The 72,089-nt window shown below is 40.4% G+C and overlaps 3 protein-coding genes and 1 long non-coding RNA gene across 5 annotated transcripts in view; 2 read left to right on the forward strand and 2 right to left on the reverse strand.

Annotated features, from left to right (window-relative positions):
* Positions 1-12,891: 12,891 nt before the first annotated feature.
* On the reverse strand, positions 12,892-53,278 carry plagl2 (pleiomorphic adenoma gene-like 2). 2 transcript variants are annotated; one of them, XM_063889199.1, is made up of 4 exons: positions 53,075-53,278; positions 21,887-22,044; positions 20,391-20,877; positions 12,892-19,517 (listed from the first exon to the last, which is right to left on the reverse strand). In XM_063889199.1, the coding sequence occupies exons 3-4, from the start codon at positions 20,711-20,713 to the stop codon at positions 18,056-18,058; spliced, it is 1,785 nt and encodes a 594-aa protein (XP_063745269.1). In that variant the 5' UTR covers positions 20,714-20,877; positions 21,887-22,044; positions 53,075-53,278; the 3' UTR covers positions 12,892-18,055. The 2 variants fall into 2 exon arrangements, with proteins under 2 accessions (XP_063745269.1, XP_063745262.1); XM_063889192.1 differs by having other exon boundaries at positions 20,391-20,880.
* A 9,873-nt stretch (positions 53,279-63,151) lies between these two features.
* On the forward strand, positions 63,152-70,464 carry pofut1 (protein O-fucosyltransferase 1). The gene is made up of 7 exons (XM_063883825.1): positions 63,152-63,306; positions 64,550-64,671; positions 65,365-65,547; positions 67,025-67,137; positions 67,432-67,624; positions 68,350-68,592; positions 69,349-70,464. The coding sequence occupies exons 1-7, from the start codon at positions 63,168-63,170 to the stop codon at positions 69,541-69,543; spliced, it is 1,188 nt and encodes a 395-aa protein (XP_063739895.1). The 5' UTR covers positions 63,152-63,167; the 3' UTR covers positions 69,544-70,464.
* The window catches only part of LOC134864666 (uncharacterized), a 7,154-nt gene continuing 3,950 nt past the window's right edge, over positions 68,886-72,089 (reverse strand). The window contains exons 2-3 of the long non-coding RNA XR_010165862.1: positions 69,798-72,089; positions 68,886-69,511 (exon numbers count right to left, since the gene is read on the reverse strand). The exon at positions 69,798-72,089 is cut by the window's right edge and continues 44 nt beyond it. This is a non-coding gene — a long non-coding RNA (uncharacterized LOC134864666). The remainder of the gene's footprint in view (positions 69,512-69,797) is intronic.
* Positions 70,537-72,089, forward strand: part of kif3b (kinesin family member 3B) — a 14,793-nt gene continuing 13,240 nt past the window's right edge. Inside the window, 2 exon segments of the mRNA XM_063883812.1 lie at positions 70,537-70,839; positions 71,978-72,089. The exon segment at positions 71,978-72,089 is cut by the window's right edge and continues 1,363 nt beyond it. Coding sequence (XP_063739882.1) covers positions 72,082-72,089 — 8 coding nt within the window. The 5' untranslated portion in view covers positions 70,537-70,839; positions 71,978-72,081.

Genomic DNA, 72,089 nt, shown 5'->3' on the forward strand with positions numbered 1-72,089 from the left:
CATCCGTCAATGGACGAGTCAAAACCACCTCACAGTTTGAGTGTAGGATGAATGTAGCGTTAAGATCGTTACCCATGTTCCTGGGTTAACCGTGTTATTTTGCTTCTTTGCTCTCTAGGTTAACCAATTCACGTTATAATCTACCAGGGTATGCTGACGTTACTACTGTGTTTTCACTGATAGCAACCAGTGGTGTAGTATAGTTTGCTTTCCCATGTATGCTGAACATCCCAGCTAGGTAAAATACATAAGATATGTCTAAAAGTTTATTTGAACCTGTGGAGTCTAGCTAGGTGTACTGCAATTTTTAAGTGGGGATAATATGTGTACCTGCAAATCAAATAGACTGTATCACTGACAATATCAACACAGAACAAATCTAAAGAAAAAGATTATTGATCCCTTTTTTTTTTACATCTTGCTACAGGTGGGGCTGAAGGATTCAATTCCTGTAGAGCTGGTCCATCACAGCTGTACATGTGTAGCTGGATCAGTGTTGTGTAACCATTGTGTGGCTCTACTTTTCCAGTCTGCACATTATTCACAGCTTGACATTCCAGTTGTTCCACCAGTGCTGAGCTGTACGGAGAGTGAACAACAGTGGCACAAGCCAAGAGCCATGGCAAGTCTCGGAATAATGTAACTATAATTACAATACTACATCTACCCACCGACATCATAAGCTCATCCCTGCTATTTGTGACCTATATTCACAGGGTATTAAACCAGGTCCCATCGAAAAGATGGCTGTGATGTCTGCCAAACCAAAGCAGAGGACCATGGCCGAGGGAGTAAGGTGAGAATTTGTTTTCTAGTTAGTAGCCTTTTGATTAATTTGTTAGGCCTACTTTTCTCAACCAATCAAGAAAACTGTAGTTTTGTTTTGTTTAGTTATTACATGATGTATCTTACTGATGTTTATCCAATTTTCATATAGGTCCACACTGTACAAAGCCACCAGTGGAGAGTTGCTGGACCTGTCTGTTCTCAAAGTGTCAAGAGATCTACAAAGAGTTCACCCCTGTTTCTGCACATGATTGGCATGGCACCATGTGGTGCCATGCCAATCATGGCCTTGAAGGTACAGTGCGATTTGTAATGTGAATACACCTCACTCTGTAGCACAAGTGAGGATGGAGTTTGGCACCGCAGCTCTGTGCAGTCAACAATGACCTGAGTGTCTGCATATTCCTTGAACTCAGGAGGTAAGTTGGCTTTTATCTCCTCAGGGGTCATCCAGATACACACAGCTCCCAGTATGCAGTATAGAATGTTGGCCCAGGTTGTGATGATCCTGCTGGCTGTTGTTCGATGGATGTGAAATTGGTGGCCAAGCTCTCTCTGTGTGCATTCAGTTGATAAATAATTTAGAAAAAGAAATAGCTCATCTATTGGCAGCAACTTGGTTGATTTGTGGGATGTTTTCTTCTCTGCCACACAGACCGATGTTTCTTTGGCACTTGTCACACGGATCATCCTTGATGTTGCTGGCTCGATGAGCCTCCAGAATGCCATCAGTTGGTCATAATAATGGAATCTTTCAAACAAAATAAAAAAAAATAACATTGTTAGTCATGGTGGACAAATTTAGTCAATTATCTTACTTTTTACTACTACTAATTTACATGAAGAGAAGACTTAACGAATGGCTGTGCCTAAACATCTGACTGAGTGCTGTAGGTAGTACATTTTCTGGCCTAATCATATCATTAATCATAAATGACAGTAATTTTACTTTTGATATTTGACACTTGAAGAAAAATACTCTTGTGGCACTGTGGTTAAATTAAAATACTCTTGTAAGGTGGTCTTTTACCGGAGACATATTTAACCATGTGTAGCCCATCTTTACTTTCACTCAAGTATAGGACGTGTGATTTTTAGTCTATCAATGTTAAAATGTAGGCTACCATCTAGTAGCATCTACCAGCTACATGATTCAAAGGGTCTGGTATTAGCAGGCTAGTTAATATGGTACAAGACATGTATTTGAGTGCTGTGTCATATGATAATATCAGTATCAGCTTTCTGCAATCCAAAACAACCTTAATTACGATTTACCTGGTATAAAATCGGATGTCCTCGTCCGACCCGGCATATCGCCTCAATCCGAAACAACTCCGCAGCTGGAGAGCCTCAATGTGCAGCTCCATCTCCTTCATTTTCTGGCGAAGACTTTCATTCTCCTCGGCCAACTGATCCGCGATCATAGCTGTTGTTTGAGTTAAACAATAATCATGATCCGGTGCGAGGGGAGCCACCTCCATCTCTTCTTCTGGGTCGACAAGAGGATGGCTCTCAGCTCTGGGTCTCCGCTCCCACACGCTCGCCCTCGGTGTTGGTACTTGAAAGTTATTCCAAGCAAAAAGAGCAGGGACGGTCCCTTTCTTCAACCTCCTCAATTTCCCCGGATTGACAACAAAATCGTCCTTTATGAAATGCCTGCTGCAAACACGAGTAACCTTGCTTGGTATGAAGTCGTCCCGCCTTACCTTCACCATCCATTCGGCTCGCACAGACACATCAACCGGAAAGCTATGGAAGCTAATAGTACTATTGTACCGAGACGAATTTGTACAAAGGGGTACACAACAATGTAGGGCCGACTTTTTGACTCGTTGATACGACATCCTTCTCTCTTTTATCCGAAATCCGCTCATTGTACTACATTTTACTCTATTACTCACCAACTTGAAACTAGCATCTCCGGGAAATCACCACAACACGACCTACCGGAAGTTGTCGAGCGTACACGCAACACACGGAAGTTAGCCGGAAGTTCCATTGTGCTCGTAGCCAGAGAACTTTTAATATTGACGAGAACGTTCACTCTCAAAACCGTTCCGGTATGGTACTGCACCTGGGGGGCGCTGGTGGGCCAGTGCAGAATGAATGTGGTCCTATGGAGCCCCACCCATAGATTCCTACATTTCTTTGGATATAATTTTTTTTAAATCACTGCTATAGTTTTTTAAACATGGAATGGATAATCCTCACAAACGACACATAGCTAGTATTTTATATTCGCTTGATTTTGACTAAAATTAGGTTTTTGTAAATCGGATGACGTCATGCGTGATAAATTGCTTTACGGCACCTTGTGTCTCTCCTTCCCTTTCCTTTCCCTCGCAGCAACAGCTGCATACGATCGCAGCTGATTTGGCTCCGTGGGACTGATTTGAACTCACCTCCTTTAGCATTTGACAAATTATTCGCAGACCTGTGTTTATGAAGTAATTGAGCAAAGTACAATCAGTGATGTCTCTAGTCACATTTGTCAACTTCCTTCAGGCATTGACAATTGCGCAGATTTTCCCTCCAAATTTTTTAAATACCGGCTTTCTTGCGAAGCCGAGCGCAGATAGGCTGCATATAGTACAGATATAACTGAATATAGAAGGAAAACATGTTACCTTTCATCATCCTTGGGGAAGCTGAAATAGGACAGTCCTTTTTGAGAATTTTTGCAATTAATTGCAGCACACTGACGCGGCATCTTTATCTTAATCAACTTTTTTTAACGGAATGTTTAATGTTCTAGAAAGCGGGATTTATCCTTAAGGTAGCAATATAGCAATATCGAACATACGCTCAAGGTAAGAAAACAAACACATGCTCGTAATCAGTTAACTTTCAAATTTATTTTTACAATACAATGTATGTGTGTGGTAGGATCAGTACATCCAAAGTTGACCATAATCAAATAAAAAAGTTCGATTGTAATGTCCTTTCAGAGTCCTCCTTAAGAGCTTTCTTCTTCTTCTCTTTTAACGGCGGTTGGCACCTTAAGAGCGTTGTTGATGTTCTGTGGACAGGTACCACAAAGCGTATTCTTCGGTCGTAACCAGTCGTGAGTTCTTCATTGACCAATCGGCTTTCATTAGCCAGATGCTAGCAGAACCTGGGTCGCAACTGCCCAACCTGTAAGAAAACAAAAGGCTATGACCCCCAGATTATTCCACTTTTGACGAAAAATCCCTGTCGACCTCTCGGAAACCACAGTAGTATTTTGGATTTTGTAGACGATATGCTAGGAGAATGATGTAGCTAGCCGCCTAGCTCCATAGGGGTCCATGTATTCTGCACTCGCCCGCGATCGCCCCCTAGGTGAACTGCAGCCAAATTCGGTACAATGGGGGTGAATAGAGAGTGAAGGGGCTTTCCGTAGACGGGCTTTGTCGTAGCCTATTGTTCCCTCCAAGGAAGAGAGGAAAAGGAAGTGACATCACTTGGTGCAGGTCACATGGTTTTATTTGAACGCTATAGGGTTTTTTTATGTAGTTTTATGCCAGACATAACAGAGTTGACAGAGCTCTGGGACAGGTACATTTTTTATTTTTTAAATATCAAGATCAGCTGTGTTAGAGGAAAATAACATTCTGTGCAACTGATTATATACATATTTATAGATTTATCATAAAAAATCTGCAAATTTTGGTGAATTATGTAATATTTATTCAAGTTGAAAATGTGAATTTCTGTCCTGGGACAGGCAATTTTGATGGTTTTGGAGGGTGTGGGAATCATTTGATGAATATTTAACAAATAAATTGTGCATAAAATGTACTCCAAACATTGTTTTTTTTTTACATACAGTCTATTTAGTGATAATATTGAAAGCAGGGTCTGAAAATATTTTTTTAGGAGAAAATAATTAACATTGTTTTTGCTGGGACACCAAATGTAACCGCAATTCTGAAATGACCCACATGAGAGCAGTCATAGAAGCACTGCGGTTTACTGCTTGTCAAACAATTGCACAGAGAGGGCACAGGCAAGATCAGCAGTCCACAAACAGAGGTAATTTTATTGAACTGTTAAATCTGCTGGAAAAGTTTGACACCATTGTCTCAAAGAAATTGTCCAGTGGACCTGGGAATGCCAAATATGTGCATCATGATATCCAGGATGAGCTGATTGATGTTATGGCCAGCATGGTGAGGGAACAAGTGAGCAACGAGGTTAAGCTGGGAGAGCATTTTGCTTTAATGGTGGATGAAACAAAGGATGTGAGCAAAAAAGAGCAGATATCTGTTGCTCTGCTATATCTAAACAACGATATGATTCATGAAGAGTTTCTGGACTTTATTTCTGCAGAGGGCCTGGATGCAGAGTCTTTACACAAATCAGTTAAACAAACACTGGCTAAGTGTAGCATAGACAAACATGCATGCATTGCACAGTGCTATGATGGGGCCTCTGTCATGTCCGGGTGCAACAATGGTGTCCAGGAAAAGTTTCGCCAAGAAGTGCCACATGCGCTGCACACAGATTAAACTTGGTTTTAGTTGACTGTGTACATAATGTGAAACCAGTTGCAGAATGCTTTGCAACGGTCAAGATGTTGTACAACTTCTTTTCTGGGACAGTGACTCACAAGGTGTTCTTGTTGGAGAAGCAACAAGAACTTGAGCCCACCAAACGCAGATACTAGGTGGGCCTGCCAATATTCTACACTGTGGGCAATAAAAAGAACTCTCCCTGCTCTCTTAGCAACTCTTGTGGATGTGAGCAACCAGACGAATGCTCATAGAGCTACTGAAGCAAGATCACTGATTGGACTGATTGATGCACAATTTGTTGTGCACATCTGTATGCTGGAGAGCATATTCAAGCTCACAAAGAACTTATCTGATCATCTACAGGCCACAGATTTGGAGCTGGCATCTGCCATTGATCTGGTCTTTGCAGTTGTTGATACCCTCAATGACAAACACAATGCTGAAACATGGACTGAAATCTGGGAGTGTGCCAGTGATATGTGTGAGACAGTTGGCATTGACATGCAGCGCCCACAGGCAAGGAGAAAAAAACAGCCCCACCACCTGCAGGACTTTGTGGTGAACAGCCAAACAGGATCAAAAGAGCCGCTGGAAACCTCAGAAGACTATCAGAACCACTGCTATTTCCCTGTAATCAATCGATTAATCAGTGAATTGGACAGGCGGTTTTCCTCTGACAGCTGTCACATTCTAAAAGGAGCAGCAGCTCTTAACCCAAAACACGAGACATTCTTGGACAAAGATACTCTTTTGCCCATGGCTGAACATATGGCGTATTGATTGAAAACCTCTCAGCAGAACTTCACCAGTTAAAAAGACTGATTGAGAGGAAAAACCAAAGGGGGGACGTTGTCAGCACCACCCATGATGTGCTGGTGCTTTTGAGGCCATACAAGGATGCATTCGTTGACCTGTTCAAGCTTGTCTGTATCTCTATGACACTGCCTGTCACATCGGCTTCATGTGAGAGGAGCTTCTCCTGCTTAAGGCGTTTGAAAACCTACCTGAGGAACAAAAGCGGAGATGCTCGTACCAGCAATCTGGGTGTCCTGGCAATTAGTTCAAGCAGGGCCAAAGCACTTGATGTCGAGGCAGTGATTAACCGCTTTGCAGCCAATCACAACAACAGGCGGATCGTTCTGTTGTGAGTGACCAGTGAGTACACAATTCTTTTTTGACAGATTTTCATTATGCTACCGGTACTTATTGTTTGCCTCATATTATGTCAACTGTAAGTGTAGTATTTAGCCTGTGTGTCTGTCTGTGTGGTTGTTTCAGCAGTTTCAGTGGAGTCCAGAGGAGGAGGAGAGAGGAGTTGAGAGCAGAAGAGAGGAAGACAGCAGTGGAGAGTGAAGGAGAGGAGAACAGAGGAGGAGGAGAGAAGAAGAGAGGAAGACAGCAGTGGAGAGTGAAGGAGAGGAGAACAGAGGAGTTGAGAGAAGAAGACAGAAGTGGAGAGTGAAGGAGAGGAGAACAGAGGAGGAGGAGGAGAGAGGAGTTGAGAGAAGAAGAGAGGAAGACAGCAGTGGAGAGTGAAGGAGAGGAGAACAGAGGAGGAGGAGAGAAGAAGAGAGGAAGACAGCAGTGGAGAGTGAAGGAGAGGAGAACAGAGGAGGAGAGATAGTGAAGATGAGAGGAAGACAGAAGTGGAGAGTGAAGGAGAGGAGAACAGAGGAGGAGGAGAGAAGAAGAGAGGAAGACAGAAGTGGAGAGTGATGGAGAGGAGAAGAGAGGAGTTGAGAGAAGAAGAGAGGAAGACAGCAGTGGAGAGTGAAGGAGAGGAGAACAGAGGAGTTGAGAGAAGAAGAGAGGAAGACAGAAGTGTAGAGTGAAGGAGAGGAGAACAGAGGAGGAGAGATAGTGAAGATGAGTTTAGAGAGGAAAAGAGGGGAAGAAAAGGGGAAGACAGGAGTGAAGAGATAGTAAAGAAGAGATCAGAGGTGAGACAAAAGATTCAGTGAGTTAAGAGACAGTGGTAAGAGTATACTGTGTTGCACTACACACTGCTACAATTCTGTTACACTAGTAAATCCACAGATGTTCTCTGGTGGCTATGATTTGAATTGTGTTCTTGTGCTTGTGTTTGTTGTATATAAACATTTAGTAACGTGCATTTCAATGTAGTGTATTAGCCCGGGAACAGTGGTGTTTGGTGTTCGTTATGTCAGAATTCACTAGCACCAACTATAAAAAAGCAGACCCCCCCATTGCCCCCCCAACAATAATTTTCTGGAGCCGCCCCTGGATAGCGGACATGCTAAAATGTATGATCTGTTTGGTATTTTGAGCAAAACACGTCAGACTCATGTTTTGTTACGTATTTGAGACTTATAACATAGGCCATAAAAGAGCATAATAGGAGAACCCTCTATCAGGGATTCCCAAAGTGTGGTGCGGGGTGCGCGAGCTGCCACCTCGCGAGATGAAACATGTAATGGTGGTCTGGTGTAAAAATATATTAAGTGGGATTTTTCCATAGGCTACAATAAAAAACAGGAACAATAAACATTTCCTTTGTAATCCCTTTTATTTTAAATTAAAAAACTATAATTTATTAGTTTTTGATAGAAACATAGAAGAAGACAGCCGCTGTCTGCACATTTTTAAATGGATATGATATCAAGGACCCCTAAGCTCCTAAAACACATGGTGAAACAATTTTTTCCTCCCAAAATAAAAAGTCATGCCCAGTGGCGGTGCCAGCAATTTTTCGTTGGGGTTGCTATGCGGTTGCTACATGAATGTGTGGAGTTGCTAGTCAAAACAGCACCCCCGCCGCCGCCCCCCCCCCCCCCCCCCCCCCCCCCCCCCCCCCCCCGAGCGCACAACGCAACATTAATTGACCCATAGTCATGCATTCAGCCTTGCATAGTGTAATGTAGCCTTGCATACTGCAAACTTGGAAGTAATCAGCGGAGCTCACTGCTCACAAACAGACAGATGTCGCACTGTGCAACTGCATAGAATGATGTGTATCAAAAATGGCTCGTTGACGTTCTTGCTGTGGCTAACTTAACAAAACGTAACGTAACAAACAAACACTACCCGTACACGGTATAAAACGGTAAAATAGGCGAGAAGGTTCGTTTACTTCGTTTACTTTTAAACTTTTATTGTTCTTACTCCATGTATTGCTCTTGCTGCTTGTTTTTTTATTGATTTTATGTAAAGCACTTTGAACTGCAACTCTTGTATGAAATGTGCTATATAAATAAAGTCTTACTTACTTCTGACACCATGTAAAAAGTCTACTCTCTGTGTATGATATGAGTCAAGGATCACACGACACAAGGTCACCGTTACTGTAGTTTACTTTGATTTGACTGAGGAACTTAACTGCTCGCGCCAGATACATAACATAACAAGTACGGTGGCCAGTGTTAAACTAACAATGCAATGGAATAATCTACACTTACATACACGTATATCACAGCAGAACAATGCGTCTGTTGTTATGATTCACAGCGAAGGTATCAACGATGGCATCCGCATCAAGGGATCTTGCACGTGCAGCACTGATGGCTAGTAAACCCAGGTCACTGTTTCTTGAATCTCCCGAACGATTTCTCAAATAATTTTTCACTCGTGCCAAACAAGAAAAGCTTCGTTCGCATGCTGCAGATGTTACTGGGACCGTCAGGGATATGCAGAGGAGTTTATGTATGTCACAGAATGAGTCTTTGTATGGCTGGAGAAGGGCCAAAAATTCATGTGTAGTGCCCACAGAGTGTCCTTGCTGCCCTTTAGTTATGAGCAGGCGCTGTATCTGGTGCAATTCAGCAGTCAGGTTGTCATGTGTAACCCCATAATGCTGAGCCATTGGCCACAACATCTCCATGCTGAGGAATGCCTTGTGCTTTGGGTTCAGGGCACATGTGCCCTGTAGAACGCCACAGGTTTCTGCAGAAAAACGCCTTCTCAGCTCATTGATCAGTTCATCAAGGACATTGTAGTAACAGTGTCTCCTGATATCTACTAGTGAGGCAAGTGGTTGCCTTTGCCCTGTCTGTGTGTCAATTATGAACTCTTGGAGATGACCTGGAGGCTGTCTTGAACGTGGCTCCTCTCTGAGCTGGGTGCTGATGCCCGTCTTGGCACACAGGGCCTGTGCTTTGTCAGATATGTCTTTTAACGATGTCTCATTTCGTTTTTCTGACAGGGATGCTGTGACAGACTCGACAAGGTCTAAAGCTGATGAATAATCCAGATTTGGGGACTGTAGTGTATCAGACAGAAATTTAGTGGTGCGAAACACATCCTCAAACAGAGTGAGCTGCAGAACGAACTGTCCATCTAACAGTGCCATTATGGACTTAGCTTTTGTCCTCAATCGAGCCCCCTGCTGCCTTATCAAGGCTTGAAGTGTTGCGTGGATCGCAGGCAGCGTTTTTTTTATTGCCAGAAGTGCAGAGTATTGGCACGCCCACCTCGTCTCAGATAGAGATTTCAATTCCAGCGGTTGTTGATTTGGCTCTAATTCTTTCTGCTTCTGCAGGAACAAATTGTGCACTATAGAACTAGAAAAAAAATTGTGCAGGATTTGCACGCCTTCGAAAAAATCTCCCGCTGCTTGTATTCTGCCTACACAGTCTGTTAACACTAAATTTAACCGGTGCGCATGGCAGTGCACATAGAGAGCCTGGGGGACCTCTCTTCGGAATCTCTCTTGCACACCACTGTTGCCACCGGACATAACTGCGGCGCCGTCGTAGCATTGGGCTATGCACTGTTGATGATTGATGTTACACTTGGATAATGTGTTTTTGATTAGCGCAAGCAATGATTCCGCGTCCAAACCCTCTGCTGGTGTGAAATGAAGGAAGTCCTCACGGACTCCATCCCCTTGCAGGTAGCGGACCACTACTGACACCTGTTCCTTTTTGCTGACATCCTTGCTCTCGTCCACCAGAAGCGCAAACATCCCTGCGTCTCGCACATCACTACTTATTTTATCTCTTAACATGTTGGCCATTAATGCAATTACTTCGTCTTGGATGCTATGGTGTGTATACTTGGCGTTCTGTGCGCAAGTGGCAATTTTCTCAGCTACAGTTTGGTTGAATTTGCTAATTGAATGGAGAAATTCCAAGAAGTTACCTCTGTTTGAGGACTCGTCTCCCTCCCGATGTCCGCGAAGAGCGATCCCTTGGCAAGCAGTGTAACGCAAGGCCTCGACAACAGCCTTCATATACACCCTATTCTCACGCACCGCCTGAGAATGGCCCTCGTCCAGCGCATTGCAAATCCTAGAGCCAGCGACTCTCCTTGTTTTGAATTCAGCCCATGCCGCCATTGCATATTTGTGTACCGCTGACATGTTGTGGGTTTGTAGTGTTTTCTGTGCTTTCACCCATGTGCTAAACCCATTCACTGTGAAAGCGTCCTGGTGGACTCCCATACCCCTCCTTCCGAAGTGCCTGCATGCATAACAATACATTGAATCTCGAATTGTCGAATACTCAACCCACGAATATTGTTGATACCATCCTGGGGTAAAGGTGCGCATCTGTGAACTGGATTTTTTCTTGGGATATGATCCCAGCACAGGACGACGTAGGTCGTCACCCGGAGTCTGGCTTATATCCTCTGGTGGTGCCGGTGCACCTTCACTGGTAGCTGGCCTAGCTAGCACACCCGTTCCAGCTAGCACACCCGTTACAGGCTGCTCCTCTGGTCTCGCACAATCCCCCTCCGAACGACGGTCAAGTCCAACAGAATTCTGGCTAACGAGCCCATCCTCAGTCTCACCATCGCGGGTCGTATTTCTGTGAGCTGGTTCCTCCTGTATGTTTGAACTTGATTGTCTTTTACGAAATAGTAAAAACTTTTCCATTTTTCTGAAGCATGCACCAACGAGCCGACAACGAACATCTCTGACTGACAATCTCTCGCGAGATGTCCGCATATACTTCTGAAATTTTATATATTTTTCGTACGAATATGGTATTAATGAAATTTATTATTTTATGTATAAATTAAATAATCGTTTTTCATTGTATTGGGATAGTTAGTGTAAATTGTGTGTGTTTTTTCTTTTTCAATCTCTAGATATTATTACGTCACTTGAGCAGAATCTGCGCTGGGTGGGGGAGGGTCCCAGGCTGTTAACGGTCGTGTTGAACGAGAGCCCACGGCCCAGAGTTGAAGTTTTTTATGCGCTCCCTCCGTTCCACCGATTCATATGACACAAATGGTAGCTAGGGATGGTGCCGGATATGATTCGGCCAGAGGTTTATTTGGACGTGTTCAATGCCGTTTTACTAAAATGTCAAGCAAAGCGTGGATTATTGTTTTAAATAGGTCGTCGTTTTGACAAAAAGTCTGGGGTTGCTTTAGGGTTGCTGAGTAATTTCGTGGGGTTGCTAGAGCAACTGCAAGCAACCCTGTAGCGCCGCCACTGGTCATGCCACACACTACTAAAACTGAAATGTAAGCAGGGCCTAGCTAGGTTTAAACCGAGGTCATGAGTCAGTGTTAATTTGTGACAATATTACTATTTGATGGGAGTGTCATGATATTTTGTACAGATATACATGTTCCGCCAGAGACTTAAGTGATATCTGACTTTTCATCTAGTGAGATCCCAAGTTTTACATTTGTAGAAGGGTTCGTTTATTCGAGCCTGCCTGTGCGCACTATGGTGCGCGCCGTCCAGAACCCGCATAAGAGATGTGACGCAGTACGTAACCCCGCCCCCCGGGCGAGATGCCCCAAAATTTCAGAGTCCCGTTTATTTTTATGACCTGGAAAGAGATAGTAGCATAAAAGATGATTGTATTGTAAAATCGCTCTCTTTTGTTCGCTGACCGCCAGACAGATAACTGCTTTGAGTTTCTACTCTTGTCGCCACATGGGTGTTCCCGGTCTCTTCTATTGGCTGACGTCGTCGGAGGCGGGTCCTCCTATGACGTCACCGCCGCTATCTGTTCTGAAGATCCCCCCTGCTGTATTGTTATTATGCTAGGGTGACCAAACGTCCTCTTTTGCCCGGACATGTCCTCTTTTTACGTCCTGTCCGGAGCGTCCGGGGGGGTTGTATAAATTCATGAAAACGTCCGGTTTTCACTGTTTTTCTTGGGACCATTAAGCGAGTACTTAAATTGACTGGCGCTTTGCACAGAATTCTACGGTACTTTGTTGCGTGACGTAATTCCCGTGAGGCTGTCTTGTGGGCGGCTCTGCCACGCACGCACACAGAGGGAGCAGAGCAGACAGCGGAGCAGCATTGCACATTACATGCAGATGCGAAAGTGCATCTTCACAGATGAACTGAGAAAAAACGGAATCACGCTAGCACCCCCCCCCCCCCCCGCCCCCCCCTATATACAATACAATATTCTATCTGAGGCTAAAAACAACATCCGGTATTACTACCGGAATTGGACAAATATGGTCCGTCCAGAAACAGTGAATTATCTTTTAATGTTCCGTTTCAATATATTGATTATTTTTTTACACATTTCAATGTGACCAATACTTTAGGTTTAGGACCAAATAGCAGCTGTACTCTTTTGCTAAAAGTAAATGATAGTATGCTAGGGTTTTGTTTTTATTTTGCAAAAGAAAGTGAAAATGAAATGTTCAAAATAAAAAAAGAATGCAAAGAGAGTATGAAACCGCTGGTTTGTCTTTTAATCATTTCAACATAACACATGACAAGTCAAGATACACTGTACTGTACAATAAGTCAATAATTCTGTTGTTGTGTTCATCATCTCTTTGGATCCACCAATATACAAATCTGTCACTTCTACATTGCAGCAACTGATTGCATGTGAGATATTTAACAAAAAAAGCAAAGACTGTTTCTGTCTTTCTCCGAAGCACATCATTTATACAATTCTCCCTGTAGTTGATAAACTCCATGCTATATAAAATAGTGTAAGTGAATGCAAATATTCTATTTTCTTTCACCTTTTTATTCCAGAGGTGGCTGTTATAGCAAGTGATAAAAAATAAAATGGGCTATGTCACTAAAGGAGATACACAAAAAGGTTGGAATGCAAAGACTTACTTTAAGCTAGAAATATATAAAACTACATGTGGATATCGCCTGCATCAGACAGTACCCAGTTCCTTACTAAAAGCAAAACAAAAAAAAGAGAGGGAGATAAAGAGCGAGCATTATTAAATCAAATCAGTTAAACTGATGAACAAATTCCCTTAAAATGTTTGTGTTCTGCACCTAGTAGTAAAGAGGAAAGGTGAGGATAAGTGCATCCCTAGTAGGTGCAGGTCGAGGTAATGGAGCTACAGCCAAGCCAAGGAACAGGAACACATCACTGTGAGTCAGGGGAGGGTCATTTAATATATATATATATATTTATATATAGTTGTGCTCATTTGGAATCTCCTCTCTGTGTCAGCTAACTATGGAAGCCAACATCTGCCAGAAAAAGAACAAATATAAAGACTACGAAGTTAAAAGATATGATACTAAATACTAAGATAAAAAGTCACAATTATGACATATTAACTTATAATGAAGAGAGAGTAAATTGCATTTCAAATAACTGAGTCCCGTAATAATCTTGTATATATGCACATTATGTAGTAGTTCTGAGGAAATAGAAGTTAAAATATTTATCTGTAAATAACGTAAAGGTTTAAAAATAAGTGAAGAAAGCTTTTACTGGGATATTTCTTCAAGGTTCCCTAACATTGTAAAAAGGAGAAAAAATGCCAGGTAAAAAAGATGTTTCTTTTCCAAAGCAATTTTGCTGGGTTATTTTAAAAAGTTTACCATATAGACACCTTCACTGACGAAGTCTTAATCATAATCATGGATTATTATATGGTGACCAAGCATAATTAATTCATTTTTTATCTCACTTAACTTTTCGTAGTGATTATTTTTAAACTTATTTTGGCGGAAATGGGCTTCCATATATTTGATTCCATAAACACGTTTTTTTTTAAAGTTTTTTTTTTTAGCAGATTGATGTCTTTATGAATAAATTCGTCCAGTCCTGGTGGACTCACTCGTGTCACAATTCTGAAAGTTGTCCCTGATGAGCTCAGGTAGGACAATGACCTGTTGTCAGTGTTTCACAGCCTGACTACTACGTTTCTACGTGTTTCACTGTTGTATTAAAACACCTACAAGTATGTGTACTCCATTAATTTAAAGCCACACATATGAGTCATTATCAGCTGGAGTTCCTTTTGGCAGGACAACCAGCTCAGTGACCATGGCTGCAGGCTTTAAGTGCTAAGTTTTGGGGTTATTCATGTCTGGTATTTGTTCAGTTACACTTTCTAAAAGTGGCGTGCAGATGGGTCTCTGTTGCGACAGCGTTTAAAAGCAGGCTGTGGTCAGGCTGTGGCTTTGACATTTGACAAACAACGGTCTGGTTTCTCCCCCACTCAGAAATGCTGTCGCTGTTCTTTTCCCACACTTGGCTGTAGAGTTTGATTAGATACATGTATGAGAGAGAAAGCAAAGCTGGTTGCCCAAAAACAAAGATTTCAAAGGAGAGGGGCTCTTATTTAAAGGAATATTAGTGAAAGTCTATCAAAAATACTGTTATTCTTTTGGAGAAGAGAAATACACAAAGGTTGATAAAGTCTACACATCAAACTAATGGCACATACATATACAGGATCAATACAAAATTAAAAACACATGAACATATAAGCTGAATTTTAAAAGAAAAAATACTCTTTTTTTAAAGGTTGAAAGTGCTAGAATTCAGATTAGCTCACAGAAACCCAGGGAGGACAAACTTAATACATGCTGAATGTTTTTCTCTCATTCTTTTATTTATTTTTTAGGACTTATTTAATATTTGTCAAAAAGTATAAAAGCTCATTTTGATTGCTACAAATGTGGCTTAATCTAAGATGTTTTTTCTTAAAAAACACCTTTTTTAAGCTCATAGAAATTCAAATTTAAATCTTGCTTACGTATATGCTATATCATGTAAATTCTCATAAAGGTGACGATAGCTATATCAATATCAATAAAAAGTTTGATCATTTTACAAGTCATAATCAAAATAATGACTTTCCATGGGGGAGACTATTATGTGTCTAATTTAAATTAGCTCAGAACTCAGATTATAAAATCTATAATTTTAGTGATAAAGTTGTGATAAACAGTCACACTGTGGGGATGCTTTACCTGCATCTTGCTCACTGGTTTGGAAACTTCAGCTGGTTTTGTATTGATGTTAATACAGGGGCTATCAGCTGTTCATAGGCGGGGGTTTAATATCCTACAGTATAACAAAATCTTGCATTTTTGTAACAAGCAACTGTGCAAAAATGTAGTTTCTTCTCCCCAGGTTTTGGTAAGAAAAAATAAAACAAATAAAAATGAGGTGATGTGTTGTGTTGTTTTTCGAGGTCCTGTTTTAAACAAACAGAAAATAATATATCATATGACAACAAACAAAACAAATATATGACTACGAGCAATACCCCAGGTTGTGCAGTCAGTCATGAGTCCCCCCCACGCTTTGAATGTCAAAGCCTGGGAATTTCAGTGACTGCGTTCCTCTGGATGTATCGCCTTTTTCAGACCCTTTACCTTTGACTCTACAAAGCAGCGAGAGAGGAGGGGGAGAACAGGGGGGTGGGGGGTGGGGGATAGGGTTCCGGGGATGATGAACACTTTGTCGGTTCTGTTTGTGCATGTTTTCAGCTCACTGTCCATCTTGCAAAAAAAAGAAATTGAAATGTTCTAGTGGTCTACAGTTGTCGTCGATCAGCAACCGTAGCTAAAAGCAGCAATGTGTTTTATTTTCATTTTTATGTGCTGTGTTTTCCTGTTTTGCTTTGTTTAACATGTAATGGTGATTGGGGCCTGTGAAGTGACGACTGCTAAAGGCAAAGTGAGCGGGCCATTTCTACGCCAGATGTGTCACAGATGGAGCTGTGCACTTAAAAAACTGAAACGTTGACTTTAATCAAAAATATTAGGTTCATATTAATGCTTTCAACTAACCTAATACAGTTATGTGACATGCGTTGACAGAATACGCTTGATTAAAGCCAACGTTTCAGTTTTTCAGTGTGCCACAGACATCTATTCACTTTAAGCTTACGTTAACTTTGGGCTCAGGTCTTTATTGGTGAATGGTTAGTGAGGATCTAAACTCACATAATCCACTGGGCTTGCAGTGGGACTAAGCACAGTTACATGTTCCACTGGATCTGGACCTACGCAAGCCGTCCATGTGAGCATCCCAACAATCTATCTAACTCAAATCCTATTTGCTTATTAAGCCACTAACATCCTTCTATAGACATTTCCCATCCACAGTTCTGATTCCGCTATACTAACTCAAGTACATGTAAAGGTAAAGATTGGATATGACAGAGAAAGCTTAAGGGAAAAAGCTAATACTTCATCCATTTGATCAAAAAATGCAAGATACACTCAAATGTAAACCTGCCAGACATCAAAAACATCATCACTTAGTTTTAATACGTCTACCTAAAATACACCTTACTGAGATAAAAGCAATAATAATATTCATTTTTGAGATATTTCGTACACTGCAATAACATTCTTTAACACATTTTGACTCATCAGTCACTGAAGTTCTCTTGTTGTTTTTGCCATTCACATATGTCAGGGTTCATCATTACCATGATGATGCAGCTTTTTGAAAGACTGCCTAAAGATGTGTTTGTTCCAAAAATATATATTTTTAGGTATGTTGGGGAGCCAAGTAACGGCTGCAGTTATCGTTATGGATTATTGTCATTGGAGCTTTTATAGATAACTGTTAGATGGAGACAGGTGAAGGAAGGAGAATGAGGAGAACGTCTCAGGCTGTGGAAACCTCCGGAAAGTCACGAGGAAGGAGACAAAGGTTTCACAGGGAGATTCCTAAAGGTCAAGTGCCTTCTGCTTTAAAACAAAAAAAGTGCTTCTCTTGAGGAACAGTAAAAAAGCCAGCATGATATTACATCAATTTCAACACACACTTTTACTCACAATTCTTTCTTTGTTTTTCTTTAAAATGTCTGTGACTGAGTTAATAAGAGTTCATTTTAGTGACCTATTTTCTTTTAGACTGACTCGACTGTAGGAGCGCATCAGTGACAGGTAAAATTCATTGGGGATCATCTAATTCTCTTGCTTAAAGAGCACTTTCTGAGACGCAGAAGGGGTGTAGTGGCTCTACTCAGGCCATCTGGAGGAAGATTTTAGTTTAGGTTCAATCATTGTTTCAATGTCTAAATCTGTCCATTCCTTCACTGGGAGAGAGGGGGGGCTCTCTGCTCTGATCATGACGTTTAGGTTGTTAACGGGAGGTTCAAAACTCAAGATGTGACACATTCTACCATTTTCTTACATTTGGAAAGGAAAAATAAAGTAAAACAAAATATCCACTTCAAACTATATTTTTTTTCTGGGTCACAACAAGACAGATAATCTTCACAAAAAAATTATCTTTGATTTTTTTTTTTTATATTATTACTTAAAGTATGCAGTACCACGCCTTTTGGCCTACGGATCCTGCCCTCTCTCTATACTACTAAATAGGGGATGGGAGGGGGATAAAAGGGGAAGTAAATGGAAATAAAAAGGATGGGTTAATACATGGTTATAACTATAGGATAGGGTAGGGGGGAAAGCCCAAATAAAAGCTGCTTCAACTTCTTTTCTCACCTTCTCCTTTGAGGTTTAACTTTCTTTTAAGGCTCAATCAAAGCTTGTGTGCACTTTCATTCAAGGCTTCTACGTGTTCATATGCGTTTCATTCTAATACTCCAACTTCTTTAAAACAAACCACAGCCCCAAATATATCCACACCCTCTCACTGGAAGGCCTGGTGGAAGCGAGGCAGTGTGGTGTTGCTAAGGCTGGAGCTGAACACTGGGGGGAGGTGGTGCAGGGGTCCGAAGCCCAGACCCCCGCCAGAGCTCTGCTGCTCCTGAGGTTGCGGTTGCAAAGAGGTAAGAGGTGCCGTAGCGACTAATGCACCGTGGGGCTCTGCAGCGTGCAGAGATGAGGAAGAGGAGGTGGAAGACGAGGGGGTCGCAGATGAGGTGTAGCCCATCACCAGCCCTCCCGTGCTCATGGGGGCACTGTAGGGAGGCAAGTTGAGGGGCAGGAACCCCAGCAGGTGGGAGAAATCCATGTTAGCAGCACACAAAGACTCAGCGAGCACCGCAGGGCTCTTGGACAGGAGGTGATCCCCGCAGAGCTCGTCCACCAGGCCCGAGGTGGGCTCCAGTCCATCCTTGGGGGGTGAGGCAGCAGCGTGTGGATCTCCAGAGGAGAGGGGGCCCGGCGAGCCGCTCTGCAGATCCATGAGGAAGCTCTCCATCTCCACTTTCAAGGGCTTGTCCAGCAGGTATGAGGTAGATCCCAGCTGGTATTTGTGGGCTTGCTGGGGCTGGTGCTGCTGCTGGGGAGCCGGAGACTGGTGGTGTGTGGGCAGCGGGGGGGAATGGTGGTGGTGGTGGTGGTGGTGATGATGGTGGTGGTGGTGGGAGTGTGGGTGAAGAGGTCCAGGGGTTTCCATGTGACAACCCATGCCCATAGCTGCAGACAACGGACTGGGCATCAGGGACGGGTGAGGGTGACCCACCCCAGAATTAGACATGGTCTGGAGATGGTGGGGGTTGTACATGCCTATTGGAAAAGGGGCCCCACCGGAGAACGGTTTGCCCATCAAGGGGTCCTTGTTGGGCCCCATGCCGCACATCATGGGGCTGAGCTCCTCCTTCACAGAGCAGGGTGGCGACCCAGAAGCTAAAAGACCCAACATGTCAGGAGGCTCCGTCTTGATCCTCAGCAGCTCCTGCGAGTGGCTCTTCTTCACGTGACGGGTCAGGTGGTCCTTCCTGCCGAAGCGCTGGGCACAGTACTGGCACAGGAAGTCCTTTCGGCCGGTGTGCACCACCATGTGCCGTCTCACATCCTTCCGTGTGTAGAAGCGACGGTCACAGTGATCACACGGGTGTTTCTTCTCCTTGGCGCCGCCTGAAGATTTCCCGGAGTGGCTCTTAAGGTGTTCCAAAAGAATGGGGGTGCTCTCGTAGCTCTGCATGCACACTTTACAGGTGAGATCCCCCGCCGTGGCAGAGTGCATGGCCACATGGCGCTTGTATCCCAGCTTGGTGTTGTAGTGCTTCCCACACTCCTCACACTTGAAGGCCTCCTTGTTGGGGTCATGGGTCTGCAGGTGGTTCTTCAGGTGGTCTTTGCGGTGGAACATTTTCTCACAGAACGAACACTGATGGGTCTTCTGTGGAGAGTGTGTGGCCATATGCCTGCAAAGAAACACAAGAAGAAAGAAAGAGACAGTAAAATGTTGGGTTTTTTAGGAGAAGTTTCACATTCCTTCTCCTTTGGTCACATGTGTTGGGCTGTTAGTAGTGTGCATGCTGAAGTGGGGCAGGAATTCCTCCCTTGTGTCCATTTACATATGAGTCATAGTGGTTTGCAGCCAGGACCCAAAATGGGTTTTGAAAACCACATCCTGTGATTCACAGGGTTTAAAACATCCTAGTATGTTAATGAGTTGGTGGCTTTCACGTAAGGAACCCTGTCCCAGATCTAAGAACACTTCTCCCCAAAGTCCACTTTGCTTTATTAGTGTGAACACTGTGTACCCTCTCCCGGGATTGATTTGGCTGTGCTCTTGAGTATAGTTCATGGGTACTGGGGTATGGTTGATATCAGGTTTTTAGATCCGACTTTGGTCTCAACCTACTGGAGACACTATCTGTGTTCAGCTTCACACTCCACTATATTCCCCAGCTAACTGTGCCGGTCTGTGTGTTTGGAGCAGGGTAAGTTGTGTACTGAAACAGGGAAGTTGTGGCCTGTGGCACCAAAACGACAAGCTAACAACAGAACCAAGAAATCTGTGGGATTGTTTCTGTAAGTTTTTACAGACAATCAGTCATTTTATGTATATTAATCTAAAGACATTGATGGATGACACAAACCTCAGATTCAGTTCATGTTTCCTGAAAATCAAGTCAACCTTTTTCCAGGTTTATACGGATTATATATAAGTAACAGATGATAACCTTTTGAAGGTGCTCATTGGGAATTGTGAGAAAGATAAATAAGCTGTACAAAATTCTGCATTTGAAGAAATGAGTTGTGAACTGAGCGGTATGGTGAGCTGTCAGTACCTGAAGAGTTTGTATTTGGAGCTGAAGGCCTTGGGGCAGTGTGGTTGTGAGCAGTGGAAGGGTTTCTCTCCCGTGTGACTCAGGGCGTGGAGCCGGAGCTTCTCCTGTGAGGCGAACAGGGCCCCACACACCAAACACTCGCTCACTCTCCCTCCCTCTCCTCCTTCCCTCTCTGTCTCTTTCCCCCTCTCTCGCTCTCTCTCTCTCTCTATCCGTGGCACCTGGGCGGCGCTCCCAAACAGCTTGGCGGCAGTCCGTCGTCCCTCTTCCTCCTGCTTCAGTGCGGTAATACGGTGTGAGGCATCGGCGGCAGCAGCTGCCATGGCAGCCCTAGAGTGCCGCTGCCATGAAAATCCACTTGTGGCTCCCCTGCCCGGCAGGCTCAACGTAGGAAGTTGTGGGGGGGTTTGTCAGAATAAAAAGAAGATGCTCGACAGCTCACAGGAAGAGCCAATAATCCAGCGGGGACATCGAGGTAAGCCAAAGTCTGCTGTGTGATAGAAAGAACATGCTTTATAGCCGTTTCAAGCTTGTGGCAAAATATAACTGAATATAATTCCTTTATTGTCATTGTGCAGGTACAACGCAATTAAAAAAGCAATCCTGCTAGTGCAAATCTACATATCAACAAGCAACAAAATAAAACATATATCTACGCACTCAAAGAAAATGTATAAATGCAGTTCAAATAACTGCACTGAAAAACTGAACCGTTGACTTTAATCAAATGTATTCTGTCAACACATTTCACTTAACTGTATTAGGTTAGTTGAAAGTAACTACATTAAGTTGAACCTAATATTTATTATTCCAACTTAATATTAATGCGTTCACCTAACCTCATACAGTTATGTGAAACCTGTTGACAGAATACATTTGATTAAAGTCAACGGTTCAGTTTTTCAGTGTACGTTTCAAACAGACAGGTAGTGAAATTTGAATATCTGAGTTGATCCCTTCAAATAAATTGACAAATAAATACAGGAATAAATATGTGTTGATGTCAATTTATATGGCAGTTGAAATTAGTTTGAAACGGCGGATATCATTTATATTCAGGTCTCTTATTGCTCTCAGTTAAAAACTGGGTTTTTTTTAAAAGAAATGTTTTGGGGCTTTTTGCCTTTAATCGGATAGGACAGTGGAGAGTGACAGGAAAGTGGGAGAGAGAGTCGGGTTGGGATCCGGAAAGGACCTAGGGTCGGGAATCGAACCCGGGTCGCCGGCGTACGGTGCAGGTGCCCCAGCCAGTCGCGCCACAGCCGGGGCCTAAAAGCTGTTTTTGAGTCTATTTGTTGGACTTCTGATGGACTTCTACCAAAGGGCAGAAGAGCGAACAGATGGTGTCCAGGGTGCGAGGACTCTTTTCTTATCTGTCCTGCTCTGACTGAACAGGTCTTCCAGAGAGGGCAGCGAGCTGTTGATTATCCTTTGGGCCGTATTGATGACCCTATAGGAAAATGAAACATATTCTGCTTCTAAAGCAAACTTTTTACCTGTTGAAGTATTTCTTGTCCTTCTCGCTCTCTGCACTTTCCTCTGCTCTCTGTTTCAGTCGCTCCTCTCCTTCACTCTCTCTTTCTCTTCTCCTCACCCTGTCCCAACAGCTATGGTTGGCGGAGAGTGGGAAACACTGCTCTGCATTTTTACTGTCCTGCAGGAGAGGGTATACATGAGAAAAACAAAGGTCAGTCGACAAAAAGTGATACAGAATTAATTTAATTTCAGATCTGTTGATGTAGACAACAACTCAAAATGTCAGAATCTGACAACAAAAAAAAAAGGAATCCTCTCAGCAAAATATGTCGCTGCAAATGTCAGGTCAGTTTGCTCTGAGCTCACTAGGGGGCGCTGAAGGACAGGTCTGGTATAAACTGCAAAGGCTAAAATTGTTTTGTGAAAGTGATGACTTTCTCATAAAACACATAAAGTAAAACTTTATCTGTTATAAATATAGAAAAACCCTGAATGAATCGGACCAGCCTCATCCGTCATTATGTCTGAAGAGTGAGCTTGTGTGTGTTTATGTGTGTACATGTATGTACTTGTTGTGAAACTTGATAAGACATGTAATCTCTTGAGAAACACACACAAACTTGCCAGGCAAGAAAGGCGTTTATGAAACAAACTTCTTAGAACCACTAAACCAGCACTACCTGTTTCAAACGTTGAGGTGAAAAACTGCACTGAACACACCCCCCGACCTGCGGTTATTTATTAAAGTCAACCACAAACTGTATTAACTGGTGTTCCCGCTGAACTCTCTGTACCTGTCAACTCCACATTCCCTTATTTACCCTCAGTGACCTCTGTGACCCCGCCTGCTAACACACCAGCTAAGTCCAAGGTTGAGCGGACACAACGCTGATCACAATGTGCGCTGGCTCCAAGAACCAGTCACGTGCACAAAGTAGCCTACCGTAAACACATGTGGGCATATGTGACAATTGCACATACATGCACAACTCCAAATGTAACGGATCCTTTCTGTGTGAGAGGTCACTGAGTTAAGCAAATATGTTGGAATCTGCTCTGAGTGCTTTTGCAGATGCTAAAATGTACATGTTTACATAGAAATGCACAAACATTTATCCATAGGTTGGGGCTACAACATGTGAGAGGTGTGTGTGTGTGTGTGTGTGTGTGTGTGTGTGTGTGTGTGTGTGTGTGTGTGTGTGTGTGTGTGTGTGTGTGTGTGTGTGTGTGTGTGTGTGTGTGTGTTCATGTAATTCCTTCTACACGAGATACACACATGCATGCCTGTATGCTCACGCATGTCCAAGTGTGCACACATGTGAGTTTGTTCTCATAATGTATGTGTTTACAGCGGTGGTTAAGAGGACCTGACAGCTGTAGCGTTGTGTGGTGGTCATCACCCAGCAGGGAGGGTGCAGGGGGCTGACACCCATCCCATTGACCACCCTTAGGGAGCCCGGCTCTATTGTACAGCCTACCCACATCGCACATTCCTGGCCTGAACCATGCCGTGTCTCCCTGCCTCTCTCCTCCGCACACAACAGCACATACAACACACAGAGTTCTGGTCACACCGAATGCAAAATCATGTACACACCCCCCCCAAACCAAAAGCCGGCACGCTCAAACGCATTCACAAAGGCACACACACAGACAGGCAGATGCAGTACAATGAAGAGAATCCACACCGTCAAGTTATAGAAATACACCAAATAGACCCTGAACACAAAAGACACACCATGACAGACCATGCGCTAACTTCACACATCAGGACGGAACAAGCCCAAAATACTGACTGATGCATTAGTATTATACTTGCATTATGTAATATTAATAAAACACTATCTAAAAACGCTGCTAATACCTCCCCAGAGAAGAGCAATACTGCTGGAGAAATAAATGTCATTTTACGTGTAATGATGTATTTGAGAGTAATGTGTATTTCAGAATTGCTCCATGCAAGTCAATACATTACTGCAATTACATGCACTCAAGCATTAAGTCCCTAAAGCCAAACTGACAGCTATTAGACTAGAACTATAGTAGGAAGGTTATACAAAGCTGAAGCTAGCTAGTTAGCTTTTTTTTCTCCCTTGCCCTTACTTTAATGAAAACAAAATACATTTAGTTTAACTAGCATCTTGGTAATAAAGTACATCATGATTGGAATTAGCAGTGGCTATTTCCAATCATGATGTAGAAACATACAGCTACACTAACCCTAGTAAACGCTAACGTTAGCCTAGCTCAGCGAGAGGAGTAGCAGTAACAACCCTCACAGCATTCACTGGAACTCACTATCAGGTGTAAAGTGACATAATAACCTCCATATGGACTGATTTGTGTGTGGTTTGTTAGTTTGTCAGCAGAGCCGGATTTTTAAGAAACTTGGTACTGTAGAAGGATGGAGCATTTGCCAAGGAAAAAAACATTAAAAGTTCTGGATCCAAATCCTGGATACTGGGAAACAAGGATTATTTTTCCCTTATAGAAACAGCCTTGACTGAGATTTGATTTAGGCAAAAAGTATATTTGCTCCTCACTCTTCAGGCTTCCAATAGAATGTTGAAATGACAATCTATAGATTCCTATCTAAATGTACAGATTTTCATTTAAACATTCGATTTGTTGCCCGAATGAAAACCCAGAACCATTTCCTGTTTCATTTTGAAGTCTGTATGATGTCTGTATTTACCTCCTGGGTTTTCCTGCCTGTCTGAATGTCTGTACTGTTCTTATTACTGCATTTCGTTGTCCTAGTACTTGTACTCTGTGCAATGACAATAAAGTTGAATCTAATCTAATTAGTTACACCTGTCTCCCATTAAGCTTGGAATCACCTGGCCTCATCGCACCTGCACATTATTCCTGATTAGTTTCAGCTTCTATTTAACTTTTTTAAAAGGCTTTTTGGGATTATGATTTGTCGGACATTGGGAAGTTCTGTTTCAATTTTTTTTGATATTTCACGTTTTTATATAATAATTTCACACTGGCATCTGTGTTTGTTAATCTGTAAAGCCCACTGAGACGAACGTGTTCTGTGATATTGGGCTATTTAAATACACTTTGAATTGATTTTATAATCAGCAGGCAAGCACTCAGTTACACTGAATGGAAACATGTGGTCTACCATCATCATATACTCTTCCCTAGACATCAACAAGTACATTTCTTATCTTTTCTCAGTCAACCTGTGTGGTTTTCTATCAGCAGATTCATCAACAACCTTTTTATTTATTTATTTCAACACAGTACAGATAATGACAAACCAACCAACTTTGGACTCTGCTGTATTTCACACTGATGCAAGTTCCTCATTAAGAATCAACTAATAGAAATCCGGCCAAGGTTTCTCTCATGTGGTCGCACTTAGCATATATAAAACACTTCAGTTTAGACCACAGTGTTCCCGCCCAAATGTTCTGTTTGTATAGTCAATCCATCACCATGCAGCTATTGTGATATACACTGCTCATCAATAAACACGGGACATTGAAGTGGAAATAAAAACAAATGTACGTACAATTTAACATGGATTCTGGGCGTATCTCTCCTACCTATTAAAGATAAATACAGAGTAGAAGAGAGTTAGAAACATACTATAGAAACCATGTTCCTGCTTTACTTAAAAGACGCAAAACAAAAATGTGTTTTTGGCGACCGAAATGAAACAATTTCATTTTCATTATTTGAAATCAAACCGTAAAGGTTTAAAGCTCCTATACGAACGCAAGGATAAAAGCGACGTGTCAATCTCAAGTTAGCCTAGCCCTAAAGCACACCTTGAATTTTCATCCTTTTACTGTAGCTTAGTCAAATAACTACTAAACTTACATCACAATCTTTTAAGGAAGACTGTAGTTTAGACTTTTAGCACATTTGCTAAATTTTTACTGAGGTAATGAATCCAGTAAGAAGTACGGTGATTTTTTCATAGACTTCTACACATATGACTTCAGTTTGCAACCAGTGGAGTTGCCCCCTACTGACTTTTAATGAGAATGCAGGTTTAAGGCACTACGCATTGGCTTTACATTTTAGAAGTAAGTGCAGGTTTATAATGGTGTTCGCAAAAGAAAATAAAGATTTTTTGCACAAGCTCTGCTAGATAAAAATAAATGATGTTAAATATTATCAACACTCTCCTACAGCTATAAACTAGTTATATTATGTTGGTGGGAGATTTGATGTCAGTAGAGGCCGAAATGATCAGCTGATGAGTGAGTTTACAAAAAAAAAATCTTCAACTATTTTGAAAATTGATCTGATGAATGTGGGGAATAAGTTTATCACATAACTACAAACAGGCTACACAGGAAGGTTAGAGGTCAGAGCACACTGAGCTTCATAACCAGGGTTGGCTTGTTTTTCACGCCAGCACAAACAGCACAGTGAAGCCATTTCCATCCACCTATCACAGTGCAGCGTTCCTGCAGTCATCAGAGTAAGAACTCGCTGCTGTAGGATGGAGCTTTATTACAAAATGGCAGATGCCGCTATGACAAAAACACGTGGAACCTCTTCTCCTAATCAGAAACGTTGAAGGCAGATTTGAACCGCCACTTTCCAACTGCCCGGGTGTCTTTAGTTTCTGTCCTGGATGAAAGAGCTTCCACATTCCTTTCCTGAGAGGTCAGAGGTCAGCCTCTGCACTGCCTGCCCGCCCGCCACGGCTCCCGCATGCTGAGTGACTGCTATTAACCCCTTCACAGCCTGCCGCACCATGCTCAATAACATGTGAGCAAAGGTTTCAGGATTTGTTTCTTTGTGGTGGTGGCGAGGGCACAATGCGGGGCCGTGCTGAACCGAACCAGGCCAGACCAGAGCGGGCTGTGCAGAACCCTGACCCACAGACAGGACGCTACACCAGCCTCCTGACTAAACTATACAGTACAAACAAACTAAATATAGAGGCTGAGTTCACCGTCCGAAGCTTAGGTGACAACAGCCGCATAGAGGGGGGAGGTGAAGTGTATGTTTCTGTGTGTGTGTGTGTGTGTGTGTGTGTGTGTGTGTGTGTGTGTGTGTGTGTGTATGTGTGTGCGCACACGTGCGTGTGTGCGTGCGTGGGTTGCAAAAACATTTTCTCTAGAACATTATTGAGAACTATAAAAGGTTTAAATGTTTTCAGATATACTTTATTGAACATAGGCAAAGGTGTTTCTTTAGCGTATAAATTCTACTCATAGGACGTTCTGGGGGAGGATTAGGGCCACATTAGGAAGAAAAAGCTGCAACCAAAAGTTTAAAAGATATTTGAGTTCTAAAATGCATCTCAGGAATCTGACTTAGATCCCAGAAATATATTTTTTGTTTTACTTATCGTAAATCCTAAAAAAGTCTTTCTTAAGATGTGCACTCATTGAGCGTGTTAACAGTTGGAACATGAATTTGGCGCCTGAATCAAACAGTGCTCATGAAACGACACATGTTATACATATTGGTCAAAAGCTAAATGAAAGGGATTTTCTCTAAGCTTTAAACTTTTGAGCAGCATTCTTAAATCCTTCTTTTCAAAGGTGGTGTATTCATATTTTTCATTCAGTAGTTTCAGATATATCTCATGTTTTCGGAGAGCCATTTATGTAGTTTTTTTGGATGAAATCTTTTATTAGAAATTATTTCATATTAAAAATGTTCCGTGGAAATGTGTTTCTTTTGATCCTTTGCTGAAACTCATTGTTATTGTTGTCTTTATTAATGTTAAATAAAGCTTAAATACAGTATGAATAATATCTGTTATAATTATTCACAGTTTCTCGGCCTTTAATACATATATATGTCACAATGAGTCAGAAGAAAGCATGATAAAAAAAAAAACACAGCATTAACACCCCCTCCCACCCCTTTAAAAGCATGTGCAATATTGAGACGGAGCTGGGGAGAGAGTAGGAAATAAGGATTGAGGAAGCCGCTCGATAAAGACTGAGAGTGTGGGAGCGCGCTTCAGAAAACCAAGCAAAAGATAAAGAAGCAGCGGAGACATGGAGAGTGGAGAGGGGGTGGGGGGTGTATTGTGGGGAAGAAGTGAGGTGAAAGAGAGAGGGATAAAGGATGACAGAAAAAGGAGGGAAAACTGGAGTCTGTGCAGCAGTCAAGTGACTCCAGAGGGGGGGGGGGTCATGCTTTACTAAACACTTTGACCCGGACTGGAAGCTGAAGAGGAAGAAGGCAGCCTGGCCACCAGCAGCTCACCTCAGTGATGTCAGAGAACATGTTTAGGGCTGCAGTTAATAGTCCGCAGCTTTGAAGCTTCAGTTCAAACTCTGAGGAAGAGTATGTGTGTGTGTGTGTGTGTGTGTGTGTGTGTGTGTGTGTGTGTGTGTGTGTGTGTGTGTGTGTGTGTGCACAGATATCAGGCTGCACCAACATTATCAGTATTAAACTATTTGTAGAATTAGATTCCAGTATTGTGAAGAATAAAGAAGTGCAAAATTAAACATTTATTGAGTAAAGATAGATGGAATGATTTACAAATTCACAACATTTTTACTTCATCAAGTATTCTGCTTTAATCCATGTGTCTGCAGGTTCCAAAAATAACCTTTATATTGTAGTTTAATGTTATCGAACTTCTGATTAACTGATGCATCTTTAAAATAATGTTTATTGCAGCCAACATTTAGATAAAAGCAACACAGTGCTGCACAACCATACAAGAAAATTGGTTGCTTACTTTTATTATAAACAGTCTGCAATGAATGTGATTACTTTTAGTAGAAATGTATTTCAGCGTTTATTCCATAAAAAGCCCCAATTTCTTCTTAAAATATATAATTTTTAGGAACCAGAGGTTATATCGTAATAGGTTCTTTTTTTTTTTAAACCATGATATGAAATATATCATATTTTTGCTTTGGAAAAGAGAATCCTGAAATCCTCATCATGAACATTCCTTTTTAATTTGAATATTTTTTGGTTTTTTGAAGCATTTATTTTTTTTTGTCCAGGTTGAAGGAATTGCATAATGAACAAAGAGAAGTGTGCATCTGTAAATGTGTCTAACGTATATAAACAGGAATAAAATAGTGAATTCATGCCTATGTATTTATCATTTTAAAATAACTTTGTAGATGAAAAATGATGGCAGAGTCTGTAGCTCATCTATTTCAACAGCGTTCCTCCTCTCTTTTTCTCTCTCTCCATCTTTCCTCCCCCCTCCTCCCCCCAGGTTTCAGTTCCTCTCCTGCTTGTGACCTAGGGTGAAGCTTTACACATGGAGGAAGGAGGGAAAGAGAGGAAGAGCCCCCCCCCCCATCCAAAACACACACACATAGAGACCGGAGCTCCGCTTAGCCATGCCAAACCCTCACCCATCCCCACAGTTAGTGAGAGCCGGGATGTGCCCCCCCCCCCCCCCCCATAGCTGCCCCGGTGTCCCGGCTAAAGATAGCCCAGGCTGTGGTCTGGCTGGGGGGGATGAGGGGGGGCTGATCTAACTGTCAGTGAGGAACACCTTCACCCTCAGCGCCGGCTTCTCCTGGCTTCACCCTACCGTCTGAGACTGAAACAAGTCGCACTTTTCTCCAACTGTTTCTGCTCTCATCTGAAGGCGTCTCAGATGAACATGGTGAAGTCTGTTTGAATATATATATTCCATGATCATTAAACCCAATGGTCATCATTGAACTTTCTATCCCTTGACATGTATAAACAAGCACAGTGAAGAGACCTATATGAAGAAGAAGGTGAAAGTCACAGCTACGTTCAGGGTCTATTAGAAATCCTGCAAAGTATTTTCGATGTCTGACGTGGGCTTGTCACCTGTATGCATGACACAATAAATAGCAACCAGCTAACAATAACTGGGTAGTTGACATGAGCAGAAATAGCAGCTGAACATACCAAAAACACCCTCGCCCACAATATTTAAACAACATCAAACCCAACAAAAAGCACTCTGTAATATTCCACTAAGGTGAGTGCAAAGCAAACACTCCACAGCTCGGGCCAGCCAGGTTTCCTACTGCTGCAGATATAGAATATACCGGAGGAATGTTTCAATGTGGATAGAAGTACTACAATTGGCAAATAAACTCGGTTGAGGTTATTCTTTAAAACAATACACTTAGCCACTCAAAAATATTCAAGATGGCTTGCAAATGTCATTGTTGTACATAAAATCACTTTAACTTGCATTAATTATCTTGCTGTCAAATCATACCTTTCTGACCGTGCACAAATCCAGATGTCAGGAATTACTCAGGAGCGTACTCTTCTATTTAAGCCATACAATCAAATGAATGTGCCAATGGGAAACTGGGTCGTCTAACATGTTCTGGTGTAGGAGCTAATTTATGCCGTATGAGGGTACGGTTGGTGCCATTATTAGTGTCAGCTAACACATTTTGCTAACACAGAAGACTATATCACTGTATTAGTGTGGTTAACTGTCCCAAATGCTTTCCCTCTGGAAGTTTCCACTGTGAATGTGTTTGTTAATGAGAAAATGGACCACACACACACACACACACACACACACACACACACACACACACACACACACACACACACACACACACACACACACACAAACGCAGACTAGCTAGTAAGACAATAAGCTCCTAAATGTCAGTTGACTCCTGTGTGGGGAAACTCCCACCCAGAGACTTTAAGCTTTGTGCCACAATGGACATTATTGTCTTTTTTGATTTAGGACATTCAAACTCAGCTTCTTTAATATATAATAAAGTGTGTATTTTCATACAAAAGTCACACCCCAAAAAAATTCCCCATCGATCCCCAACAAAACCACGACTTCTGATCACATGGTCATAACAGCATAAAATCAAGCAGTTCAATATATCAAAAATGTTACTAATTTCTACAAGTTTGAGCCATTTTCTCACATGTGTCCTATGTGGCAAACACACACTTTTCTCCTTGGTTTCCTGGCATCAGATCAATGATTTTGCAAATAGTTGGCAATAAAGTCCCCTTCACATGAGGCATAAAACTTTAGAGAACAACACCTTTAGCATAGTTAGTTTTACACAAAAAGTATGAAGAAATCAAATTTCCGTTGGACTTTTATAGAGACCAAATCTTCAGAGAACATCCCCATATTTCTCCAAATAACATGATAGTAATACAGAAATAAATCACCGGGGAAAACAACCCGATGTACGAGCCCCAGCTCCCTCCTGCTTTACTGACTGATTCTCCCCTTTGAGCTAGCTTTTATTTGGGCCTCCTCTCCCCTTCTTCCTCACATCCTCCTCCTCCTCCCTTAGAGTGCTTCTCCTCCTCCTTTATCTTTTCCACCCTCCATCCCTCACTCCGGCCAACATGCCAACTCGAACAGCCAGAAATCAGCCCCCCTCCCCTCCCCCCCCCCCCCCCCCCCATCTCCTGCTGTGGTTGCTGCAGATGGCACACTTTTTGGGAGGCACCTATCAAAATAAGCAGTCTGCTTCCAAGTCCTTCAGTGTAGACATGTGTGTGTCAAAGCTGGCACACACTGTCAGTATCACCCACCAACATGAACCACATCAAAGTGTAATGTCCTGTTAGTAGAAAAATAATCATTCTCCCATATCCACGACTCCCTGCTCTGAAAAACCTCGAGCGTTGACTTGATTGAATGAAATGTATTAAGTCAACAGATTTCACATAACTGTATTAGGTTAGATGAAAGCAATAGTATTAAGTCTAAATTAAAAATTCAACAGTTTTTTCAGTGTGTATTATCCCCAATTATATCCTCCCCTCTGTGCGAGGGAGAGGAACACATCTGAGTAACACACATCCCACTTCAACCATGATTGGGGTTTGATGGAGACCAATTAGAAAATTAACTGGTTCCACAAACAGAGACCTAGATGGGATCTCTCCCTCTTTACGCTAATTTACAAAGAAAAGCGTTCTCCCTGCTTCACCAAACACCTCTAATCATTAGCATGCTCTCTGGAAAATGATGGAAGATGCATGTGTGTGTGCAGGTGTATGTCAAATCAGGCCCAACAGATTCACAAATCTTCAATGGTAGGTTTTTTTAGTATAAAAATAGTTGTATCACCTTTGTAAAGTCATTATACAAAATAAAAAAAATATTCTCTTGATTATGAAACCAGCGTAAAAATGAAGACCTGTTTTTTAATTACATTTGAAAAAAATATTAAAACGTGTCATTTATTGTGTTGTAAAAAGACATCAGGTCACAGGTAAAGTTATCTTTTTCATTCTGAAGTAAAGTATTGTTATTGTTTATCCTGTAACAATGATCATATGTTTACTATGCTAATGTTAAAACCACCGGAGTAAATGAAGTGATAACTGTCAGATTAAAGTCATGGATTGAAATAAGATACACAACATTGTGTAGTAGGTATATTATAGAAACTCTCAAGTACAGTAAGTTCTGAGTATTTCAGAAAATCTATAAAACAGATGATATTAACGGTGTTTACATTAACACCAGGTAAACACACTTAATTATGTTTATTGGTGAGCAGTAAAAAGAAACCGTCAGCCAAGATATACTGTTTACCTGGCAGAGATTTATCAAAATGTTGACACTAAACACATGGGCAGTGTGTGTGTGTGTGTGTGTGTGTGTGTGTGTGTGTGTGTGTGTGTGTGTGTGTGTGTGTGTGTGTGTGTGTGTGTGTGTGTGTGTGTGTGTGTGTGTGTGTGTGTGTGTTTGCAGAGGTTCTGGGGAAAGCCCTTCTGGCAGGGAGTCCTGTGCTGTGACACGGAGCTCCACAGCAGCCGGAGATGTGGGCACGGTGCCAGCGGGCGTCACGCCAATGCCGCCTCCCCCCCCCCCCCCCCCCCCCCCCGCCCCCTCTCCCGACATGCTTAAAGAGCAAAGCCTTTGCGGACACATCAAACATGCACACTTTAACAACCCCCCCTTCCCCACACACAAACACACATGCACGCACGCACGTACACACACGCCATATTATTGTAGTGAAATGGAAATATTGAGTCTAGAGTTAAAGTTATCATTATGCAGATCCACTAAAAAAATGAAACATTGACTTTAATAAGATTTATTTTGTCCACAAATTACACATAACTGCATAAGGTTAGCAAAAATGATGGCTGAAAGCAATAATATTAAGTTGAACCTAATATTTCGTATTTAAACTTTATATTACCGCTTTGAACTAATACAATTATGTGTGAAATAATACATCATTTTTAACATTTGTGGCTTTTTAAGTTGTATTAAAAGTGTATATCTGAAAGGTAATGAAAGCTGTAAAATAAAAAGAATGCAGTAGCCTAAATATATGTTTATGTATTTGATGTTAAAATGGACTGCAATATATCAACTTACTACACATTTTCTCTGTATATGTTATGTTGTGGATTCTACAGATAGTTGTAGATACTGTCGATATGTAAATATTAACTGATTGGGATTTTTGTATTGTTATATTTTAGGACAGTTTTGACTCAAACACTTTCAAAAAGGCTGCTGCATCAAAGCATGTTCCCAATTTGGGATCAACAGTACATCTTATCTATTTTAATCTCACATAAAGTACGATGTCTTAGTTTCCGCTCCGGTTTGGTCGCAAGACTCCTGGGAGGAATCTCTTTCTCTCTACAAGAGATGCTAGAGGCTCCACTCTGTTCACCAAATACATGCTCACTCACTGTGTGTGTGTGTGTGTGTGTGTGTGTGTGTGTGTGTGTGTGTGTGTGTGTGTGTGTGTGTGTGTGTGTGTGTGTGTGTGTGTGTGTGTGTGTGTGTGTGTGTGTGTGTGTGTGTGTGTGTGTGTGTGTGCGCGCGTCTGCTGCTGCTCCTGGAGATAATACTGACGAGAGCCGTGAGACTCAATCCAACAGTGGCGTTTACCTCTGAATCCAAAACAGCACGCTACGTGGATCTGAGGGAAACGGCAGAGGTGTTCATGCTGATACGGAAATGGTAATACTAGGTTAGAGTTATTATGACTGCCATTGTGAACTGCAAAGTGGAATGTCTATACTTCCATAGTGCTCCCTTTTTTTGACATCCTTTTATTTGAGTTTTTTCTCATTTGTTTTGCTTCATATTTCTACTCCACAACATTCACAAACGAAATATCATGCTTTAAGAGTCAGCATTTTCCAGATTACAGTTCCCTTTCATTGAAATCAACAGTTGTTTATGTGTTTTTCGTTAAACTTAAAGTAATGGCTGTGGTTAACCCATCTCATAAGGTTTTTCATGATTTGTTTTACGCACTATAATACGTTAGTAAATCCCCACTGGTGAGTGTCTGAAGTTCAATGTGTCCTTCTGCCTTTAGCTTAGAGGTGGTGTTGAGGCACCATGCGACCATGGTCTAGTCTGTTTATAGCCTAATGTTAGCGCTTTACTAATACTCAAAGACTCCAGGAGACAACTAAATGTGATCCTGACAAACATTAGCCGCCTTTAGCTTAGCACTGAAGTCATGTGATGGTGCTGCAGTTCTTTTATAGCGTAATGTTACCTCTTCATTTCTGGTGATTTCATTTAGGCATTTAAGTATTGTGCTGTGCAATATATTTTCATAAATCTTGCAATTCTACTGTGCAATAACCATAATAATATTAACGTGCAAAACCTATTTTTTATGATATCTCAAACCTAAATATTTTCGCGTCAGCTAGCCATGCAAGACACTTATTTGTTTTTATTTTGTATTACTTATTTGTGCTTTTTCTCTATATGTAACATGTTAGCAACTTCGTTATTGCTTGCCTGTTACATTCAATATTATTTTTGCTTTAACACTGTACATTTCCCCGCTGCGAGACAAATAAAGGGATTCTGATTCTGATAAAGGAATCACGCCAGACTTTATTTTTGCAATATTCTAAAATCCACTTACTGAAAACAATACGTCATCACTGCACTATTCTTTACAAGTTATCTAATCAGATGTGTGTTTGTATATCGTAGATTTCTTTGTCAGTTTTGGAGCGATATCGAGCAACACACACACACACACACACACACACACACACACACACACACACACACACACACACACACACACACACACACACAAACACACACACACACACACACACACACACACACACACACACACACACACACACACACACACACACACACACACACACACACAGCTGTGTGCAGCCGCTGTGACTCGGACACTTTTGTTTCCCAGGCTGCCCCCGGCTCTCTCTCATTCAGATGGGGTCAGCAACAAACAATCTCTAAGTTTGGCAACGTCAGCTCAGTTTAAAACAACAGGCATTGTCAGACAGCCTTTTGTTGACAGAAGTCTACAGGTTTCAATGGAATCCACAGCCTTTTCCTCTTTCCCTCTCAATATGGCTAATTTTCCTCTGTTTTGTTTTTTGTTTGCACCCCCCCCCCCCCCTTCCCCACACACTCTCCATGTGTATTTTTAAACAATGTTCAGGGTAATGGAAGGGAAAGAAGGAAAGTAGTGTAAGGGGGGGCTAAAGGTAGAGACTTGTAAAAATAACATTCTTGCATAAACAGGGCCTTGAAAAATGAGCAGTGGGCAGTTTGCATTCCTTGGATTTTTTTGAAATTTGATCAAATTCTGAGAATCGGAGGCTGCAGGCACCGTCAGGCGGATGACAGCCGCGGGTGACAAGCAGGAAGGAGGGGGAGAGAGAGAGACAGAGAGAGAGAGAGAGAGAGAGAGAGAGAGAGAGAGAGAGAGAGAGAGAGAGAGAGAGAGAGAGCACGCACATAACAAGAACGAGAGGAGAAGAGAGGAGTGAGGCGGCCAGATGTTGTACATGTCGGGGGGACTTGCTTCCAATGGCGGTTTATGAATCACTGAATATATGAAAAAACACTGGTCTAGAGGTGGAAGAAGTACTGAGATCTTGTGCTTACAGTAATTGTACAAGAGCGTCAGTAAGTCCTGCATTCAAAGTGTTCCTCAACTAAAAGTAGAAGTACTCAGATTTTGTACTTGAGTAAAAGTAGAAGTACCAGAGTGTAGGAATACTCTGTCACAGTAAAAGTCCTGCATTCAAAATGTTCCTCCAGTGAAAGTAGAATGTACTCTCATCTAAATGTACTTAAAGTAGCGACAGTAAAAGCAGTCATTGTTTGATTGGTCCATTTCAGAATAATATCTCTGATATGTTTTATAATTATTGATCATTAAAGTGTTCTCAGAGCTGGTAAAGGTGCAGCTAGTTTTAATGGCTTTGTATACTGCAGGGTAGCTGCTGGATTTACTGCAGGTGAAGTACACCACTGCTAGTGTACTTTTAAAAAATCAGGGAGGAGATTTAGAGGCCTGGCTCCATCATATTCAAACAGCACTTCTCTGCAGCATGAGGTGTCAGAAGAGATGAGTCTCTGTCGCAGCAGAACAGTAGTTACACATCACAGGTTCAGTCTGGGACCCAAGAGGAGCTAAACTCTGGCCTACAGTGGGTTTACAGTACAAATTGGTAAAGAAACTGTGCAGGCAGCAAAATACAGCTCCGGAAAAAATGAAGAGACCACTCCACATTTTTCTTAAATCTTTATCTCTACATGTATGGCAGCCATTCCAGTGTCTGTTGAATTCCAACACAGAGAAATGTTGTCAGCAGTTTATAGAATACAATACAATCATTTAACTCAAAGACATACCTATAAATAGTAAAACCGGAGAAACTGATAATGCTGAAGTGGTCTCTTATTTTTTTCCGGAGCTGTATGATTATTTTTTATTACCAATTCATCTTTCAGTTGTGTTTTTGATTTATTTATTTAGTTCTATAAATGCCCAAACAATTCTATAAATATATAAGAGCCTAGGTTACAAATGTAAGTGGCTTCTGCGATCCAAACAGTTTTTATTATATAACAAACTAAAATAATAAATCTTCACAACAATACGTTTCAGTGCTTGAAGAAAGACTGTAGCTAGTTCATTTTGACTCTCGATTAATGGACTAATTGTTTCGCCTCAGGATGTTTTAATGCGATCTGGTTCATACTGACATTATTATTAGGATGTGTGAACCATAAAGTTGCTCACTTCTCTTTGACTCATGATGGCTCAGCAGAGAATCTCCAATTAGGGAAAAGTGGGCCAAATAATGGAGCATTAAATCTAAAGCCTGTCCCTTAGCTTTCCTCTAGGAACTTGCTTATCTTTCTCACTCTGATCTAAAATTGAACGCCGTTTCAAAGTTGAACATTCTTAGTATACATCAAAATGTAATCAATAAATAATCACATTTTCCATTGGAGTCTAAAGCATAATCGGAACAGAATTAAATGAATCAATGTTTGTAGTAGCTGGTTTAATGTTTGATGTTATTGTTCGTGAATTAAACGGACTTCTGGATCCTTGTTGGTGCAGCCCAACCTGAATCCATCCTCTACGTCAATATAATTGTAAAATTCTGCGTTTACGTTTCCTGCTACATTCATGAAGTGTCAGTGGACTGCCAGTGTTCCTGCACTCAGGTTACCTTTCATAAAACATGATCCCAATGACTTCCAGACAGAGGGATCTCACATTTTGGGAAACAGAGCCCTCAGGAATTTGAATCTGAATAAATTCACAATAGTGGGATCTAGTTTCAGCTCTATCTGTTAATGGGTTATCGAAGTTACTCGACTAATACATCACTATTAGGGTTAAGTTTGAATTAGGAAACCTTGGCGTAGATATCTTATGCATTGTTATCATTTCTACATAATTACTTATTGAATGATAAATAGCGTGTTGACTCAAACTGTTAAGTGGTGCTTAAAATGCTATGGTTTACAATACTCAAAATGTTCTAGCCTGTGGCGTTCAGCCCCTCCCACTGAAGAAGTAAATGTGCACTACTTTATTGTAAACGCCTATTTCCAAAAACAGAGGATATTTTTAACAAACAGTAGAATTTATACGCTAAAGAAACACCTTTGCCTATGTTCGATAAAGTATATGTGAAATCATTTAAACCTTTTATAGTTCTCAATAATGTTCTAGAGAAATATTTTTGCAACACATGCATGCGCGCACACACACACACACGCACACACACACACACACACACACACACACACACACACACACACACACACACACACACACGAGAATTTGGTCAACAATAGAGCTCTACTTGGAATTTGTAATCATAGAGCTTCAAGTTCCATGTCGTGATAAGTTACTTCTGTTCAATATGGATCTACAATGCAAGCAAAGAGGGAGGGGCAACACATCTACTAAAAAAAAAGAAAGAAAGGAAGAAAGGCGTGTTTTGTTGGGCAGGGGGGGGATTGTTCGGGAGTGTGTGCAGAAAGTGTTGGGCTCAGGAGTTATTCATTAACGCATTTTAACACAGCACTTTCCTTCTCCTTTCTTCCAGCTCCAGAGATAAAAACACACTCATTTGAATGACTGCGATGCCAGAGGGTGGTCTTCCACCTCACTACCTCTCCAACGCTTTAGATGTGAGTGTGTGTATGTGTGTGTGTGTGGGGGGGGGTTAGGTTTCAGTTGGAGGGTAAAATAGTTAACAGATTGCACAGCATCCGTACGCAGCAGCGTTTACTATCAAAAGAGACATTCCCCCCTACAATATGTAGCAAATGTAGTTTGTCTGGAGCCAAACATATTTAATAACATAGCTTCTGTGAACTTATACATCATATTTATTTGCAGAACCATTGTTACCTGTTATAATATAAGGCGCAAAGGCTGTGTGCGTGTCCTGGAGGTTTTTCTAAAGCATACATTGTTTTTATAATTGTTTGTTATTCACAATATATCAAGCATAAAGGTAGGCCAGCAGTGTTGAAAGCAAAGATATCTTTACACACAGAATTAAACTCTCTATTTCAATTGGGACTTTTTAAATTTATTTATCCATGTTTGTTTTTCCAAGGCCAGGGGTCCGAAATCTAGGATGACGTATCAGATGACCCACTGATGATGAGGTAAACGTATCGATTGGTCCTCGGTGGCCATGCCACCGTGAGAATGAATGAAGATTAATATCTTTGTATGATGCACCATATGACATGTCGTACAACTTCCATCGATTGCCACCAACTTTCAATTTATTTAGACCTATAAAAACAATTGTACGGGAATTTCATGCATGAAATATTTTAAAGGACTGGTCAAGTTTTACTTTTAACTTTGTAGGGCTGCACCAGATAGTTGAATTTTTTACATTCTATTCATAAAAGTCCAAATGTTTATTAAAAAAAGATATACATAGGCCTAATCATTTCCAAAACTCACCTCATGTCCTTATAACTAACCAAATATTCTGCTTCATATTATTGTTTCAGTTTAACCTACTAATCAAGACATTTTCAAAGCGGTCAAAGAAACGCAGTGTGGCAGCCCAGCAGTAACAGCTCCATACATAACATATATTTATATACAATATGATGACAGACATTTTAGCTTCACTCAAAACGTAAGCTTTTTCAAAAATAATAAGTCCACTGCAAAGCCCTTAAACTGTATTCATTTCTAGATATAAAGGATGACTCCCTCATTGACTCATCTTTTATGAAGCTATTTCTCTTTAAATGCATTTGAGGATGTTTTTAATGAATTTATATTCCCTTTTGCACCTCAACAGAATTTCACCTGCAACCCTCCATATAGTAAACAACTACCAGAAAGCTATGGAAGCCCATTACTGTCGGACAAAAAATAAATATACCTTAAACATAGCCCTGTGATGAGAGAAAGACAGAAATGTCATTATAATGAGAAAACATGCTCGAATAATAACTTATCTCAAAATAAGTTGTACGTCTTTATTTTCCCGGGGATTTTTTTTTTTTTTAAGAAAGTCTCATTATAACGACTTCCTGCTTTTCTTTTACTGTCAGATATTGGCTCCAAAAAAGCATTTTCAGACCCTCAAAAACTGTTCAAACAATCTGAGAAAAATATATTGTTCACACTCAAGCCAGATCTAGTTTTTGTAAGTAGATTTCATTTTACCTGGTCATACAAACAAAAAAGCTGGTAATTAGAAACATGTTTTTAAGTCTTCCTCTGTCACGTTGCTGTCCTAGGAGCAGTAGATGGTCTCACAGAGCTGACGGCACTTCAATTTAATAGATATGTAAAAACACACACACACACACACACACACACACACACACACACACACACACACACACACACACACACACACACACACACACACACACACACACACACACACACACAAAACACAGATGCTGCTACTGAAAGTCACTCGCAAAATGAGAGCATCCAACCAAAGCGGCAGAGTGGAGCGGAGGCCGGCGATGTGAGCGGATTGGCCGGGCCACAATAGGGCGGGGGGAGAGGAGAGGGGAGGTAGGGGTATAGGGTAAGAGAGTGGGGGTGAGTTGCAGGGAGCGGGGGACAGCATCACGTGACCGAGTCCAGCAGAGAGTGTTATAATAGGCCCCCTCTCGGAGTAGAGAGGCAGAGGCTGGATGTGAACCAAAATCCCTCCGCCACACACAGGCTGCCCATTGTTGGCTATTCACTGCAGTCCATCTCGGGGCACTTTATCATTCAATTAGGACAGCTTTCACACCGCACACCACAGAAAAGAGGCCTTCAATCAAACTGAAAACTTCACACTGGCCCTGGAGGGGACGCAGAAAGGGGACTCGCAGTTGTCACCCCACTTTCATTTTTCCAACTTGTTGTTGTTCAGAGGCAGAGAGAGAATAGATGGAGAGATGTGAGGAGAAAAAAAGGAGGAAGTCCCTACATGTTGGCCAAAAACATGTGTGTTTATGAAGCTGATGGAATGCATTGGAGTGGGTGAGGGGTTTCTGTTGGTAAGTGGTCGTGGGGGGAAAGAAAGAGAGAGAGAAAGTGAGGAGAAAAATTCAAAGCTCCGGGGAGGAGAATGGCACAGAGGAGAATACTCGAAGGAAATAATGAGAAGGCGAAGTGGGCTTGAGAAAAGAGGGGCGACAGAGAAATGCGTTGTGAGGGGGGGGGCTCAGATCAGAACAGAGCTTTAGAGGCAGGGGGAAGGAGGGGGGAAAGGTCTATAAACAAGTTGGAGAGGGAGGAAAGCTGAGAAGACAACAGGTGATGAAGGAGAGGTGTGTTAGCATCCCGCTGCTCATTAGCCTGCTGTTAACTAATGCATGCACAGGCTTCCTGGACAGATAATAAAACCACTCATTATTTGCACTTACAATCAGTAAATACATATATAATAACAGTGCACCAAAGAAGTCATAAGCAGAGATAAGATCTCAAATGTAATAGTGTTTGTTTAAATAACTATGGACCCCTCCAGTAAAGCCTTCTAATGGTAATATATATAATATATATATATATATATATATATATATATATATATATATATATTATAACCAAGATGTAATTATTAAATATTAATATTTTCCAAAAGCAAATATATAAATTATAATATTTTGGCCAATTATTGTGTGTTAATGCACTTTGAATTAGCTTTTTGCACCAATATTTATTCATGTATAAATACTGTTTCGCAATCATAAATACTGATCAGCGGTCCCCTTCATCTGGAAGGAATTTCTAAATACAGAGTAAAGGGACCTGACTTTGTTTTTCAAATTATAATTTCAGAGGTCAACAAGGATTCTCAAGGTCACAAGTTGTTTTATAGTTTGTGTGATAGAGATTATGAAATGTTTTTAGAGTTTGTTGTTGGTTATGTACCTGCCTAAGGAATGCTGATGGAAATGAGCTGTTAGCTAAAATCTGACATAAAGCATCTCTTCTCTTTCCTGAGATGTATGTAATGTATGCATGTTCCTTGTACAAAAGAAATAATTAAATAAATAAAAATAAAAATACCAGGAACACTTCTAGAGGGAAACAAAACCAGTCTCCTTGGCTATCTAACCACCATCAGTCCACACACACAACCATGTTTACACTCATTCCGGGAAGAAAGACACAGCTCAACAGTTATGTTAATGTCAGAACTTATTCAAAAAAGGGGTTCCGTATTATAGTAGGTGAAACTGCTCTCCGACGAGAAGTGCTTTTGTCTAGTGCAATATTTCAAAATGTGCATAAACATATCTTTAAAAATATCCAGGAAATGTGAATTAAACTGATCGATTTGTTTACACTGGAAGGCGCGCAGTCTTCTCAGGTTGCTTAGACGCTGATTCTTCTTTATTATTCTCACAGTTCATGGGGTATTTTAGCTTTAAGAAAATCTCAGGTGGCAGCCTTAAATCAATCAATCAATCAGATCAATTTAATCATCATGAGTAACTCCCACTTCCAGCACATCTCCGTCAGTGAACTCTCTGGAGCTGGGGAGACCTTTCTCTACCAGGGGAGTTTTAGGTTTTGCTTGGCATCCCAGTATTGAGTGAGTGGAGAATTGTTGAGCAGGGCGGGGTGGTCCAGACGTTATTAAAAATCACTTCAGAGGAAGGAAGAGGGGCTGTGTCATCAGACACTGTGGCTACATTCTGCTTTCTCGCGCTTTTTTCTTACCGGCTCCTCAGTCTGAATCAGAAGGCGCAATCATCTGTCTCTACTGTAGCTGTGTGAGTCAGGAGCCACACTCTCTCTGCACATGGATCAGGTTTCCTCTCATCCGCTGACTCACCGATCGGCATCTCTATAGGCCAGGCTGGACACACCAGGTCCATAATTCCAGAAATGACTGTAGCGCTAACACATAAACATAACTGCGTGCTGAATCACGTGTAGAACCTCAACAACATGCATCGGTCTCTGCTCAGCATGTGCACACTACACAGGTTCTGGTGCATTCCTCTGAACAGCGCTTCCAGCACTTTGACTTTATGGGCAGCTCCACAGGTATAAAAGGAAAGATCATGGGGACGGTTATCTTTTCGGATTGGCTGTTCTAATTTCTCAGTCAAGGTCCATCTCTCTTCTTTACAAGGAATCTTAACCCCGCTGCTTAATGGCCGAATTTAGGCAACAGGTCCAACTGTGGTTTAGGTTGTTGTTTCAAGCAACTTACAGTACAGAGGGTTTGAACAGCTACAAAGTGACTCTCCATCATGAGAAGAAAAGTCCAGAATTTCACCTGCCAAGATGTTGTTTTTTAAAGTAACTAATTAGCATATAAAATGCTTGAAAAGAAGGGAAAGCAATTCCTTATATTTGAGAATATGTTCTCACATAATCAAGTCATTTGCTCTACTGTTGTAGTTTTTTCAGCCCTAAATACTATAATAGCTCTATTACAAACATTCTTTAGAGTTGTCAATGTTTGCCCCTGCTGGCCTTTATCAGAGATATCAGTATTCATCAATTGGTTTATGGTCAGAAATTTTATCAGCATGTTGATGACGGATAAATCATTCATTGTCCTCTAAGGAAAAATGCCAAACCTCATTGGTTGCAAACTCTTAAATCATGTCTGTTTTTCAGACAAAACAAGTAGTTTGGATTTTTCAACTTTGGCTCTAAGAAACTTGTGAAAGGTGTATATTTTTTCATTTTTGTTTAAAAAACCACTAATGAAGAGCAGATTCATCGATAACGAACACAATCCTTATCTGCAGCTGGAGTCACTCTGGGTCTGACCGCCGCTATCAGCCGCCTTCACACTGGCACTAACAAAAAGCAACACATATCAGCCCACATTTTACAAAGTACTAAAAGTACGCTTCAACATACTTTTTCATAAAATGACTACAATTTATGACAAATAACAAGTGTTTTTGTCACATAAGGAAGGAATTACTTTCCTTTACATTATTATTTATTTCTCAGCTGGCTCCCTACACCAATAAACACAATCCATGGGCTGAAACAAGCAAAGACTAAAGCTTAAAAAAGAAATGGAGAATTCATGATGAAGAAGATATCATTAAAATATTAAAGAACTCAAACTGGAGCCGAAACAACTCGTCAAATATTGTGAATAACAACAAATCAATCGGTAGTTTCTTTATAAAAGTCATTTATAAAAGCAAAATAAAGTTTCCGGCTTAACCATAAGCGCATTCAGATCCGTCATGCCCGCTCCCTGCAGAGGATAATTCATTTAAAGTATTTCCATTGTTAGGAATGATCATTGTGGTCAGGGGAGCTTAATATCAAAGTAATACCTTTATGATATTTTTGTCAAATTTTAACTGACTCAAAGTCTAGAAAAGTAGACTACACAACTTTAATTGTCTCTTTTTTGTCAACCAAAACTTACATTTTTAAACTACAACTTTTTTTTATTTATTGTTTTACTTTTTTTTCAATCACACTTTGGCCTGTTGATTTAGTCCCAGTTGTGTATAATGGCATTGGTGCTGTCTCAGTCGGACATATTAGGATGTAATAAAATTGCTTAACCCTGCCCCTAAATACCAATCGTCAAATAAGTGTTTAGCAACTGTAACTAGGCACCACAGGCCTGCTGGGGGAGGGATTTCTCGACATCTTAAAGCACTGTGTTAACAAAATAAAAAGAGTGTGTGGTAAATACATGGAAGAGATTGAACAGTGTGTTTTTGCGCTCTGACAAAACTTGTAAATGTCAGCATGTTCAGCACAAATCTAATTTGTGGGGTTACAGGTTGCGTATAAAAAACTAAACATGAGGACACATTGCTTCTGGGTATCAGCTAGTATTTCCCTGCTATAGTATGTCACGGATGCTGCTGTATCTGAGTTTAGGGTAAAGTTACCCCCTCTGTCCTGCTCTTTATTAGATTTGGGGGATTTTTCAACCCCAGCTAAACTCATTACCAAAGATACTGTTACATTTGCCGTCACATTGTGAGCCTCAGAGTCTCCTCTCTTGTGACATTTAAAGTGAAAATATGCTGTGTTCTTGTCCATAATGTAAGCCAAGCAGCCAGGTTCATTATCATAGTTAAACACGTACAGACTAGCTCTACACGGCAATACATCAACAATGCTGGCATTGATCATTAACCTGGTACATGGCTGACTTTTTGCTTGAAACTTGCTTAATTATCCCTTAGTCTTATAGCCAAAGGGAGTATCCATCAAGTAAATATTTAGAACTTCTTGCCCAAATAATTAAAGTGCCATTAAAGAGATATATACTCTCAGCATGTCAAGTCAAAAATTACAAACAGTATTTCCAAACGGATTGCATGTCTTTTGTGGTTCCTTAACCTGCATAAAAAGAAAATCCTTAAAGCTTACGCAGAGGGTAAAATGCACCCCTAACTGCACCGCTAAGCAAACCATTTGGCAATGCACATGTACTCTTTAAACATATTAAAATGAGGTTATATGCTAATCCTAACGAGTGTAATTGCAGTCAAACTCACCAAACCTTGCTATGGACACACACAGGTGCAGAATAGTTATCAGCATCTTTTGAGAGTGGGTGCTGAGGCACATTTGTACTGGGATACATTTAATCACAAAAACACAACTTCTTTCTGATTCGTTTACATGTTTCGCCTGAAGGTTTGAGGTATGCCTCTGCACCTTGGCGGTCAGGAGCTGTATCTTGCAGTCACTGAATTCAAACTTTCTTTTTCCACTTGTCATTACACGTTGCCAATGTTCAGGCAATCAGATGCAAAACACTTAAACACCATAAGCCAATGTCTTTGTGAGTGGGATCCATGGAGCTATCAGTGTCCTCAATCCATCCTTTAGAAACTGTAGCCTCGGGGTGATACATCTGCCCCGGTAGATTCATGCAAACCTGGGACAACGCTCTGTCTGACAGAAGTAAGAATCAGTGGTGGAAACTACATTTCTCAAGTATTGTACTGAAGTAAAAGTTGGAGGAACTTGGACTTTACCTGAATATTTTCATTTTATACTACTTCATACCTTTACTCCACTACATTTTGTAAGCAAAGTTTGTACTTTTTATTCCACTACATTTATTTTACAGATTTATTCACTTTTTAAATGTAGATGTTAACACACAATACCTAGGAGTAACTTTTAACTTATTACTATTTGGTATAGACTAACCATCCAACATGGTATTTCTAAATAAATACAGAAAAACCTTCTTAAATGTCCAGATTTGCTGCTTTCTCTTTAAAATATAAACAAATATTTCTTAAAATCAATTACGTTTTTTTCTGCAATGAATACATTTCTGTCGAATACTTTAAGTAAATTTAACTAACTGTACTTAAGTACCATTCTTGATGCAGTAATTTCACTTGAAATGTAGTATTTTGTGCAGTGTGGTATTAGTACTTTAACTCAAGTAAAGAATCTGAATACGTATTCCTCCACTGGTGGAACTAACTAAATGCTCAACTGAGATTTAACGCCCCACCTCCACAGCGACTTAGCAACCTCGATGATGATTTTGTGAAACAGCTATAGAACAGACTATTTTGAAACTATTTTGTCACTTTCTGAGGAGGCTTGGCCGGCTAAGGTATGCCTGCAACACATGTAATGAAATCCATGACATGACATCCATCTGCCAGCTAACTCTGTCAAATATTTCCAAAATGTGTTCATCTTTCGGGCTCCGTTACTGTAGGTCAGTTCTGTTTCCTACTTGTGTTTATTTCCAGCAGCACTGGAGTGGATCATCTCTGGAACCAACAGACTTCCCTCTATTCCGAAGTCAGTCAGTGCCTAAGGTTAAGTACAAGTCGATCAGTGTCTTGAGAGATGACCCCTTCACCAACGCTGTGTTTACTGCAGAGAGTAAAGCCTATTAATAAATCTGTTGCAGACAGCCTGGCGGAAGTGGCCTGGGGGCTGTAAACTCAGAGTCTGAGAGAGGAGGATGGATGAAGAGCCAAACAGAGAGGGATGAGTGGACAGAGAAAAGAAAAGAGAGGACGGAAAGAAATTAAGATGGAAATAAAGGAAGAGAAAAGCGTTTGTGTGTGTGGTTGTGTGTGTTGTGTGGTGTAAACCATGGGTGCTGCTTGATGGATGGATGTAGGTTCTGAAAAGCCACAGCTGCCCCGCTCTTCCTAGAAAAAGATCCACAAGGAAAAGTGGCAGTATGTGGTTCAAGCATCTAGCATCCTCTTACTATTTCTGCCCGGCATGCTGCAGGACGCGTCAGAATGTGCGCAGGTCCAGAAAACCTCCGCCAGAGTGAGGGTAAATGAGAGCATGTGTGCCTGTATTATTAACTCTGTGCCTATGCATAGTAAAAAATGAAAATGTGAAGGTTCTTTTTATGCTTTAATTAGCCTTGTAAATATGTGTGTGTGCAGCACTGGTCTGTTTTCAATCAGTCCATTACACAGCAAAGCATCATTTTTCTCTCTGTCACGGCTGCCAGCTAAAGGCAGTAAATGTATGTAGCACTGTGTCTACTATTAAGCATGTAAAGAGAGATGTTAGCTGCAGGCTTCTGCCCCCACATACACCTAGGGCCAAATAAAAACCTTAATGTGAAAAAGTCTGAGTGTTTATATGTGTATTTTATGAATCAGTACAGTGGTTATTTAAAAGATTTAATCAAAAACGGTTGCATTACAGATTATGAAGATTTCGGATATTGCTGAGTCAGAATGAGCCTTGTTTACCTCAGTCAGGTTGTGTTTCTAGTTTATCAGCAGGAATAAAGGAATAAACACTGGGCTGATTTACATGAAGCTTGGTGGAAGCATTGGCCAGGGAAGAACTCCGGAGATTCTGATCCGAACCAAACTAATTCCAAGGTCATGAATGAACTTTCTCACCCAAGAGTCATGAACTCACACAATGTCAACAACAATAAGCAATACAAGTGTGCTGCTCATTATTAGCATTAGCCACCAGACTATTGATATCAGACCACAGGGGTCTATAGCACCCAATCTCTGGTAAATACTGAAACATACAATTCCAGAAACAATGAAGAGACCACTCCACATGTTTCTCAAATCTTTATCTCTACATGTATGGCAGCCATTCCAGTGTCTGTTGAATTCAACACAGAAAAATGCTGTCAGTAGTTTAGAGAATACGATCAAATTAAATTAAAAATCATTTAACTCAAAGACATACCTATAAATAATAAAACAAGAGAAAATGATAATGCTGAAGTGGTCTCTTCATTTTTTCCGCGGCTGTAGTTAGTCAGGGTTAGGGTGGCTCCTGCCAGCTAATGTTAGCTTACCCTAAACTACAGCTGCTCCCAGTAACAGCATAACTCAAAAGTACTGAATTAAGAAACTGTGTGTTTTAGTGCTGATTAATTTTACATTACATTCATTCAAGTTCATCAGTTGTTGTTTTTTATTGACATACTCTCACTTTTAATCTAACATTTATTACAGCAGAGTATAAAAAAAGAGAGAAAATAGATCAAATACAGATCATCAGCCAATATTTGCACAGATGACACATAAGAAAACTGCACCACCACCACGACCACCACGATAAAGGAACATGGCTGGATACTTTCCTTTCATACTCAACAACTGAGTTTTAGTACTGACAGTCAATACTTTTGGAAATACTTCACTTTCCTTTTTCTGAGGAATAAAAACTTTGCTTGAATAAAAAAACAGTCTGAAACTTGCAACATGATAACTAAAACCAGTACATATCTAATAAAACAAGTAAACAATACCATACTCTTCCATACTTACTATACCCGACTCACAGCCGACACCCCCCCCCCCCCCTCAAAGTGACCTGAATGACCAGCAGCTCCTGTGTAAGCTGCTCACATATCAAAATAAATAAATCTCCCCTGCTCGTCCAACAACAGCATGTAAACATTTGAGTCACACACACACTCACACACACACACACACACACACACACTTCTCCTGCGGTGCCCCACATATTCCAGTTCTCATGCTTCGTATTTTTTCTCCCGCTTCCCTGAGAAAATAATAAATAGTTCCATCTTGTTGCAGCCCCTCAGTGAACAACATCCATTCTAGCATGAACCCGGTGTCCCCCCGCTCCCTCACCCACCCCGTCCTGCCTCGAGAAGGTGAAGAAGTACAAAGAGAGGGATCAGAGCTTTTCCGATTCTTCCCTGGTTATTAACTACCGTTTGTCCCCTCAGAGGGCTGTCCCCCCCATTAACCCAACTGATGCTCTTTTCTCATGGAAATCAGCCTGCTGTTGCTGCTGCTGCCACTATACCACCGCTGCCCACAGAAGAGCAAGGGATTGTGGGGGATTTTCAGAGGAGAAGACCTCCCTAAAGCTGGAAAACAGCTCTCTCTCTCTCGCTCTGTCTCTCTTTCTCTCTCTCTCACATCTACCATCTCACAAACACATTCCGTCAATCACAAAGACAAACATGAAACGTGCAGCCTCCAACCACAGGGCATGGAACTAATGTACAGCAATGCATGGGAGTTAATGAGAAGAAGCTGGCCTGAATATTTTGGTGAGCAGAGAGGATAAGAATGCTCCGTGAGCAAAATATCCCAAAAAATCACCCAGAGTCTGACTGAAAGGACAAGTATTAGGAGGAAGATGGATTCTTTCCTTATTTTAATATTGCACAAAAGGACTTCAGATAAAGACAAAGTAATACAAATATACGTTTGCATGCTAATTGATTCATATTTTTGGTTAAATGTTTGTCATATAACTGATATAATCATTGTTCTGAGGTGGAACAGAACTAAGTACATTTAGTCAAGTACTGCAATTAAGTAGAAAATGGAGGTACTTTATTTAGTTACTACTTTTACAATTTAGGTGATAAATACAAAATATGAATCAACTAATATTAAATCAAATATTATTATAGGTTTTGCTAGCTAGTAGAATACAAAGTCATTCAAATAAAGCACACTTTTAGCAAGTGCAGTACTGAAATGATGAACACATTAATGCATCACCAATTATATTATAACGATTTAAATACATGCTGCTTCAACGGGCCATTCTGCAGAACAAGTGTGTGTGTGTGTGTGTGTGTGTGTGTGTGTGTGTGTGTGTGTGTGTGTGTGTGTGTGTGTGTGTGTGTGTGTGTGTGTGTGTGTGTGTGTGTGTGTGTGTGTGACAGCAGGTGCACACCAACACTTGTTGTTGCAGAGGTTGGAGAAACCTCTGGAGGAAATGAGAAGTGTGCAGCTGTGGAGCGGATCCACGCTGACAGGTTGTTAGAGAAGCAAACATCAACACATGGGTCTCAACTTGCACAGCAACAAAGCCTTTGTCTCGTGACAAACTCACTTCCATTTCCTTATTATGTAGCTGCAGGCCCTGATGAAACACGCTGGGTTGAAGTGGAGGCAAACACAGAGTAAACTCATCAGGCTTTATTGATCTGTGACTTTTACATTTATCTCTCTGAGCTAGAGAGGAACTTTTAAGGCTTGCAGCGCTGTATTTATTCATTCATTAATGTTGTTAAATTATGGCTGTCTTGATGTCATCATTTTTTTCTAACACTAAATCCCTGGTTACCTAAATAAAGATGAGGTATCCATTGAGTGCCAAGACGGAGCTTTTCCTTGGATCAGTATCTTAAAATGTGAATACATGATTATTTTAGACAACTGTTAATGGAAAACAAATAATGCTTATTTTGGTATTTATGCAGAAGGCTATATGAGAACCCTATAAGGCAGTGCAGGGGAAAATATATGAGTGGAGAAATCTATTATTTAATCCACAGGAGATTAATTTGCAAATATTAAGAAAGATAATATTTAAGTCATTTTCCAAGAGAACATACACATAGCTTCTCAGTGACAGCATGCTGCTTTTCTTTGTCTTGTGTAAAATGTAATCATTTTGTCAGGAGGACAAAACAAGTTGAGTTAATAGCTAAAACTTTGAAATTAAAAGTTATTATCTAATACAGAAATTAACTGCCAGATTAATAGAGAATGAAAACAATCATTAGATCCACGTGTAACTCCAAAGGACCAGGCCTAAACTAACCAGTATGTTTATGATGGATTATCGGCAGATTATTTTCCAGATTCATCATTTAGTTTAGCAGAAAATAGAGGGAAAAGTTCAGGGTGGTGTCTTTAAATTGTGTTCTCAGTTTAAAGATATTCATTTTAATCAGATATCCCATATTTGAGAGGCTGAAAACATTGTTGCATGAAAATGTACTTTAACATGTAATCGAAGATAAAAATAGCAAATAATTTTTTCTTTCGATATGCTAACATTAGTCGACTGATCTTGGCAGCTCTGCACAGGAAGTCCGCTTAGCTTCAAACTGATATATTTAAAACATCAAACTATTATAAAGTGCAATTTCACTGAGAGCTCTATTCTGAACAGGAAAGGATTAACAGTCGTCTTGTTAACTGTAAAGAGTTATGACAACAACACTCAGATGTCACCAAATAGTAATGCAAAAATAGCACCAAACTAAGCTGACAGTAAATCATTATTAATCTCTGTTAGAATAATAGTTACTTTTTATAACTTCAAACAATAGTTAATGTTAATGATGTTTTGCTTATTTCCACACTGCTGACTGACAACCAGAGGTGGGAAGTACCTAAGTATATTTACTCAAGTACTGTACTTAATTACAATTTTGAGGTATTTGTACTTGTATTGTATTTTCATTTGATGATACTTCTACACCACTACATTTATTAAACAGCTTTAGCTACTTTTAACAAAATGCATCTCTTTAAATTAAATTATTGAAGTTTCTGTTTAAGTCACAAAAGAGTCAAATTATTTAAATATTTGACAAGAAGTCAATCAGAACTTTGTTTGTCTAAAGCAGTAACACTCTACTTGATGCAACAATATGATCTAGAAATGTCACATGTATAAATATAATTATATACAACCTTAAGGTTATTTTTCTGCACAGTGATTACTTTTAATATTTTGAGTACACTTTACTGATAATACTTTTGTACTTTTACTTAGGTAAGATCCTTGTAATGAAGTATTATGACAATAATGTATTGGTGATGAAGCATCTGAATACTTCTCACAGCACTGCTGACAACAAACGTGTAAAACGAAGAAGCCTGGAGCTACAAGTGCATGAACGGAACCCCCACATTCTGACCCCAACCCCTCCTTTACTGGGGACTTGGTTGTTATTTACCCGCTTCCAAGGAAAAGCACACCTTCTCTCTCTCTCTCTCTCTCTCTCTCTCTCTCTCTCTCTCTCTCTCTCTCTCTCTCTCTCTCTCTCTCTCTCTCTCTCTCTCTCTCTCTCTCTCACACACACACACACACACACGCACACACACAAACACACACACGCACGCAGGCAAGAGACAACATACATCCGATTTGCGACAAAAAATGCCACCAGTTTGTAGAAAGCGACATATGCATTCAGGCAGCAACACTAAATGTATTAGTAAACGGCTGAACATCACACACTAAGTCCTCATTTATTCAGAGAATTTCACAGTATGCACACAAACAGTTTCAACATGAGGAAAGCAGAGGTGGGGAGTAAGTACGTACATTTACTCTAGTACTGTATTTAATCACAATGTTGAGATCATTTTACTTGAGTATTTCCATGTTATGCTACTTTGTACTTCTACTCGACTAAAATTCAGAGGTAAATGGTGTACTTTTCATCCACTACATGTATTTAATGCCTTTAGTAACTTTACAGATCTGGATTAATGATGGTAAATATAATCAGCCCTTAAATCAGACTTTAGTTCACCTGGAGTAAATCCAGCAGCTACCCTGCAGTATACAAAGCCATTCAAACTAGCTGCACCTTTACCAGCTCTGAGAACACTTTCATGATCAATCATTATAAAACATATCAGAGATATTATTCTGAAATGGACCAATCACACAATGACTACTTTTACTGTCGCTGCTTTAAGTACATGTTGATGCTACATGTTTGTACTTGGGTAACATTTTGAATGCAAAACTCTTACTTATAAAATAGTTTTCTATACTTCTACTTTTACTCAAGTACAAGATGTGTGTTTTTCTCCCACCATTGACAGTAACTTTTATCAGTCCTCTCTCCCCTCGCAATGGGACGTCCCCCCTATCTCCCTCCGCTCTGCATGCGCCACACTTCATAAATATTCGGAAATTGCTGAAAACTCCGCAGATTGTTGAAAACATGCACACAACATCAGCCCCCACAGCGAGGGGCCGCCGGACAAAGTGCACCGTGTCAAACAACTACACAGATCCGACTTTGCAACACATTTATCGAGCAAAAAGAGCCTCGAGGGGCAGAGGAGGCGAAATTAAAAATTAAATACCCAGATCCTTCCACGCTGCCAGAAAAACAAGCAGAAAGTCCGCTGGTAACAACACCTTCCCAACCGGTCAGCAGTGGCGCACTACGGTGTGTCAGGCAGGAGAGCTGGTATAAAGTTGTTTAAAGGCAACTCATGCACACATCGGGACGTGCAGTCACATTATGAGGTCTAACTGAGAGAAAGCGAGCAGTTTACCCACCAGAAAGTTTCCAGCACCGCATTAGTCAACCTCACATGGAGCCCCGGTAACCTTCCATCTCGGACCGGACCCGACACCCGCCGCGCGAGAGCCCCTGCCGCCGCTCCCCGTGCTTTTCTCCCCGCGAGCTAGGCTTTTATTATTTTTTCCGATTTTTTCCAATAATTTTTCTATATTCGGGGCCTGAGAGTGTGTCTGGCTCCCCTCAGGCTGCAGTGGAGTTATGGGGCGGTAAGCATTGTGGGAGTGTGACGTCAGAACTTTCACAAACTTTTTTCTTTTTTTTCTTTTTTTTTTCAGCAGGGCCAGTCTACTGGTTCACAGCAGCCAGTACTTCCAGTCACTGTCATCACACCTGCAGCCATACATCCTTTAACTTCGGGTTATTAATCTAAATGAATTAGGACTTTATTGTGTAATATATGTAAATGCGTTATTGCCGATACTGGAGCTAGGGTCTGACATATTAACAATATTTCAATTATTTGTGTATTGTTGCCTATAGTCATAAAACTACCTTATTTAGCGTACCTGTTGATAGCCTAACATTTTAACGTGAATATTTTTGATAGCCTACTTCAGTTGTACATATAGCAAAATATTATTTAAAAATGCTAAAGATTTGTTTTTCCTCTAACGGAACTATCTGTATTTGTTTAGTTTGTATTATTAGGCTTTGTGTCATCTTTTGCCTTTGAAATCAAATAAGAAAGACAATTAACTAGATATTTCTTTCAGAAATCACCTGATTCCATTTCAGCTAATATAAAAAAAACACACACACATTAAATCCGCAATTTAAATTAAGTTTATTTGTTACTTTACTTAAGGCCTATGACAGCCCATATTGAATGAAATTGTACATAATAAATAACTTATAGTCACAACGGAATTCAATGAATTTCATGAATTAACGAGATCACCTTAACTTTAGTTTTTTGTGGGAGGAAAAACTCACAGTCATTCTGAAGTTTTGCGAATAAGGAATATTTCATATTTTACAAATGAGGAAAAACATAATATTATTATATTATATTTATTATAATCTTAATCTTTGAATAGCCCCAACAATATGAATGAATATCCCAACATAAATATCCCCGTGATGCATTCTAAACGTGCTCTGGCTAAAGCGTCAACAAGTGGCCCCCGGAGGAGCAGAAGGAGGGTTTGGGGTTTGGAGCCCATCATCAGCAGGAATGTGGGCCCCGGGTCCCCACGTGTTAGAGACTGTCCTGCTGCTGCTGGTGGTCCCGTTCTCTCCCACCTTGTGTTTTTTTTGGGTGGGGGGGTGAAAGAATTACTTCCAGGGCACATCAACTCGTTTCCTCATCACCCTGAACCCCATACCCCCCTCCCAGCAGCCCACCGAGCCCGCAGGGTGACTGTGTTTGTGCAGAGAGAGTATGGGGGGTGGGGGAGCAACAGTCTTCAATAATGCTGCTTTCAAGTGCTGCCCGCCTGCTCATATTTGATATCTTTAGGGGAAATAATACCTGTGTGTGAGTCTTTAAGCCCCGTCGGAGTAACCAGTATCAATATATATATACACTCACAAAAGAGAGATATTTTTAGGCCTGTAGATTTATTTTACAAATGACATGTAGTAGAATAAATGTATGTTGGAATTTTATATTTTTGTAATGAAATAACCATTCAAAAAGACTACTTAAGGTTCTATCAGACCACTAAATAAAAATAACTACATCCTCATGGTAAACTTTACTATAATAATATGAATATTTCGTTTGGTAATCAATCGCTCCCTTAAAAGTGCGACATTTCCGACCGAACATGAAAGCACCAAAAGGCTTTTGGATTGTTCAATACTGCAGCGGGCAGAACATGCCAGTTTTTAAAGGGGGAAATGCTTCCGAAAGCACAATAGGGCTTACCTGTGCTGCAGTGTGCTGAATATACATGATGGGGGGAGGGTCAATTGTTTAAGAGTTTGGTCAAACAAATAGATGAAAGTGGGAGGACAGTGTGGAGCAAACTTCTGCAGGTAGCCTATGTCTTCATCCTCAGTGTCGGGCTCTTGTTTTTCTGTGGAGTGTCATTTCCGTTTAAACGCTATAGTCGAGAGCTGGAGAAGTTACTCACATACAATCGGAATATGTCTAGAATGATGTTTAACTTTCGATAACTCTTTAAACAGTAGCGTTTTTGTCTTGAAGCTACATTTATTTTTAAAAGCAGCCGGATTGAAAAAGAGAATAATGAATCATGAACTCAGAGACAGAAGATAGGCACTTGAGGAACGAGTTTCCTCCACAAGATTAATTGTTTGAATGCAACTGTTTGAAATGAAAAATGTAATTACTTATGTACATAAAGAATATTGGAGAAAATCGGATTTCTCTATGTTTTATTAACCTTAAGGGCACATTTGAGGTGTCTTTGGGTTATTTTTCATTCATTATTGTTTAATTAATAAGAAACAATTAAATAATTGTTAAAACATATTTTTATTTAAAATTTGCTCACATCAAATGTTAAATGTTTTCAGTTCTGTTTGATTTTTCAAAAAAGACTCCATCATAAACCTTTAAAGAACTTATATGCAAACATGACAAATATTTCATCTAAATTAAGCTACAATTTATTTATCAGTCTTATCAGTCAATCATATACACAGTCTTTCTCGATCTCTCTTTTCCCAAAGTATCCAAATCTAAATATATTTAAACTACTTCAGCTCTGGCATTTAAATGAATTATAAAGAGCAGAACTGAAGATTTAGCCTGTCATAAATTAAGTTTGTCAGAAGAAAGAGGTGGAGGCAGTTTATTGACAGATTTTGACTGTTTATTTGTTAGTTTTTCTACAGTCATCGCCATGTGGTTAAGGAGGAAACACCACATAGAAATGGCCAATAACACATGATATCAGCCTGATGATGAACTGTAAATGTAAAGCATAATTTGTTTAATCCAGGGGTGTCCAAGGTACGTCCCGGGGGCCAAATGAGGCCCATTGTCTATTTTGAATCGGCCCTCAGCTAATTTAAAAAGTATAATGGAATATGGCCCACACATGAAACTTGTGCTTTTCTTATATTGTACCTATTAAATATATATGTAAACATATATTACACAGTAGTATTCATGAGTAACAAGCCAACTTTCCAAATAAATTCAGTAAATGTAATGTCCCCTTTATGTTTCCCTTATTACAAGCAATCTGAGGCTTCTGTTTTAAGGTATGAGCTGCCAACACTTCCCGTAACAAAATAAATGAAACCTATGTAAACCTTTTATTTCTGATACCTGCATTTGATTGATTTTGATATCTTATCAATTAATTTACGAACAATATACCTCACCTCTACTGAGTGGCCCAGCCCTTCGTTTGTTTTTTTCTATTTGTGGCCCTCAATTAATCCATTTTCAAAACTCTGCTTCGTAAATCTCAGAAGTCTGACTTTTTCTCAGATTAAGAACTCCAGAACTCCCAAAACGTTTCTCATGTGGCCCTAATCCTCTTCCATATTTTTGAACTCTGTAAACAAAGTTCCCTCTGCAGATCCTCCATTCAGTGGTTTTATTTTTTGTTTGCCTGCAGGTTTTCACGTGACGATGCTGAGACAGACAGGAATAGATGATAGTGCAGCAGAGAGATGGATGAGGATGAAGAGCGTTCCCAGCAGATGAAGACGAAGACTTCTTTCGTTATGCCATTGTTTGTTTATTTGGATTACAGTGTGGTGGGTGATTGCAGTTGCGTGGTGGTCTGTTATTTAGAGTCTGGAGTGATTTTTAACTATCTTATGAATGCCACATAGCCTTGCTGTGATTCCTCTCTGTGTGTCTGTGCCTCTCATCTCTGCAGACAAGTAAACACAGCAGCATTCCCCCCCCACCCCCCCTGATTAGATGTGTGTAGGGACGAGCTTCTGATGACAGGACAGAAGGAACCATGGGCTCCTTAAATAAAGCCTTCATCAGACATGAGCACAAACATATGGCGGCTTTACAGGAGTCACATCGCTAAAAGTGAACCATTTTCTCTATTGCTTTTAGTCTTTTACTTTTGTTGGTAAGTAGATCGTGTTTTGCAATATTGGAGGAGAATTTAGAAGATGCTGTATCTATTTAACACATGACAAATAAATCCTCTATATTGTCATCCCAATCCACGTCACTCTCAGATAGCTAAAACAACTTTTCAGAATGACTGTAATGCCGAAAATATCTGTCTTAATATCAATAGGGGTAGTTTCGTGGTGATGTCAGTTAGCTAAAAATGTTTACCTCCATTTTAAAACACATATCTATAAATAAAAAGTTTTCTCTCTCATTCGTACACATCAAACTCTTAACTTTCATATCCATTTTCCAAATATGTTAGAGAGGGTTTTCCTAAATTCAGACGCATTCAAAGTCTGATTTATAGAGCATTTTATTACAGACATGATGAATATTGGTTGATGAATAAAGACACATCTAAAATGCCCTCTTTCAAGAAAATAAAACAAGAACTTGGCTTTATCCAATATTGACATTTCTAAAAATCAGCATATTATAACAATACAATGTCTAATGTTGATATTTACCAGAAGACTTTAGGAAACACAAAAAATGGGCAAATGCAAGTTATCAACTGGGGAAGCTTTATTGTTGACACACACACACACAAACACACACACACACACACACACACACATACACACAAACACACACACACACACACACACACACACACACACACACACACACACACACACACACACACACACACACACACACACACACACACACACACACATACACCCTGGCAGCACTTTCAGTACCGGTATGAAAAACCCAAGGCGTCTAAAATCAGCATCAGTGAGCAACAATAGTAATTAGTGCAGGGGACAATTTGTTCACATCTGGAGTGGATTTTCCTGCCACCAGAATACCCAGCAGTCCCTTCTCCAGGCCCTGCCATGGTGGGAAATGCCTATGTGTGTGTTTTTATGTGGTTTGTTTAAAACAGTTGGCCGCTTTTCATCAGCAGAGATGGGCGATAAACCGCTCAGGGAGACCAATTGATCTGATTTTAGTTGTGTTTAAATAGTTGTAAAAATGTATTATTTTTGCCCAAAGGCAGTTCAATACAGCATGTCAACTTATGGGCTGGGGATTGAACCACTTTGAGTGGTTGTACACATTCATTGGGCAAAATGAGAAAACCATTTTAAACTCATATGACGTGTTTTTTATGTGAAATATCGGTATATGATATGTAGTTCTGGCCTGTGTTGATATATCATTTCATGCTGTTTTGCATACAGAGGCCATATCAGCGTGCATAGAGAAAAGGTGCTGTTAATCTACCAGGTGTTCAGGAGTCTGGGTCTCATGACGCACAAAATAGATCCTGTTTGGTTTATAGGCTAATATCTTGGTAATATACGAACATGACTCAGACACAACTGACAGCTTAGCATCCAAATACATAGGGGGTTGATTAAAATCCAACTCTAAGGCCTTATAGTCAACATGATTATTGTTCTTAATACAAACACGATGCACAACATGTCCTCAGACGATGCTAACTGACAGATAGTGTGATCACTTCCTCTACAAATGATGTGAGCATTAAGCATCTGGTCGGGGTTCATTTCTGATAGAAAAGTCTATCTGAGACGGACCTCTCTGTGCTGGGGGGTGGTAGGGGGGTGAGGGGTATCAAGTCTCACACAGCTGACAGGAGGGGCTGCAGCAGGTTGATAAGGTGGATGGGTGGAACTGTCCTTCACATCTACGTCACAGAGCCTGCTGCTGCGGGGGATCCCAGCTCACAGACACACCAAGACAATTGGCTAGCTTATCAACTCTTAATATATTTTTTTCATTATTTTTAATGTTTTGTACTTAAATTAATTGTTTCTTTGTCCCATTAATGCTAGATACATTATTGTATGTTCAATAACTAAGCCATCCTGCTGCCTAAAGATGTCTCAGACAATTGTTCAACACAGTTTTGTTTGTTTTGGCTGGTTTAGTTTTAGCTTGGTAAGTGAAAACTAAGAGTTTTTGTGCATTTTCATTTTTTTTACTTTTACTGTACTTGTCCTTTAAATGGAATTATCCTTGTCTCTCCAATTCATGTCTGCTGGAAAATGTAAATTATTATTAATGCCCTGCTTGTGTTTTGTCATTTCTGCTGCTTTTAACCTTTTAGGTAGAATATAAAGTGACCTGAAAGACTCCAAATAAAATACTATAATAAGAGCAGATTGTACCCCTATCCCTCTGGCACACAGAGGTAGGCTCGGAGCCTGAGAAAACAGAAATAGGCATGAAATCAAAATACTTTTCTTCAGTTTTGGCTAATATATGAACACAACAAATTTGATTAAATATTTAGAGAGCAAAAGAGGTTTGGTTAGGTTTGTTGGTTAGGTGTTATCTGCATCACTACTTTGAGGCCAAGGCCACACTGAGAGACAACCTAAATAAATACGTTTTTCCAAGAGAGTAACAAAAAATAACCTTTACAGCTATTTTTTGTTGGTTTTATGTTTGATTTAGTCTTTATTCATGTCTTGAGGAACACAGCTCCCTCTTCCTAAGCAAGACATTTGTATTTGCTGAAAGTTTTCTGTTAATTCTGATTAGTTTTTAACAGTCCTGAAACTAAATACATTAGCTAAGGGCCCATATCGGTTAATTTACTTCATGTAATATTATTTTTCTCTTAACAAAGGTGCCACATATTCAAAAAGGTGATCTGAGAGGAGCACTGTAACCAAAAACTATGTTTGACTATCTTAACTCTAAATCTTAAAGAACATTCTAATGGTAGATAATAAGTCAAAATTAGCACTTTTAAAAACAAAGTATTTCTTATTCATTTTTTTCATATTCGAAAAATAAAGTGACATTTGTTTGATTATGTTTTATAACCTTAAAGATAGTTTTTACTGCTCTTATTTTGGTGCAACAATAAATTGTTTTGGGCCTGTGCTGAATCTTTGCTGAAAAGTGAGATAACAGCATGCTGGTTCAAGCCTCCTTGAGCATAAAGCCAGGTTGTCAACAACAACAGAGAAAGGTCACCAGCAGGCGGGTTGTTGGAGGTTGACTACCTTATTCCCCTCAGTGAAAGGCCACAGGCAGAGTTAGGCCTGTTATTCTGCACCAGCAGAGAGAGAGGGGGAAACGTGAGGGACATATAAGCATCCGTAGATGGTATAATGATATGCAAACGTCACCTACTTCCTCTGCAGCTTCTTGAAGTCAAGTGTCGGAGGAACTCAGATTCAAAAAAGGGAAATGAAACACGGAACGTGTGTCAGAATCACACCAAAAAACTAAATGTGAAATCAGCCTTCATATTAACAGATCTATTGATAACAACAGAATTCACACACATTTTTAAAACACTGGGAATAGTTTAGTAAAGTCGCATGTTTATGTTTCTTTAGGTCATAGTCATCGGTTCACCTGAAGTCTCTGTGTGGTTCTCATGCTCGGCCTGTGAGTTGTGGTTCTTTGCATTGTTATCATCGCTGTCATCTCTAACAATGAAAAACAGTGTGTGTTCAGGGGATGGGGGAGGAGCAGAGACAGAGCGACACAGGAAAAGAGGGAAAGAGCAGCCAGCTGTCGAGCATCAGAGAAAAGAAAAAGGAGAGTGATCGAACACAAAGAGAGAATACGTTAGGCTGGGTCGGCTGAACCCGAGGATGTGGAGGGATTAAAAACCCTTCAAAGCAAAACAGAAGAAAACATCTCCAACTGCTCTGTGAAGACTCCCAAAACTCCTGCACTAAGGGAAAAAAGGAATATCTTAACATGTTTTTGCACATGTGGTATTTGTTACTTCCTCAGTGTTATCAGCATAGGATTCATTCATTGCAGTCATAATGAACAACATACAGACCCCATCAGCTGTAGCAGGAGATAATCATCTCTTTAATGTGACATGTTTAAGAAATTATGAGTGGATTCAGTCAATCAAGGCCGGCTGGCAGAGTCCACACATTTAAATTAAAGTTACAAAGGTTCTGAGAATGCATCCAGCCACATGTTGCCATGCGGCACAGCTCTGCAGGCCTGTGGAGCCCACATGTGAGCATCTAATGAAGAGGGCTGCTCCTCCACCCTCCATCAGAGGTGGAGGAAGGATTCAGATTCTTTACTGAAGTTAAACTACCAATACATTAATAGTAAAAGAACAAAACCCGCTTTCCGAATATTTCTTAAGCGAAAGCTGCTCATTCTGCAGGAAAATGTCCTCATGTGATATATTATCATACAGACATTATTAGATTGTTAACATTGTTGTATCAAAACCATTTTGACAAACAAAAATGCTGATACACTAATTATTATTTTTTTTAAAGTTTAATATATTGGATAAGTTGGCCTTTTATTATCTCAAACAGTTATTCCACTGGTTTTGAATAACTGTATTGTGTTAAAGGGTTTCACATTTTTACTGACAGTTTGATAAACTTTTTTTTTTTTTAAACGTTCATCTGAAAAATAATAACTTTAATTGTGTAATAAATGCATTTTTACACAAAATAAATACATTATTTCCCCTTTTAATGTAGTGGAGTAGAACCACAAGAACAACAGGTAAAATACAAGTACTTCAAAATTGTACTTAAATGCAGAAACGTACTCAGGGACTTTCCCCCACTGACGGTCGGACACAAAGACTGAAGCTCCAGTGGACTTCCAGCAGACAGGAGAGTCTAATGCATGTACTATTCTCTGCAATATGCACTTTGTGTGGCCGCTTTGTTTTCAGTCTGCAGGAGTTTTACCAAGATGAGACACACTATGAGATGTTTTGCTGAGTCAGTGTTTGCTAAAGCTTTGATTTCCTTCCAACCCCTATCGTTATTCATTTCTTAATTGTTCCAATGTTTGTGTGACATTAGCACTTTTTGTGAGCTGTCAAGTCTACTGAATGAGTATTAATGTAGGCGCAATGCATTTCAATTATTTAATTAAATGCTTTCAGATGTTTAAATGGTCAGGAACGCTAGTAAGTGGAAATGTAAGGTATGGTTTTTCTTCTGTCTGCTGCAATGAACACCTTATGTCAGGGGGGAAATGACGTGTGTTCTCACATCCTCATTTTGCATGAGCTGTGACAAGTTTAACTTGGTTCATGTTTCAGTTTGGATTGACACTTCCTTCACAAAATCACTAAAGTTCTCACATGATCCTATTCTTCAAGATTCTCTTTGGTAATCCATAGTCATTTTTTTCCCCTACTTACTCTAAAACATTCTGAACTTCGCTTCAATTTTTTATTTTTTATTTCAATCATTGTTTAGGATTATTCACAGCGGAGGAGGTGAAAGCTTTGATAGTATAGAGATAGACCTAGAGGTTTTTGTTGATGAATGTGGTTATTTTTGCTTTTATTAGCCTTTCTCCAATGTGTTCAGTGGATGAGATAAACAACACATAAATAACATGAACACAATAAACAGAATGTCTGGTTAAATGAATAAAGTCATCTAAAAAGCCAATTCAGTCTGGTCTTCAGGCTATGCATATGTCAATCAAATCCAACAAAACCACACCCACACAATTTAGTTTGTTAAAGTGCTAATAAAAACCCAAGAATGCTTTATTCTTGTGCAATGTTCTAAATTTTTCTAAAGTTATTTGTCTTTTGTTTCTTTTGAACATGTATATGTGCAAACAAACAAGAAAATATGTTTAATGCTGAAAAGGAATCTGAGGAATATTGGTTTACGTGTTTACCTTATATATCTTGAATCTATATTTAGTCCTTGCGTGGTTATGTATCATTTGATGCTCGTTCTTGCTCTTCTACTGTTGACCGGATTGATTCCCTTTTTTGTTGTTGCTATTGTTATGTTTAATTATATCTTTTTTAACCATTATAAGTTGAAACAATTTTTATTTCAAACCATTATCCGACCGGCATTGTATATTTTCGTTGTGCTAAATTTGAAATGAATGAATACCAATATTCACTCACAGTGCTCTGCCACCTTCAGTACACTAGATGGCGGTACATGTGTTGTGCATTTGACATCTTCAATTAAACCTTAGAAGAAGAAAGAAGCCGACTGACAGCCAGTGCATTCTGGGATAAGTCATGCACAATAATGGCGGTCACTCAGCAGATTTACCATTCTCTAACACTAACGTTTATACTTTTAGCACTTCTTCTCCAAACGTGTCGGACTTTTGCCGAAGAATTGAATTGGGATGAGAATGGCTACGTGTTGTACTGCCCGTGCATGGGTAACTCATTCTTTCTAGCTGAGACTTTTATATTTTAACATCATGTTGCATGGAAACAGTAGCGCTATTGAAGCCCCAACTTCAGGCGTTCAGAAGTTTACAGCGGAGTTTTTATGGAGGAACATGTTGCATAAATATGTCGCCCGACCTGTGTTAACTCTGCTAGGAGCTCAGTCAGGAGGACTTCGTTTTAATAAAATGTCGATAATATTTAAACACTTACCGTCAGAGGAGATGCAACAGTTAGCTAGTTAGCAGCTATGAGCACAAAACAGAAAAGAAAACACAAACAAAACAAAAAAGTGCTGACTGAAGGTGTTTAGAAATGTTTAAATTGTTGCGCTTTTTCAACTATTGCACAAATTGATTAATGTTTTGTATGATTTTATGTCATTAACAAAAGCAATACATACTGGAACATTTTAAGAAAGCAACATTTGTGTAAAAATAATCAAATAATTGATTCCAAATTCAGTATTTTTTTTTTTTTTCAATTTAAAGGCCACATTTTATATTATCATATGTTAAGTTAACCAATACTGGAAAGCATCCTAAGAAAAGAAAAGATGTTTCTAATATTTCAATATCCGAATAACAAAAGGAGCTTATATTTAACTGTCAATGTTATGTTTGGTGTAAAAAAAGTTAGCAGCTAACTGAGTGGATTTATTTTATTCGTTATATTTGATCTTTATTAGAAAAAGGGATGTACAAACAACATGGCTTTCAGAGCCTTCAAATAGAAAAACTTTGAGGGACCGGTGCTTACAGAAGACAAGAATAACAAATAAATGTAAGGTTTGATATAAATCCAATTTTTCAATTGTGCTTAACAGTTTAATTGCATTTTTGTTTCTTATCATTAAAGGGCTTTAATGAAGAAAGAAACTCATTGTGAAATACATACAGTGTAGGGTTTGCTTTTATAAATGTGGATTTATACATTTAAAATGTACATAGATTAACAATATTATTGACTAAAAACTTATCTTCAGGGTTGCCTAAAGTGAGGCCATAAATCATGTCTTTTTGAGAACAATGTGGTAAATCACACATTTTTGGGAGAAGCGTACTGAGTTTAGGACTGCAGTGTGTAATAATAACTACAGCTGTCAGCATGCCACTCATCAGGAGTACACAGCACCCCCTCCGGTCAGTCAGGTGTCCACTTTCTTGTCATGAGGAGAGGTATAACATTCACTGTTGACACTGAGAGCATCAAGTGCCCACTGTTATTGTTTAGGTCGCTTTGGAAACCAGGCAGATCACTTCCTAGGATCTCTGGCCTTTGCCAAGATGTTGAACCGGACCCTGGCAGTCCCTCCCTGGATAGTGTACCGCCACCACACCCCCCCATACACCAATGTGAGTACAGGAGCAGCACACACTGCATGTAGTATCATGCAGAGAGAAAACTTCCAAAGGGAAATAAGAGTGTTTAAGCAGCCAATTCATAATAATCAGATGCCTCACTTACAATATATGTATAATAATTAAATATGAATAAGAATACATAAATGAGAGCACAGAGAGGATCCACTACGATTTCTGATTTAGAATCCATATGTAACTCTATCTTAGTTTACTATTTTTATCTAGCTGCTACTACACTACATTCTACATGCTACACTTGACTTATTTCATGAGTACTGCTGCTGCTACTTACTTACCTACCTGAGTGTTTACTTTTAAATTTGTAGTTGTGTGTACAAACCGGGGGGGGGGGTGGCCAAATGACAACGTTTTGCGTAGGGCCCCAATTTGGCCAGGGGCAGCACTGGGTGTAGCACACTTAATGAACTGTACATTGACAATAGATAAAGGGATGGGAACCCTTACTGGACTCCGTGTTACGTGTCACCAATGTTGATGCATTTAAATGTATTGCTGTCTTATTTATATACAAAACTTGACATTTTTCGTCAATTATTGCCAAATCGAACTGTGACTGCTCCCTCAGGTCTTACCATTTTGACAATATCAAAATATTTGAATATGACCGCCTTAGTATTTATACCTGAATTACTCTGCTGCTTCATTCCCTTCTGTTGTATCCAGGTCCATGTTCCTTACAGTGAGTTCTTCCAGCTGGAGGCCTTGTCTGCCTACCACCGCGTGGTCAGTCTGGAGGACTTCATGGAGAAGCTGGCGCCCAAACACTGGCCCTCCGGACAGAGGAAAGCCTACTGCTTTGAGACTGCTGCCCAGAGGAGTGCAGACAAGAAGTCCTGCCCCATGAAGGTGAGACGAGTCAGTGTGTGATGTTTTGAAGAAGTATATTTATCGGATTACAAGTGCATCTCAATAAATTAGAATATTGTGGAAAAAGTAACTCACATATCATATAGATTCATTTCACACAAAGTGAATTATTTCCAGCCTTTATTTGTTTCAATCTTTATGATTACGGCGTACATCTGATGAAAAACCAAAATGTGAATATAACATAAGACCATTGAAAAAACTGCTTCGGTAGCAGCCTTCAGCTCGTCTGCATGGTTGGGTCTCGTGTCTCTCGTCTTCCTCTTGATAATACCCCACAGATTCTCTATGGGGTTCAGGTCAGGCTACTTTGCCAATGAAGCCCAGTAATTCCATGCTCATCCAACCATGTGTTGGTACTTTTGGCCGTATGGGCATGTGCCAGGTCCTGCTTGAAAATTAAATCTCTATAAAGTTGGTCATAAGAAGGAAGTGCATTATCGTATCCTGGACATGGGCTACCAGTGTCACATTCCTCGCGTCAAGCCACTCTTGAACCAGAAGCCGTCTTACCTGGGCTAAGGATAAAAAGAACAGGTCTATTGCTCAGTGGTCCAAAGTCCTCTTTTCAGATGAAAGTACATTTTGCATTTCATTTGGAAATCAAGGTCCCAGAGTCTGGAGGAAGAGCCCCTCAGCAGAGCCACAGGCCGATGTCCAAAGTCCTGAGAGTAGATACATGATCATACTTTTCAGAAAGCCGACATTTCTGTATTAAAAATCTGGTTTTTCATCTTGTGTTTTCCTCTTTTCTTCTTCAGTAATTTTCACATTTTTCTGAGATACTGAATTTTGGGGTTTTCATTAGCTGTAAACCGCAATGATAAAGATTGAAACAAGTAAACGCTGTAAATAATTCACTTTGGGTATAATACATTTTTATAATATATGAGTTTCACTTTTTAAATAGAAATACAGAAATTAACTAACTTTTCCAGGATATTTAAATGTATTGAAATGCACCTGTATATTGGTTGCTGCTTTGAAATTGTCCACTCGTGTATCATGTCTATTTCCTGAAAGATTTGAAATAGTAAAGAAACTGGCAAAGTAAGCATGGCAGTATAAGATACCATTGCAGGTACTGTGTGTGTTAAGATAAGATAAGATAAGACGTACCTTTATTAATCCCCGTGGGGAAATTTGAGTGTTTAAGCAGCAACAAATAGGAAAAACAGTACAGATTCACAAAGGGATATGAAACACAAATTTAAAATAAGAAATACAAATCCCCCCCCCCCCCCCCCCCCCCCCCCCAATTGTATTTCCCAGTTAAATAAAAGAATGAATGAAATGAGCTTCATAGGAAGAAGATGCTCCAGAGCCTGAGCTTATCAGTGTTGATGTGACGGGGAAAGGCTGCCCCCTGGTGGCTCCTGGGAACACACTCAGAACAATGTTGCTGCTGTTACTGTCTTTGCTCTGATGTGGGCCAACGGTTCTGATCCCTTTTCAGGATGGGAACCCGTTTGGTCCATTCTGGGACAATGTGGGTGTGGAGTTTGACAAGTCTGTCTTGTTCGGTGGTATTTCCTTCAGTGCCCTCCACCATCCTCAGTGGAGTAAGAAGTGAGTACTGTAGACCTGTTTAGGATTGTCACAGAGACAGCAGTTTCATTTTCTCCATTTTTGAATACAATAAAATAAAAGATAGTAAAACATTGAATTTTTTTATATAAGCTTAAGAAGTTAAAGTAAATTGTCTAATATAAAAAATGAATACAAATAGAAAATATTCAACACTTCACCTCACAGTGAGACAGCCCTTTCTTACAAGGAGCTATAGCCCCAGCTCTCTTCAAAGCCACCAGACTGCATGCCCCAAAAATGCATCTTCTCTTCATGCTTCTGCTGTGTTTATAGGTTCCCCCCATCTGAGCACCCTGTCCTGGCCCTGCCGGGGGCTCCTGCTCAGTTCCCGGTGACCGAGGAGCATGTGGGCCTGCAGCGCTATGTGGTGTGGTCGGACCGCATGGTGGAGGAGGGAGAGAAGCACATCGCTGCCCTGCTGACCCGGCCCTACGTCAGCATTCACCTGAGGATTGGCAGCGACTGGGTGAGATGTTTACCACGACTCTTAAGCTGGGGTTAGGACATACAGTATAAGGTTGTTCACAAACACATGTGATCTCTCCTCTGTTTTCAGAAATTAAATCAGCAACAAATACAACATCATTTGATTTCTACAAATCCCTAGAGATGTTTTGCAAAATCATATTCATTAAGATAAACATGCCTTATTTTATCGGGAAATGTACCTATATCAAATATTTAACTTTTCACAAAAACACTTGTCCTCCTTGAATTGTATTGATCATGTAAACAACCATATATGGTTATTTTTGTTATTATAAACAAATGTTATGAAAAATCTTAACGTACTCGGTACTTGATATACCTTCCCTACTGTTGGTCTCAACTCAAGCTCATTGGTTCCTACTGTAAACGTAATAAAACAAAATAAAAACTCACACAAAATGATAGATTTGCTCATGGTTAATGAATTGCCTGAAACAGCTGGCTGATTGACATGTAGATTGTTCTCCATCCATCTTCTCATTATTGTAGATTGTTCTAATGTTCCGCATTCAGGAAGAACTGGATCATTTGTAGAGGACTATGTTCTGTTGCGGATCAATCCAGATCTTGGTGTTTTCTATTTGTGATTGAAAGACAGTGCATGCGCCAAGAAAAAGTAGTGGACAACAACTCCTAGACAGTTTTTTTTTACATTCACCTTTAGTCACATCTTAATCCTTTGGTTCTTTCCCGCTCACACAGCAAAACGCCTGCAAGATGCTGAAGGACGGTGAAGCAGGGCCTCACTTCATGGCCTCTCCTCAGTGTGTGGGCTACAGCCGCAAGACAGCGCTGCCTCTCACCATGAACATGTGCCTGCCTGACCTGGCAGAGATCCGCAGGGCCGTCAAGCTGTGGGTGAAGAACACCTCCGCCCGCTCCGTCTACATCGCCACCGACTCAGAGTCCCACAGCAGGGACATTGAAAAGCTCTTCAAGGGCAAGGTGTGTAAAACCTCTGTGATGCATGCACATGGGTCATAAGTAGATCTGGCTTCCCTTCTGGCATGTGTAATACGAATCAGAATACTTTATTTATCCTGGGAGGGGGCAGTTGCTCCATTTTAGGATGGAATAAAATGAAGATAAATTAAAATAATGGAATGGACACGCTTCTTTTTGACTGGCTAGTCTGAAGTACCCAGAGGAGCTGAAGTCAGAGTCCAGATTTGCATGCAAACTATGCCATTTGTCTAAAATGGAAATATTACAATGTTTTGACACCAAGCATTTTAAACTTATTTTAACTTTTTTATTTCAGTTTCATTATACAGACATGTTCACATTTGGGTCAACAGTTTTTCAGTTTTCATTTAGCTGTATCTACAGAGCCAACGTAATAGAAAATAATACCAAAAAAAATCAATAAAGACAATTAGAAATTAAGAAAAATCCCCCCAGAAAAACAGACATAAAAAGATAAGTACATAAATCAAATAATGAAAAAGAAAGAAAAGCTGAGAGCATTCATATGTGTGTGTTTGTAGTTGTGTGTCTGCTAAGGTCAGAGCCATTCAATACACTTTGATCAGGAGGTTAAGGACCCTGGAGTGGTTTGAAAGATGTGGGGAAACCAGGATGAACTTACTGGATCAGCACAGTGGTGGGGGACTCCACCTTTTGAGAAATATGTCTGTTTAGATCCTTAGAGAATATGTTATTTAAAAACGTTTATTTGTGTATTGCATTTTGTTTTTCCAGCTGAAAGTGGTGAGTCTTCAGCCAGACTCAGCCCAAATGGACCTGTACATCTTAGGCAGGGCCGAGCACTTCATCGGCAACTGTGTCTCCTCCTTTTCCGCCTTTGTGAAGAGAGAGCGGGACGTCCATGGCCTCCCATCATCCTTTTTTGGCATGGACAAGCCTGGGAAATCAAATCAAAAAGAAGAACTCTGAGAACAAAGGTCACATGGTGTTCATGGAGGACTGTAATGAGGAGGCGAGGGAGCAAGTGGAAGGCAGAGAATATTTAAATGTGACATGATGTTTCAGGAAGGCTGCTCCAGTTGTCAAATGGGTTTGAATCAGTGAGGAGGAGGGAGGGCTTATAACGTATGATGCAGCATGTCAGTAGTGTGTGTGTGTGTGTGTGTGAAATGTGCTATGATATGGACACAGCTGCCACCAAGGAAACTATATGTGTCTATTACCTGCCTGAAAATCCAGTATTTGCACCCTCCCAAGATTTGCCTTCCATAATTTGTGTTCACTACATCAAAGCTAGTTTTCCTTTCGATCAGGAAAACAAACAGCTCCTCTAGCATTTCCTTTAGCTTCTGCCATAGTCTGTGCTGCCACCATGCTTTGCAATCCAGACAGGATTGCAGGACCTCTGGTGACCTCAGTGAACCCTGGAAAAGATGACAGTGCCAGTGATCATGTTCTCCCTCCCTCTTCTCTTTCCCCGTCTTTCCACCCCTCCATGTCTTTCACTGCTTGCTCTTTCCTTTCCTCTCTGCCCTCCATTCCAAGGAGAGTGCAGTAACTGATCCTCCTGTACATACTAATTATAGGAAGGGAAAAGGAGACCGTTTTTCCACATCTCAATTTACCAGGACCGAAAAACTGATGAATAGTTTGAAAGCCTGTACTGAATGTTGACTGAACAGTATTGCTATTCATTGAATGTGAATAATTGTATTAGGGACAAAAGAGTAGATTTGCACAGGTTAAATTGATTAAATGTGGTTGTGGAATGTGTGGCAAGCTAATTGTGTTCCTCTGTGTGAAAGCAGTGAATGCAATGATTTTTAAGTCGAATGTTTTATATAATGTTGTCCACCATTAAAGTGATGAACGCTATTTTTTTTTAAAGAACCAACCGCCTCTGTTTACATCCGTGAGTGCAAGCTTAGCTGTGAGTACAGTGGAATCAGCTGATATACTAAGCTATACTGAGACTTGGTTGCCAGTTAATCCAGGAAACCCTGCATCTGTATTCGTCATAATGCTAGTGTTGTGCTTGCCGTCTTGTTATTCACAGTAGACGTTTAACGTTTTTTGTGACTATGTGCTTAACACTAAACACATGCTCACTTCTGAGGCATTTTTTAAATACGGGTTAATGTGATTTCACCACACGTACCCTTTTAGCAGGATATGTGTTCGAATCTGGCAACTGCGTAACCGGGACCGCTGTGGGGATGAGCAACGGCTAACGGCTGACTGGGAGTTCTGATTAGCCTGACGCTGGTAAGTCTTTATCGACATATTTGTGTGTTCTCTAAAACGCTGTGTTTGTATGGCAAAGGTGTAATGTGTCCAATGTGATTTTTTCATTGTTGAATGGCGATTTAATTTATGGATTAATGCCCTTCCTGCTAGCGATAGCCAGGTAATGCTACCACTCCTGTGGCTTCGGTTACCAGTGTTTGTCGTTGCTAGGCCGGTTTTGTGGTCTCGTTATGGGCTGCATTTCGCATAAGCTAACGGCGGTTAGCTCTGCCGAACGCTTCGTTAAAAAATATTATTGCTAACATAGTTTGAGCAGCTATGTTAAGTCCACGGGTTATTAACCTGCTACAGCGGACACAGTGTTGTCATTTTATAGCCTGGAATTCCAAACAGGTCGAGCTAACAGGGAAGTTTATACCTACCGGTTAACGGGCTACATTTAATCAGTCAGCTAAACCGGGGTAGTGGCTCCCCGGTGTATTAATATGCCACTTAAGCAGTGGTGTCATGTAACTCAGTAGGTTGACTGTACTTCCACTACAATTCAGAGGTGAGTGCTGTACTCCACTACATGTATTTAATCCCGTTAGTTACTTTACAGATCTGGATTAAGGCTGGTAAATATGATCAGCCTTAAATCAGACTTTAGTTCACCTGGAGTAAATCCAGCAGCTACCCTGCAGTATACAAAGCCATTCAAACTAGCTGCACCTTTACCAGCTCTGAGAACACTTTAATGATCAACAATAGTATTCCTACGCTCTGCTACTTCTGCTTTTACTTAAGTACAAGATCTTAGTACTTCTCCCACCTGGAGTAACATTGTGAAAATGTGTTAAATGTGGGCCATATAAACTCTAACATAATCATTTCACGGGTGTGATGTAACATCTGGATAAAATATGATTAGGGTTTAATTACGCTTGTGTTTCCAGGTACAAGGAATTGTCAAGACCAATGATTACTGAGCTGCAGTACATGTGTCAGGGTAGCTAACTAGCTAAATTAGCAATCAATAGCTTTGACATTGAGCTTTATTGATTCTTCCAGCATGACTGTAAAAATGTGTGTGATGCGTTTACCGTTAAGGTTGTGAGTCACCATGAGTGGTTCCTTGCAGGTCTGTTTTAAGCATTGAATGTGTTTTCCCTAACAGATTGTGATGTGGGACCTTGTTTTGGTGAACCGAACCTGAAGGTACATTTGGAAGACAGATCCTACAAGTGCCAGGCCGTGTAGGGTTGGCAGCCGCTTTGCAACATGTCCAA

This window comes from Eleginops maclovinus, chromosome 1 (assembly GCF_036324505.1).
Source record: "Eleginops maclovinus isolate JMC-PN-2008 ecotype Puerto Natales chromosome 1, JC_Emac_rtc_rv5, whole genome shotgun sequence".
NCBI classification, from domain to species: domain Eukaryota; kingdom Metazoa; phylum Chordata; class Actinopteri; order Perciformes; family Eleginopidae; genus Eleginops; species Eleginops maclovinus.

Excerpts from the sequence above, each read along its gene's own strand:
- plagl2 (XM_063889199.1), bottom strand. The coding sequence starts at position 20,713 with ATGGCAGCTGCTGCCGCCGATGCCTCACACCGTATTACCGCACTGAAG. Across the intron at positions 19,518-20,390 it reads TCCAAATACAAACTCTTCAG|GCATATGGCCACACACTCTC; the intron begins GTACTGACAGCT and ends GTTTCTTTGCAG.
- pofut1 (XM_063883825.1), top strand. The coding sequence starts at position 63,168 with ATGGCGGTCACTCAGCAGATTTACCATTCTCTAACACTAACGTTTATA. Across the intron at positions 63,307-64,549 it reads GTTGTACTGCCCGTGCATGG|GTCGCTTTGGAAACCAGGCA; the intron begins GTAACTCATTCT and ends GTTATTGTTTAG. Across the intron at positions 67,625-68,349 it reads TGAGGATTGGCAGCGACTGG|CAAAACGCCTGCAAGATGCT; the intron begins GTGAGATGTTTA and ends CCGCTCACACAG.